Consider the following 69876-nt stretch of genomic DNA (forward strand, 5'->3'; position numbering starts at 1 on the left):
GGAAAATGATACATTCCCTACACTGTATATGTACACACGCACACACACGCACACATACACACACACACGCTAACACACCACATGCAGACATAATTTACTTTCTTCCTGGAGCAGGTAAATGAGCTACTTCATACGACTATGAAATAGAAAATAAAAGCAGTCATTGAAGAAGACAGGAACTTCACCTTGTAAAAAACACAGCCGTACAGAAGGAGGAGGATGAAATTGGAAGAGAATTATCAATAAAGACACAGCCTGCATGCGATGCTCTGTGTAAAGGAAAAGGCTAAGGGTGGCATTCGTTAGTGTTTGCACACTTGGAACACACGCAGGAAATCAGGACGAGGGACAGATGGGGGAGACGTGGGTCTCGGGACCTTGTGTGCCAGGCCCCCTTAGCGAGCTCACGGTTCCAGCAAAGGGTGCCAACCCCGCCCTGTCCAGGCGGGCGCTGGGGGAGGGACTCCAAAGCACGTGCCCTCTGGGCGGCTCTCCAGGGGCAACACACAGGAGGGCGGGTCAGAGACCCAGGGAGGGTCGGGATCAGCCAAAGGAACAGCCAGATGCGTTAGTACTGGGTTGAGGACATCCCTTGCACATGGGCCTTGTGCCCAACTGTGACCAGGGAACCAGGCAAAGAAAGGGTTACGGAGGATGCAGCTAACAACTAAAGTGATCTGTCTGGGTGTTTTTCAGACAAAAAGAAACTATGTGGTCTGTTTTGCAGAGCAAATCACGTGTTTGCAGAAAGACCTCTGCAAATTGTTCCAGCATCAGATAGTCCTAAAGTTTCCTTAACTCATTAGCATCTTAAATTTCCCTCCTCTGGGGAGGTCCAAACAGCCATTTTTAGATCATGCGATGTATGTACTAACATGTATACATGCTATACATGCACCTTAATGAACACACTTGTTACAAATAAACCCTGACCTTCCGCCCTCCTGTGTATAACGTCTCCATGAGCACTGAGCTCGGGGAGACCCTGCTCTGGGAGTCGTCCCCGCTGTTCTCCATCGCTCGTGCAAGCAATAAACCTTTCTTCCCCTGCTTCTGCCTTGGTTGTGCTTTTCGGCTCTGCAGTCACCAAGACATGAACCCACTTAGTTCAGTTCACAGCCTCTCCCTAGGAGCAGAGGGCTGTGGGAAGCCTGGATAAACAAAACTAGCAGAGGAGACTTCCAGAAGGAAGATACAAGGAGGAAAAAAAAAGACCTAACAGGGACCTGCTTGTAAATCTCAATGCAAAGCATGGAGGCCTATCAACACTTACATGATTGTTTCTCATAACGAATTTGTGTAAGAGATGGGGTGGCTGTGCCAGCCTTTAAAGTGGGTGCAGGATGGGTGGGCCCTCGTGCAGGGTCGGATCTTGAGGCTCCAGCAGAGCTGCCCTCTCCCTGGGCTCAGGGGGACATCAGGTGTCGTCTGGGGACGGCGGCTCTTCTGTGCTCAGCTCCACGTCCTCCGTCAGCGCGCTCTGGAGCACTTCTCTGAGAGGCTTCCAGCCCCGCTGTTGCCTCTGCCTTCCCATGAAGAAGTAAATGAGGGGGTTGACCCCGCTGTTCAGGGCGGAGAGGAGATGGAAGACGGGCAGCAGGATGTCAAAATAGGGGAAGGACGGGGAGAGCTTGTCGGCCAGCAAGCCTGCGCCGAGAGGCAGACCGAGCACCATGAAGGCCAGGACCGTGAGAAGGACGATCCTGGAGAGCCTGGCGGGCTGTCTCCGCATGGAGAAGCACTGCACCCTGATGAGCAGAACCAGGCTGGACACACAGAGCACCAGAAAGGTAAGCAAGAACATCCCATAATAGACCAAGTTTACTACATCACACGAGAAGGCCACAAAGTGGACACACAAGAGCACAGAGATCCCCGGACACAATGACAGCCCCCAAATCAGAGCGCACGCGATGGCCGAGAGCTGCGCCGGGCGGCGGCATCTGTACCAGATGGGGAAGAGCACGGACAGACAGCGCTCGACGCTGACAGCAATCAGCAGACTCAGACTCATCAGCAAAGAAGAGAAGGTGACCCCTCGTATGAGCACATTGAGCACAGCTACGGAGCGATTTAAAACAAAAAGTAGGAACCTGACGCTTTTGCAGAAGAGGAAGGCGAAGTCGGCACCGGCCAAGTTGAGGATGTAGACGGAAAAGGGGTTCCTCTTGATGCGGAACCCGAGCAGCCAGATGACCATGCCGTTCCCCACCAACCCACAGAGGCTCACGAGCACAATCGCAAGGAAGAGAGTGTTCTCGTAAGTGGAAAAGGCGTGGGCCCCATCCACACTTGTGCTGTGCGCTGTTGCGTTCGCCGCCGTTGGTAACTCAGACCCGTTGTTCGGGTGTGACGGCCAGGGCTGCGGTCTGGGAGAGACGCCCGTGGGGTCATTTCGGGGCTCGTGAGCCATCTGCTCGCCCTGCTGCAGGGGTCACCCCTGTGAAGATGGAGATGGGGGAGGGGCCTGGACCCCTGAGTTTGGGGATGATCCCGTTCACTCCACCAGCCTCCAGCTTCAGACCCTCCCCCGAGCCCGGGAGCAAGGACAAAGCGTGTGAGCTGCGGAGGGTCCTCCCAGAACTCTGTTCCCAGAAGCCACGATGCTGGCACGTGCGGGTGACCACCTTGCCTGGTCCCAGGGCCAGTCCCTCTCCCTGGAAGCTCCTGAAGAAATCCTAGACTCGCACGTCCCCCAGAGCCCAGGCCGGAGCCTGAGAGCCCGTCCCTCTAACCTGCTGGAGGGACCTCGCTGGGGCGACTGCTCCCGCCTCGCATTGCAAATCTTCAACTCGTCTCTCTTTTCACCACTCGGCTTCTTTTCTTGACTACATTCTGTAAGTTTGCAAATCAATAGACATCATCAGAAAAGAGAAGCATGTTTACATAAGAATGAATATTAACAAAATTGTATAAACTGAACACCAGTAATATACAAAAATGTATTTGTCCGTTTGCTTTCAGTTATTATCGTGCACAGAATACACAATGGTAGTGTTGGATTTGACTCAGTGGCATTTCCTTCATGGCTCATTCACACACACGTGCACACACACACACACAATGACTTCTGAATGCACGAAAAACTGCTGTGAGCGTGTCACAGGAAAGATGTGCAGTGTCACTGTCTTACTGGATGCTTTAGAATTGGTTTGAAGGCAGAACCACTTCTTTATGACCCTATTTATTACCATTGATTTGTGCATCCTCTTCCTTGCGTTGAACGGCTGTGCTTGTATTGAAGAATTCCATTAATAACCGACGTGCAATTCGATTCCGTGTTCTACCACATAAAACCCCTCGCAGAAGGCCGTGTGCTCAGAGACGGTTCTGCATTGAATGGTGTCCCCGAGACGGCTGCTTGTGAGCATCTGGCCTTTTGTGGTTGACAGGCGGCATCCCCACGTTCCAGGCCCGTGTTCTAGGCACTCAGCTCGTGGCTGGGCTTGTGTGAGGCCGGCACGGCTGCACTGGCATCGGGAAGACGGCATCATCCTGTGCCAGCTCCCATTTGTGCTCCTGGTGTCCCCTCTAGGAGGTGACAGCTCAGGGGGAAGTCCTTCACCCTGTGTCCTACACAACGCCTGGTGCCCCTCCCAGCAAGTTGTATTTATGGGCTTTTCTCTCTGCTCCGCTCTAATCTCTTCAGTGGCACCACTGAATGGAACCAAGGAGACATTTATTAACAAATCTTTACCAAGTAGTTATTTTCTTAAGTCAATTCTGTCCCTTGAATTGGAATTTAAATTGTGATTTCACTTTGCGAATGTTGATAATGCACGTAACAAAGAATTAGAATTTCTAGTAAATTTAAGATGATAAGCCTCAAATCTTAGGCTACTATTTGGTACAAGATCTGATAAGTAATCTATTTGATTTGTAATACATTTAATACTCATTAATTCAAGTTTACAAATTAACTTACAAAGTTATGTCCAAAGGGAGACTACTTAAGCATTGAAATTCACACCCACATTTGTTTCCCTCATGACTTAACAATATCCCAAACTAGAAGAATACACGAATCTCGTTCACCACTGGCACAAAGAGACTCATGTGAGAAACTGGAAGAAACAGCTGCTTAGAGTTCGCGTGAAGGGCTCCCTCAACACCAAACCAGACCGAGCCAACTGCCAGGCTCACGGAGCGCTCCAAACACGCTCCCTGGAGAAAACATCTCATCAAGCGCCAGGGGACATAGTTCGTCTTCCTGCCAATATCCCCACTGAGACCACTTTCAACTTTAAGGTAGAAACTTAGCTATCTTCTTCACAAGACAACAAGACAGTGACCGGCCTATCGATGATGCGGGAATGTTTGTTGACCGGATGAAGAAGTTAACCTCACAGTTAGGTTCTAAGAGAGACATCCGTTTTTCCGCGCCCGAGCAGCTGGCTGGGACGGGCCCTGTTCCCCGTTTCTTCCCACTCCTTTCTCCTGCTGCATCTCGTCACCTGGCTGTTTTTCTTTAACTGCACAGATGGCAGACACCCAGGGAACACTTCGTCACCGGAGAACCCCGGCGGCTCCTTATCCATGGCTCTTTGGACGCTTGCTATTCAATTTCATTTCTGTTTGCAAACGAGAGAGTGATTTCAACGAGCTCCTCTCTGCTCTGTAAGGTCTTCAGAGGAGAAAAGAAAATCCTCACACCTCCTACCCCGCTTCCCCCCTCCCCTCCTTCCCCGACAGGCTCAGCCTCCCTCGGAACCTTGTCTGCCTTCTAAGTCCTGGGAGGCAACCGCTTGATCAAATGCGTTACAACCACACAGCATCAGTCTCCACATTCACCGCCTGCCGTAGGAGTGTCTTCACCGCCTGGCACTTGGGCTTTAAGTAAAGGCTGACGATTAATTTTTCTGTTATGAGAAATCCGCCCCACAGCTATAAAAGATAAAAGGGCTGTAAGGAGTAAAAGGGCTTAAGTGCGATAGAAGTTTGTTTCTCACTCACCTACGCGCCAAACTGCTGCTCCTGATGAGCGGGTGGCAAGTGTGTGTCCCCTCCTCTATGCGGAGCGGCGGGAACACGGGCTCTGCCCATTCGCTGGCTCCAGCATCTTCAGCACGAGTCTCCAGGTGTCTCTGGGACGCGCTCACCCACCAGGAAGGAGGATGGACAGCACGTGTGAGCACCTGACATGGGAAGTCCTTGCAGGCTCGCATAGAGGTGGCTCACAACTCTCCTCCTTCGTTTAAGCAGCTAGAACTCCGCCACACGGATCCTGCTGACCAGAAGGGGGTCTGGCAAACGAGGTCCAAACTGGGAGAAAAAGGACGGTATGAAACACAGCCAGTCATCTCTAGAGGGTTCAGAGAAAAAGAGAAGGAACAATATATAATATGTATTTATGCAATGTTATATTATCATTTATTATATATATTATATGATATATAACTTTCTTGAAAATAAATGACTATTTACTTTACCAGATTAAAATAAAGCAAATTAAAAGAAATGGACACAAATCAATGTAACTCATCATAGTAACAGACTGAATAAGAAAAAGCACATGATTATGTCACCAGATGCAGAAAAGCATTTCACGAAATTCAACACCCATTCGTGATAAAGTCTCTCAAAATATGAACAATCGAAGGGAACTTCCTGACCCCGTAAAGGGTTCACATGAAAGACCCACAGCCAACATCACACGCGACGGTGAGAGGCTGACACCTCGCGCTCTGAGAGTGGGAACGGGGCAAGGACGTCCTCTGTCACCACTCGCCTTCTGTCCTACGGAGTGCAATTAGATCAGAAGAAGAAATAAGTGGCACGTGATTGGAAAGGAAGAGATAAAACTGTCTTTGTTCACAGACGACACCCAGCAGCGGAGGTGTGTCTAGAGAGAGAGGGTGACTTCAAGGGTTGACTTACGCAGTTGTGGGGGCTGGTCCCGGCCACACCTGCAGGGTGGGCGGGCAAACTGGAGACCCAGGGAAGCGCCGACGGTGCAGCCTGGAGCCCCAGGGCCGCCCGGAGGAGAATCCCTCCGCTGGGGATGGTCAGTCCTTTCCATCAAGGTCTTCACCTGACTGGATGAAGTCCACGCATCAGTAATCTGATTACAGAGGCTGATGGGCTCTGCTCAAAGGCTGCTGACTCAAACGTTAATCTGCCTAAAGAATATCGTCCCAGAAAAGGGAACGCTTGTGCGCTGCTGGTGGGAATATAAATTGGTACAGTCATTATGGGAAGTAGTTTAGAGGTTACTCACAAAATTAAAAATAGAACTACGATAGGATCCTGCAATCCCACTTCTGGGTGTATATTCAAGGGAATGGAAACCCTCTCACAGAGACAATGCAATTCTTAATTATCAATAATACCTCGATAAAGCTGGAAGAAGAAAGAAATGGAACAAAAATGCCTTCACGGAAACATCTAGAACAGTGTTTGACCACATATCTGGGTACCGTGGCCTGGCCAAGCTGACACATACAGCTGACCGTCACACGGACTTCTGGCATCATAAACGCAGTGCACACATTAGGGGAAAGGGGTGGAATCCAGCTTCTTTTCTCTCTCTGTACCCCTAGAGCTAAAGCCAGGGACATCCGTGAAGGGACAGACAGGACGAGGGGCAGCCACAGTGCGGCCTCGTGGCTTTGCTGCGTCCTGGGACCCAGAGATGCGGCTCTGCAGCTCGAAGGCCCATGACTGCGCGTGCTCGGTGAGAACGATGGACTCCTGAGGCCGGAAGGGGATGCGTGTTTGAAGAGACAACGCGCGTGAGTTCAGGCTGAGGCCTGCAGGGAAGCCGTGCAGAGTCCACAGCGAGAGAGAGGCCCGCGTCCACCAACACGGCGGGTCTGCAACCCAGACACCGGGTCCTGGTGCCGCCTCGCTCCTCAGCACCAGTGACGGGAGGCAGAGCCACGCTCCTCGGGAGGACTTGGGATTTCTCAGGATCTCAGCCCTGTCCTGCCTTTGTGATCGTCAACAGGTGAGACGAATCAGAACCAGTGGATGCGGTGGTGTGATGGCTGCTTCCAAACCTCGGACTGATGCTCTCGAGACGCACGTGCACAGCAGGCTGCGCTCCCCCCCGGCCCCCACCCCCGGGGCAGACCCTCCCGCCTTCGGACCAGGGAGCGTCTTGTCGGAAAGGCGAAAGCTGAGAGGCGCCACGCTGACTCTGAGCCCCTCTCTCAGAGACGTCCCTTCGGGATGACGTGGTTTGAGCAGGTGTGGTGCGCACGGAGCCAGGTTACCACGGTCGCGGCAGGTGCGGGCCCCACTCCCTGTCCCAGCTCGCTCTTCTCTCCCGTTAGGATCTAACATGTGCTGGTTTTGAGGTGTCACTTTCGGAGATCAATGTCATTTTCTTTAGTCCCAAGACTTGTGCTTTCAATTTTCCTTTGCGGAAGCTGCCCGCAGGAATCCCATGTTTCAAGCCTTTCGTACTTACTGGCTGTTGCAGCACCGCTTGCTCTCAGGAGGTTTAAGAAGCAAATGAAGGAAAAAGAGCTGGAGCCAAGTGCTCAGGGGTTGGCCCCTCTGAGGCTCTTGGCGTCCCTGCCTCTGTTCTCTTGAACCCTCCTTCCCGTTCTCCAGGGGGACAAGCAGACCCAGCCCAGCCTGTTCCCCCGGACCCTAGAGGCAGCCCCTGTAAGGGGCGAACCAGTGGGAAGCACATCCCGTGTCCCAGACAGAGCCCGGCAGAGTGAGGAACAGAGACGCCGAGAGCGCTCGAGGAGGACAGAGCGGGTCAAGGTCAGAGGACGGACGACAGACATTTGTTCTCACCTGCATCTTCTCGCAGAGGCTGGGGCGTCCTGATGCTCGGGGGCAACTGGAGGGTCTCGGTGGCTGGCGGAGGCCTGAGGTTCTCCCCACAGCACAGGCTCAGAGCGAGCTCCCTCAAGCGCACTGTGCTCAGACGCTGCCTGCAGGCTGAGGACCAGGGTCTGCGGCTGGTCCCAGTGACTCCCTCCTCCACTTTACACTCCTGCCGTCACGTGGGTCTCACTCGGATGACACCCTCGGAGCCTATGGGCGCTGTGAGGCATCATCACTGATTTTCTAGAAGCAATCTCAATGGAGAGTGCTCATTTCATGCACCATAATTGCAAATACTCAAAACACAGCTCACGAACTCCAGGAAGATGAGGCTCCATTTATTTCTAAGCAACCATTTTAATATCTTATTAAGAGAAAATATTGATTCAGCCACAGACTTGTTGAAATATCTCCATTGTTTTCTTTATCAATGGAAGTTAACGGTTAATTCTGATTACCAAAGTAGAAGCCAGTGACCTCAGGAGGAGCAGGGTCCCATCGAAGCAGCCCCAGACTGCTCACTGCTCTCCTGTTCGCTCTGCTTGGGCCACAGTGGCCCCCAGAGCTCCCGCCTCTACCTGCCTCAGGGCCTTTACACTTGCTGTTCCTTCTGCCTGGAATGTTCCTACGGCTTTTCACATCGCGGCCTTTCTCACCTCCTCCTCATCTCAATCACAGATCAGCCTTTCAGGGAAGATTCTGAGATTTCTTGGTATCTTTCACTTTCTGCCGCTTTATTTCCCCATCAGAAGTTATCACCATCGACCTTCACACATTTTATTTGGAATTTACACAGCACAATTCTAAATAATCCATGGCTTGCAGAAGAAATCAAAAAAGAAATTAGAAAACACTTTGAACAGAACAGTAATAAAGATTTATCCCTAACTGTTTCATGAATTGTCATGCTGTGGCAAATTGAATTTCTAAATTCATTTCGTTTTCCAATTGATTGCTGCTACTGTATCAATATTCAACCCATTTCTGCATATTAACCTTGTATCCTGCAAAATTGTTAAATGGACTTATTAGTTCTAGCAGCTTCTTTGTCAATTACTTAAGATTTCCTATGTAAACAGTCATGTCATCGGCAAATCGAGAGAGGGTATTTTTCTCCTTTTTTTAAGTATTCTGACTTCTATTTTATTTCCTGGCCTCACTGCCATGGTGAGCTCTAGTTTGACTTTCAGTCGTGAGTTTGGGCGTCCTTGGCTTGTTCCTGATCTGGGACACCCAGTTATTCTAGAGCCTTCCTCTGAAGCAGTTGGCTGCGACAGTTTGGGTCTGTTTCTGGGCTTCCTGGACCCCTCTGTTGGTTCCTGTGTCGGGAGCGCTCTCTCCTGACGACAGCAGCTTCACGGTGAGAACCGCGGTCAGCTCGTGTGACTCCTTCAGCCTCGCTTCTCTTTTGAGACGGCCTTGGACATCTAGATCCTTCCAACGTTCGTATCCATCGCAGAATCAGCTTGTCAGCTTCTGCAAAAAGGTCTTCAGAGATTTTGGCTGAGATTGTGTGGATCCGCCAATAAATTTGGGGGAAGCTGACCTCTTGATGATATTTAGTCTTTCCGACCGTGAACGTGATCTATGTCTATTCGGGTCTTTATTCTCAGCAATCTCGTGTTGAGGTCTTACACAAGGAGTTTATGTTACGTTTATTCTGGGGGAGGGGGTGTTCAATATTTCATCATTAATCTGAGGAAGCTTTTCTCGCTGGTGCCCTTTATTAGATTGAGAAAATTCCCTTCTATTCCTAGTTTGCTGAAGGCTTTTTCAAGTGAATAGGTGTTGAACTTTGTCAAATGCTTTTTCTGCATCCTAAGATGATCAGGTGTTTTTTTCTCCTTTATTCTATTTAAATGGGAAAACCAAAACTTGTCTAAGAATATGCATAGCAGTTTTACCCAAAAAGCCTAAATCGGAAAGAGCCCAGTTGTCCAGCAATAGGAGAACGGTCAATAAACGGAGGTTTACTCAGAAAATGAAACCTATGGAGATTCTCAAAATGATGTTAAGCAGCGAAGGTCACCAGACGCAAAGCAGTAATTGCTGTGTCATTCCATTTATTTGAAATCCTAAACTATATGCTAGAAACAAATGAGAACCGTGGTAGCCTCCAGCAGAGGTGGAGTCGGGCGACTGAGACAAGCACAGGGGAATTTTCCGGGAATATAACGTTCTGTATCCTGATAAAGGACTGCCTTACAGCGTGGCACGGGCCTGTCCAAACTCTTCAAACGTGCACCCCATTGTTGATGAGTGTTACATTCAAAGGAAAGCAACTTAAACAAATATTAAACTGTAGCTAATAATATTCATGCTGAAGTGTTCACGGGGACATACGCTGACGTCAAATTGGAATTGCCGTGTAGAGCCCTTCACGAAAGACCACATCACAGCAGAGGAAGAAAGAAAGTGAAAAGAAAGTCTGAACCATCGGGAGTTCGAGGAGAAACAGTTTATGAATGACATTTCCAGTAAATTTCTCCCAACCTGGAAGAGACATCATTTCCAGCCTGGACTGTGCCCATTTATTGCCCATCCCAGGCCAAAGTGGAGCAAGGGGAGGGGCCTGATGGACTTAGTAATGTGGCAGGCGAGAAAATGGGCCTTGACTATTAGCTGGAGACGGAGGGTCTCGCCGTGCCCCAGGAGCATCATCATCTTTCTCCTGCAGCAGATATTAAAGACGGAGGGAGATAAAGTGCCTCTTACTGTTTTCCGTTATTAAAATTCCCACTTCATCACTTATGGGTGTTCCAGGCTCACCCAAGGCCAGATCATTGACGTGATGAGGATATGAGCCGTGCCGAGGGGGAGACCCAGAGGCTCCAGGTTGTCCCCATAAGACTCTGGAAGATTTGAGATTCAGGAAGGGGAGCGCCACACCCAACTACGACCACATTGTTTTCCTCCAACAAAAGTTCCACTGACACGGATCTATGAAAATAAAACATGAATGGGAACATTTGTCTTCCCCTCCTTCACGGGGGAACTCAGGGAACGTCTTCCTCTTGAACAGTCACCTTCAACAGAAGAGGAAGTTTCGAAATTACATATTGACTAGAAAGGGAGAGTTCCAGAAAGCAAGGACAGCTGCTCTGCCAGTCCCTGCAGGACAAAGTGGCCACGATTGTGGGCGAGAATGAGAACGAGAAGCCCCAAGTGGGGCCTCCCTACACCCTGAATCACCTGGGAAGTACTCTCATCACCAAGGCAACGTGGTACCAGCTTCCAGGGCAGAGGACGGCCATCCTTGCTACAACGGTGCCTGCATCGTGTGCATCTAAAATTGTATAGGTAGAGATTTTAAACATTCTCTGTCACCTTCTTCTGTCTGGATAGTTTTGTGACGCCTTCTCTATATTAATTTCCCCTCTACCAAACTCCCCACTTCATCCAGATAGGTAGAGAAATATGGATAGATACAGATGGTTTTTTGAAAAGTAGAACTTCTACAAAGGGCCAACTTTAGGGGAAACAATGAGACCAAGATAGAATCATTTATTCATTCATTTGTTTATTCAGTCAACAATGCTTGAGCACCAGTGTCCTCTCTGTGCCCGGCCACCTTCCTTGGGCATACGGTAGCAAGCACATCACGGGAAAACCCCTGCCTTTTTGTGGCTTGCGTTCTAGCTGATGTGGTTTATAGAGAAAAATGTATCAGAGAAGGAGGAAAAGCAGAAGCAGGAGGGGTGGCTTCATCAGGGAGGGGGCATTGGAGCCAGACCAGGCAGGTCCACAGCTGCCCATGACGGGTAAATAGGAAAAGAACCAACGGGGCAAAAGCCCAGCGGGAGAAGGGTTTGTAGAGTCTTTGGGGACCCCAAGGAAGTCACTGAGGCTGGAGCCCACTGACCAAAGACAGGAGTGGGAGGAGAGATAGAGAGGAGATTCGGGGAGAAGGGGCCAGAGTCTTAGGACTGCGAGGGCAAGACGCAACTAGGAATTTATCATAAGAGAGGAAATCAAAGAGATTCTCCAAAATTTCATCTTTTTTTCTTTGATACTAAGTCCAGTCTGCATTAGAAAGGAGTGGAGAATTTTCTTCACCACAGCCCATCGCCAAGCGCTCTCCTGTACCATCAATGAGTCAGCAGAGGAGACGAACAGTCAGAGGTCACCTTTTGGGAAAAGAAAAGCAATTCCTTTATTGGCACTTACACTAATTGAGACTTTCCACCCAGCCAAATCCTGGAAATGGAAGGAGATGAAGTGAATTAGAAGATTCATGAATGTTCACGCCTTATCTGATCCCTAAGCTTGTGGTCAAGGACCGTCCACAGCAGAACCTGGGGCACCCCGCCCGTGGAAGACCCCGGTCAGCTTCCCCCACTGAGATTCTCCAGCCGCCGTCGAGCTGTGGAGCGCCCTTCAGTCATGGACCCGCCAGGAGGTTGAGGTGAGAGACTCTGTCTATCCTCTCCGTCCTTTCTCTCCTTGATGTGCCTCTTTGGTAACCTTGCTATCCTCTTATTTAACTCTGCAAGCCTTTATCCGAAGGGCGTGCTATCTTTGCCATCTCTCTGCCTCCCTGAATGGTCGTGCTCCTAAGCCGAGGGGAGCAGGTGAAGTGGGTCTTGTCGGTCCCTCTGGAGAATGTCCAGGAGAGACAGGCACTGTGACTCCTTTGCCTGGCCGCTAAAGCTCTGTGGCTCTCTTTAATTTGCCCCTGAGGCTCTCCTGGGGGTCAGCATTCTGGGAATATTATAGATGCTAGGACAAAGGAATCAAGAAATAAAACAGAAGGGAAGAAAAGAAAAGGTGTTATTATTTGGGGGCTATCATGAGAGAGCACAAAACAAAATTAAAATAAGAGAAGCTTTCAATGAAGGAATTTGGAATTAACCTCCAAGTTCACTTTTAAACTCGGCATATCGGGGCTCAGTGCACGGAACTAAGCAAAGCTGCATAGGATGAGAGTATGGATTCTAGAGGCTCAGGTCTCTCCAGACTTGGGGTGTCACCTCGCCTAGTAACGCAGCGTCCAGAAGGGGAAGTCACAGAGAGAGTTGGAATGTCCACTGGGGAGTTCCATGGCCTCAGCTTTACAGATTAAATGGTGCCCTGGCTGAAGTCAGGCAGGGCGGGTCCCAAAGGCAGCCCTAGCACTTCAGAGGCGTGCACTCTTCAGATTACGGTAGCCTGCTGTATTTCAAAGCCTGTATCACAAAACAGAATCTCTTTATTCTGCTTCCATGCTCCAGTTGAGACAGAAAATGGAGTAATTCTTGAAAGATACTGAAATAACTCAGGAAACTATAGGAAGAAACTCGACATGTGTAGATACAGTAGGAAAATGAAGCACCATCAAGATTGGGTCTAGGTTCTGCATAGCTCTACGTGTCAAATATAGTCTCTCGCACTCTAAACTGATCCACTTTGGTCGTGTTTAGCCCAAATGGATTCTTTGGTTTTATAGGCATCTCATCAAAGCCATAAATGATTGTGTTAAAGCAAATGATTTTGATCCAGCAACTTGATAAACTGTAGTTTGCTTGGTTGCCGTCAGCAAACTCCCAAGGGTGATACAAAACCAGACTTCATATTTGACTTCTGGGTATTTACTTTGAGTGTATATTTTCCTGATTGAATTTCTACATTGGGTATCCCTCACTTTAGAACTGGTGAAATAAAGAACGTTGAACAGGTATTTCCTTTTCCCTTTCTGTAATTAACTTATTAATTTTCAAACCTCCAGAGACCCCAAAGATAATTTATATAAGCAATCTTTATATGCCTAAGTGCAGATTGCAGATAGTATGTAAATCTCTGTTTCCGAACAAATGCTTATTCCGTCCACATGCACCAGGGAGTTGTCTCAGAAGGTGTTAGAAGGCATTTATTATTCCTAGAAAATATGGTTAGGGTAGAGTAGATAGGCCATGGTTTTTTTAAACACTCATGTATACCTTTATTTCAAGAAATAGCTATTCAGTACCAAATAAAAAATTTGTAAACATGTCTTGTCACTGAAGAGAGATATTTAGTCCATTGCTATCAAAGTGGTCAGCTAATATCACATGTAAAATATTCCATAACAGAGATTTCTACTGCTGGCAGGAATGGAGCAATATTTTTAAAAGCATCTGGGATGTATTGATGAAAAGAGGGGTAGAACCTCTCACATGTAAGCTTTACCCACGTGGCTGCCATTTTGTCCTGGGCACTGGCTTATTCTAGACATGGCTAGTGACCGCACCTCTGGACATGTCAAGGCAGAGGGTAACCACCTCAGGAAAAATAAAACTGGAGGGATGGCCACGTGGGCCTGGAATGACTATGTTGGAAACTTGAGAGGCCTCAAACACATGGCCAGTTTCCCCTTCAAGACGGTAGCCGAATTCTGAAGTTGCACTAGACAGGCATCTAAAGATGTAAGCCAGAAAAATGGACTTGCCAGATTCTACACGAAAGTACGCCGTCATCACGGTTAGGATTGCATGCAATTCATAGATCAATGTGAGGAGAACTGATGTCTTAACAAGGCTGAAGCTGCCCCCCCACGGAGATATGCTTCTCTGTCTATTTAGATCTTCTTCATTTTCTCTTTAAAATATCCCATAGCTGTGGTGTTCAGTGTTGAGAACTTGAATACAACTTCCGTTAAATTTATTCTTATTTCATATTTTGATGCTGCTGTAAATGGAGGTTTAAAGTTCACTTGTCAAGGGTTTGCTTGAGAACATATAGACATAGAATTGATTTTGGATGTTAAACTTGCATCTTGCAACCCTGGTCAATTCACTTATTAGTTCTAGGAGATTTTTTACACTTCATTTTAGATTCTTTTGTAAACAATCGTGTAGTCACTGAATAGAGAAAACTTTAATCCTTCTTTTCCAACATTTATGCTATTTATTTATTGTTCATTGTACGTCTAGGGAAATTTTGAATTGAAGTGGTGAATGGCCTTAGGGGCAGGAGTTAAATACTGACGCATCAAGTTTGAGTGAGCTGAGCCTTCTTCGCAGATGCCTCACGTCAGACTGAGGAAGCGCCCTTATGTTGTCAGTTTACTGAGAATTCTTATGATGGATAAGGTTATATTTGTCCTATTTTTTTCTACTTCCACTACATTCTGCATTCAGTGGATCTCTCCTCTTTATTTTGTCTAATATGGAAAATTACATTGATTCCTTTTAAAATGTTAAACCAATCTCGTGTTCTCTGATAAGGCCCTTTGGGGCATTGTTATACTATAAAAATGAGATAATAATTGGGGCCAGCCCAGTGGTGCAGCAGTTAAGTGCGCACGTTCCGCTTCAGCCACTCGGGGTTCCTGGTTCGGATCCCGGGTGTGGACACAGGACTGCTTGGCACGCCATGCTGTGGAGGCGTCCCACTGATAAAGCAGAGGAAGACGGGATGGATGTGAGCTCAGGGCCAGTCGCCTCAGCAAAAAAGAGGAGGATTGGCAGCAGTTAGTTCAGGGCTAATCTTCCTCAAAAAAAAAAAACAAAGAAAGAAAAGAAATAATAAACAAAATGTCCTAGCAATGAGAGAGAGAGACAGAGAAAGTGATTAACTTCACAGGAGCAATAATACCAACAGGAGAATTCTTGAAAGAAAGGAGAGAAGCCAGATGACTTTAAGGAAACATCATCTTTAAAGTGCTAAAAAATTCATGTACATATATTGCTTTATACCCAATACGTTATCCTTTTGTAACAGAAGTAAGAAAAGAATGTTCAAGGGAATTAGAACTGCATTGAGGGAAATATTAGAGACTCCTTCAGGCAGGGAGGACACGACTCAGAGACAAGGAAATGCAGGCAGGAGTGTAGAGACAAGACACGAGGGTAATTAATAATTACTATTGGCTACAGAAAACACTTGAATGTGAAATCTGAAAGAACAGATATAATTAAAATGATTGACGAGACATAAGGCAAATGGGGCGCAGGAACGAGATGGAGTTAAAGCGCTCCCGTTTGCAGGAATGTAGGAAAAGTACAAAGGCAACGCTCTGTCTCAGACTCCAGGAAGCAAGAAAACGTGTGTTAGTCTTTAGGGAAATCGCTAAATGAATAAAAAAATATATATAAACAACACTTTAAAGGGGAAAATATAAATAATAGTAAAACACTTTCTTAATCAAAAAGAAGGCAAGAAATAAGACCAAAAGAAAAGGGAAGGTACTCCTGGCGACTCACATATAATAAGGACAGTTATCAGCATGTGAGAAATTGCCTTAAATGTAAGTTTACTAAACGTTTTACATGACAAAGTATCTCAGGCTGGATTTTTAAAAAAGCAAATTCTAACTCTATGCTGCGTAAAACAAATACTAAATATAAAGACTTGGAAGGGTTAAAAGTAAAAGGAGCCTCCCCAGAAACGTGTACTACGCAAATTTATGAAAAAAGAAAGCTTGCATAGCTATACTAATTTGAGACAAATTGCAAGTTAAGCAAAGAAACATTATTACATGTAAAGAAATATATTTTTAATGATAAAGGAATCAATCATTCAATAAGTTATCCGTATGTTAAATCTATAACACAGTTTTGAAATAAATAGAGCTGGCATTTCCTAGACATAAACGGAGGAATACTTAAATGCATAATCAAAAAGGAAATTTTGACACGTTTCTCTCAATAGCTGATAAACAATGAGAAAAAAATTGTAAGAAAAAAATCTGAAAATCATTATTAATGACAATGACCTAATTAAGATAGATGAGACATTGCATACACCGAAATAACAGAATTCAAGTCTTTTTCAAGTGCATATGGATTTTTTACTGAAATAGATGAAGTAGTAGGATGCGGGGAAAGTTTAAACAAATTCAAAGGGTTTAAAATTTTAAAAGCAAATTATGTGAAGCACATTGAAATTAAACTAGAAATCAATAGCAAAAGCATAAGTAATAAATCTATGGCTGCCTACCTAGGAATTTAAAAAACACACTTCTACATAATGCATGCGTCAGGAAAAAGATCCCAATAGAAATTAGAAAGTAGAAAGTAATTTAAGCGAAACGTTAATGAAGATGTGGCATATTAAGCTGGTACCCAAATGCATATATTGAAAAGAAGAAAAGCGCCAAATCAATTATTTATGCTTCCATCAGAAGAAGATAGAAAAAGAAGAACAAATAAAACTTACTGGATGTAGAAAAAAAGAAATAATAAAGAGCAGAAATCCATGACGTAAAAATCAGAGATGCACCTAATGCAAATCTTAGTTTCTAATACGGTTCTCCAGGAAAAAAGCACCAGGGCTCCCTGGAGAAATAGCTGATCCTAGGACTGGGGTGGGAAATACTCATGATGAGCCTGGAGCATTTCATCGTGCTACAAAGTGAGCAATTGCTCAAAACCAACCAACCAACCAACCAAAACCCAGTTCTGCAATGATGGCATATATCAGAGCAACACAGGGGCGAACTGAAAGAGACCTCAGTGGCCAAGGCTGCAGCAATTTGACCCAAAATAAGTAAAGTAGTATTGCAATATAACCTAAATTATTAAAATAAATATCCGTGAGTACACCGGTATAAATCAATGATTGAATAAATCAACGACTGGGGGAGCAGACTCAAACCTTCCATGTCGAAGAATTCCACCTGATAGAAGTATAGATACTCCACCCTAAGGAGGGGAGACTTAGTCTCTTTAGGAAGGGACGTCCTTCCTAAGCGCACGGTGTGCAACGTAGAAAAGAGAGTAACTTCACGTTAGAGAAGCCTGACAAACACCCGCTCAACCGAGGTGATCGAGGTCGACACCAGCCATGATGAGTCCTGCTGATAGTACCTACTCTCGATGTGATGTGATGAGAAGAGCACTTTGCCTCCACGGTCTTTCTCCCCAAAACCCGGACCTCTACTCCAATCACGAGAAAATATCAGACAAATCCTAACTGAGGCGCCTTCTGCAAGAGATCTGACCAGAACTCTGAGAAACTGTCAAGGTCATCAAAAACAGAAAAAGAAAGTCTGAGAAACTGTCATGGCCAAGAGGAGCCTAAGGAGATGTGACAAGTAAGTGTGATGGAGTGTCCTGGATGGGATCCCAGAATGGAGAAAAGACTTCAGATGAAAACTAAGAAAATCTAAATAAAGGATAGGATTTAGTTAATTGCAATATATCAACATTGGTTTATTAAGTGTAGTAAATAGGCACACTAATAGGGGAATGTGGGTCTGCAATGGATGGAAGCTCTCTGTACTATTTTTGCAATTGTTCTGTAAATCTAAAACTTTTCTAAAGAAAAGTCTCTTAAAAAATTAAATTAGGGGCTGGCCCACTGGCTCAGCGGTTAAGTTCTCAAATTCCGCTTCGGCGGCCCCGGATTCACAGGTTTGGATATCAGGTTCGGACCTATGCACCATTTGGCAAGCCATGCTGTGGCGGGCATCCCACATATAAAGTAGAGGAAGATGGGCACGGATGTTAGCCCAGGGCCAGACTTCCTCAGCTAAAAAAGAGGAGGATTGGCGGCAGATGTTAGCTCAGGGCTAATCTTCCTCAAAAAAAAAAAAATTAATTAAATTGGACAACAGCAAATAAAACCATGAACGTGGTAGAGAGTACAGAACCAAATGTTGTTGATGACAAGTGATAGGGTATGAGAACTCCCCCTACAGGCCTTCCAGACTGCAATTTCCTTGAGTTTTCTCTTATTCATTTCACAATATTAATTTTAAAAGGATGAATACAGAATTTGGGATGTGCTTGCCTCTGGGGGGACGGGAGGGGGAGAGTAGGGGTTATTGGTAGACGTGGGTTATTGTGAATGTTCTTGTTCTTAGATTAGGTGATGAGTTCTTGATTGCTAATTATAAGTAAATTAATTATAATTAAGTAACTAATTATACATAAGTTATAAGAAATTATAAATAAAGAATAAGTAAATAATTATCATTATAAGTAAATTAATGTAAATTTACATTATAAGCAAAATAAAAGAGTTCTAAGCATGGTTCAACGGTGACAGGGAGTCATCAGCCAAGATTATAAATAATCCAATTCCGCCAATATGATGACTATTTCAATTAAAAAAATTCCAGAGTATTCGTGTGACTGGGTTGATTCTGCCAATATCTGGCTCAGGCAGGATTATTGCTTCCGAGCCCATCCCATCGATTAGAATCAGTGACAATATATCGTGGACGATAGCATTGTGATAATATATTGGATAGTATTTATCTCTGAAACTAGGGAAAGGGTGAGGAATTTTATTTCCAAATTACGTCTGCTGCTTACGTGTGGGGCAATAGTCCCTAATATCAAGTAACGCGCAGTCTCTAGGCAAACTCCCCAAAATATATCTTTACAATTGGTTTGTTCCCATCTAATCAGGAACTAAGCAATCTCCACATTACTTTCGTTTGTTACAGTTTTCAAGTACTTTATTGAATAAGAGTGTCCCTTTTTTCATGCCATTGACTTGAAGAAGAAACTAGGAGCCTTATTCTATAGACAGTCTCACATTTTTAGTTCATCTAATTAGGCATGCATTTTTTTACAATAAGTATGAGTGCTGTATGATAAACAACTTTTCACTATGCTTCTGAATTTTACAGGTATACCGTGGGCCAGGGATACCAACTCTAGGGTTTGATCCTAAGGGGTGCAGAAATTTTAATAAACAGAAACCTCATTCAGTTGGAGTCGGGAGGCCAAAAGGGGGCGCTCTCGCACCTGCTTCGTAGCGGAGCCCAAAGGAAGCAGAAGTTCTTCCTCTTCTTGATGGGCAAGAAGCTCGGCCCCTGAGAGACTCTCACCCCTCAGTGAAAAGCCACTGCACCTGTTTCTAACAGCCCTCCTGACTTTCTCTTCCCCTCTAGAAAAGAGTTTCTCCACTCTTGCTGCCGGGGCCTCGCATGTGGCTCCCCATGGTTGCAGACCCCAAATGGCGCTTCTTTGCTGATCCCGACCCATTTTTGCTGGAGAAATAGCTGGCTATTTGTTTAAGGTCAATAGGGGCTAACAGCGCATGTAGGAAAAAGTCCTGTGTACAACGATATTCTTTGTAAAATTACCTATAATATTAAATTAATGGAAACAAATGTACCTCAGTAGGGAATGGTGAAATTAATTATGTTACGTACACAATTTCTATTCATTCCTTAAGAATTTTAATATCTATGCCTAATGTATTGATAGGGAAATATGGTAAAGTGATATACTCGACGCAGAGAAGCACGCACAATGAGGGTTTCATTTTCCAGGCAGCGTCTTCTTGAACTTTTGCATTTCTTAGGGACTTGAAGCTAGAGTGATGGAGTGAAACGCTGCTGGGGACACCATCTCCCTTAAGACGTGGGCAGCGGAATTTTAAGTGACACACTGAGGTCGAGAGAGGGAAGCGTGCTGGGCTCTAATGGGTTTCTTCTTCCCCAGATAGCTCCGCGATCTCTAGGGCAGGAAGCGTGAAGGAGGAGAAGGTGTCTTTCCAGGGTGTCAACATCTCGTGCTCCGTGTTTGAAGCTGCTTTAAGAAAGCAATTACTCCCGTACCCAGCCCCACTAGAGAGCAGCTGTTAATCTGCTGTGGGGCCCACCTGATGGAAATCGTACAAGGAGGTCGGGAAAATGATACTGAATCTTTATCTCTGGCTTGAGATGACAGAGGGACGTGTGAGTCAGGATATCCCGTGGAAGGACAAATTGCTCCATATGGACACTGAGGAACGTGACGCAAAAGGTGATGTTTGCTTTAAAAGACCTCTACTTACCGTATCAGCCACGTTTCCTTTTAGTCTTTTCCACATGTTCCCAGAATTTGAGTTCTAAGTAGCTTCATAAAGGGGTCAGAATGAGATATCAGACATTCCATAAGTTTTCCGTGAAGAAATGAGCTCACACAGCATTCATACTGCACACACCACGTGCATACTATGCACATGCTACACACACTCATAACACACACACATGCACAACACAGGCACCAAGCTCAAGAGGAAGGGCTCAAACCCTTGCAGTCCCCTGAAAATCTGGATCTGTGTGAAGTCAGACGGTGGAATTGCCTAAATATCGGAGCCATTGAACCACCCTACAGGGGAAGTCGTCGTGAGGTACCACATCAGCCTCCCTTTCTAGACATTTCCGCAGCAGCGCAGAATCCTCCTGCAGGGTTTTCTTGTTGACAGTGTGGACAGGTAGACCATGTGTCCATTGAGGGCCTCTAGGCCTCGGCGGGAAAAGCCTGGAGAGCTGGGGACCGCAGAGACAGACGTCCTTTCCCACCCCCCACCCCACCCCCAGGTTCTCTCGGGAAATCTCCGGGGACCACACGTGGCTTAAGACACAGGGAGCAGACCCCAAAGGATCCCCTGGCTCAGATGTTCCCCCAGGTATTTTTGCTTCTTGGAAGCTCGACCACCATTCTGAGCAAAAGAAAAACAACAAAAGGACGCCCCAGAGCCCGCCTGTCTTTTCAACCGCTCTCATTTTCATTCGGTGACAATAACACAAGGAACAAACTTCGAGGGGGCCTCTTCTGAAATATTCCAAGAGAAACCCAAGCCTTTCTGGGTGCCCTTCATCTGTGCTTCCATATTCTAACACACCTAATACAGCTCTATCTTATCTATGCATCAGTGAAGGGATCCATCATCCTTCTAATCAAATTGGCTGTCAAGTACTGGCTACATGACTCTCCCAAGGCATTGGACGACGTGGACGTCACTTTGTCCCAAATAACCAATGTCAGAAAATGGGTCCTTAATAAATATATTTTCAAGATCAGTGGGAAAATCAATCCATTACATTAAGGCCTGTACCTCATGAGCGATGTACAGGGCAATCTATCTTGCCAGAAAAAGAGCAACTCTCATGTGTTGTTGTATGTAAACCATCGGTTCACATGGTTTCTATAAAATCAAGAAAAGGAAAACCAGATAAAAAAGGGTCACAGATGTCTTGACACCTCCCATCTCCATTAAACCAAGAATTGTGGTCAATTATCAACCAAGAGAGGGTGCATGATTTATGTCTATTCCTTTAAGCCCATTTCATTGAAGAATAACTTACATCAATAAAACCCATCCATTTCAATACACAGTTTGTGGCTTTTGAAAACTACACAATAGTATCAGCAGCCCTCCAACAGGACATATAACAATCCCATCATCACCTTCCCTCCCACCCGTTGCAGTCAACCCCCTGAGTCCACACGCTCAGGCAACCCCCGACCTGCTTTCTGTGACTTAGAGTAGTTCTGTCTGTCCTACAAAGTCATATCAGCCCAACCACACAGCATTCTTTCTCTTGCATTTGGCTTCTTAACACAACACGATGCCTTTGAGATTCATCCACGATGTTGCTTATGCTCCTGTACTGTCCTGTTTTATTTCTATTATTCAGTTTATGTATATATACAGCCAAGTGTGCTCTGTTAGCAACATGCTGATAGCTATTTAGATTATTTCTAGTGGTTCCACCACGAACAAAGCTGCTATGACCATGATCGTCACCCAGCAGAGTGGCTCAAATAATGAGACTGATGATAACAAGATGGCAAAGATGCATTGCAGATGAGAGGGTAAAGTGGTACAAAAACTTGGAACATGGTTTGGCAGTTTCCTGTCAAGTTAAACACAGTTACATTCGATTGTCATCATCCACGTTGTCTACGTCCTGTAAAGTCCCTGCAGACCCTGAGTCAGTGAGCACGGAGCCGCTGCTCCGGGGGGAGACACGGGGTTGGTTCCCGGGACCCTCTGGTCACAACACATTTGCCAGCTGATCAAAGCACATGTTATGTGTGTTTCTGTTTAGAGATGCTTTGTGGAATATAAATAGTCAATCCATTAACGTTGGATTCTTGGCCAACAGTGCTATAACTCACAAGCGAACAGAGTTTCTCTCTGGCCCATATTTTCGCTGGGAGGCACGTCACGGCGCTCTTGTGCTTAGGGATGAGACAGGCATCTTGGTGGGCTAGGCAGGGCCCCAGGTGACACAAGCCTGCACATACAGGAAGCCACATCTGCCTGAAGTGGGCCACACATCCTGTAACACAGAGCAAGTCAGCAGCCCGTCCGTGCCCACTACAGACCGCTCGGTTTGCAGGGGGACCACAAACTGGCCATGCAGCTCCAGAACCAATCAGAATCAGCCAGTCGGCCACATCCTGAGGCCCACCCCCTACCTGCTGCGACCACTTCCCTTTGAGGTCCCATAAAAAATCTCCCCCCACCACAGATCAATGGAACAGAATTGAAAGCCCAAAGATAAAACCACACATCTATGGACAGCTAATCTTTGACAAAGGAGCAGAGGGCCTACAATGGAGAAAAGAAAGTCTCTTTACAAATGGTGCTGGGAAAACTGGACAACCACATGTAAAAGATTGAAAATTGACCATTCTTTTTCACCACACACCAAAATAAACTCAAAATGGATCAAAGACCTAAAGATTAGGCCTGAAACAATAAGTCTTCTGGAAGAGAATATAGGCAGTACACTCTTTGACATCAATTTCAAAAGAATCTTTTCAGACACTGTAACTCCTCAGCTGAGGGAAACAATAGAAAGAATAAACCAATGGGACTTCATCAGACTAAAGAGCTTCTTCAAGGCAAGGGAAAACAGGATTGAAACAAGAAAACAGCCCACTAATTGGGAAAAATATTTACAAGCCACTTATCCGACAAAGGGTTAATCTCCATAATATACAAAGAACTCACACTGCTTAACAACAAAAAAACAAACAACCCGATCAAAAAATGGGCAGAGGACATGAACAGACATTTCTCAAAAGAAGATATGAATATGGCCAATAGATGCATGAAAAGATGTTCATCATCGCTAATCATCAGGGAAATGCAAATCAAAACTACGCTAAGATATCACCTTACACCCGTTAGATTGGCAAAAACATCCAAAACCAAGAGTGACAAATGTTGGAGAGGTTGTGGAGAAAGAGGAACCCTCATACACTGTTGGTGGGAATGCAAACTGGTACAGCCACTATGGAAAACAGTATGGAGATTTCTCAAAAAGTTAAAAATAGAAATACCCTATGACCCAGCCATCCCATTACTGGGTATCTATCCTAAGAACCTGAAATCAGAAATCCCAAGAGTCCCTTGCACCCCTATGTTCATCGCAGCATTATTTACAATAGCCAAGACGTGGAACCAACCTAAATGCCCAGAAACTGATGATTGGATAAAGAAGATGGTATATATACACAATGGAATACTACTCAGCCATAAAAAAAGACAAAATTGGCCCATTCACAGCAACGTGGATGGACCTCGAGAGTATTATGTTAAGCGAAATAAGCCAGTCAGAGAAAGACGAACTCTATATGACTCCACTTATAGGTGGAAGTTAGTATATTGACAAGGAGATCTGATCGGTGGTTACCAGGGAAAAGGGGGGGTGGGGGGAAGGCACAAAGGGGGAAGTGGTGTACCCACAACATGACTAACAAAAATGTACAACTGAAATCTCACAAGGTTGTAATCTATCATAACATTAATAAAAAAAAAAAAAATCTCCCCCCAGCCCATCCCCAGGCTGCTCTCTCTCTGGGACAGCCCTGACTCTCACCTGAGCAGTCCGCCTTTTCCCTCCCTTTACCTGTTGCTGCTTAGTTGCTGAATAAAAGGCAGATTTTGTACTTTATTCTGTGGCTTTCGCTTGAATTCCTTCCTGCGGGTGCCCAAGGACCCACTTTCTCGGGCCTGGGTCCCTGGGCGGTGTACCCGGCCCGGGGACAGAACCACCAGGCGCTTCAGCACGATGCAGGGGCACCAGTTAAGCTGGTGAATCGCCAACAAAAACCACAAAAATGTGAAAATTGTGGCACTGAGGAGACAGCACAAAGGACACCTGTTGACAGCATGAACTGAAACAAGAAGGCAGAGCGTTGCCCTGGGCAGCCTCAGCTGGAACACTCTCATCGGGCAACTTGAATTTTTCGTCCCTCTGTGCGCGTCCGTGAATACCTGTGAAATCATCTTGAGTATTGATTTTGGGGGTTCCGAATAAATTTTAGCGAGTTGGCAAACTCACGAATACGGAATCTGAGAATAATGATGATGGAGTGTGTCACAGGACCCAGCAATTCCTCTTACCCAAGAGAAATAAAAGTACACTCCCATTTAAGAAAAAGAAAAAAAGTGCATGAATGTTTACAGCAACTTTGTCTAGAAAAGCCAAAAATTTGAACGAAGGAAATGTCCATCCGCTTGTGAGTGGATAAACAAGTTGTGATGGATTCACAGTGTTTGGTAAGTAAAGGAACAGACGCTGGATGCGTGCAGCCACTCAAATGGATCACAGAAGCAGTTTAGTGAGCTGGAGAAAGAAGAGATGGGGCTCGCAGGCGGAGTGGTGATAAAGGCCCTCACAGCAGCAGCAGCTGGCATGCGCTGGACACGCGCTCCGAGCCCGGCAGGGTTCAAAGGTCTTTGCCCATCCTCCTCACACCGGTACTACGGAGCAGACACTTCCCCCACCTGGTTTCCTGACGGGGTAGGTACTGGGCTTGTCCAAGGCCACGTCCCAGGGAAGCAATGGAGATGCAGTTGGAACCCAAGCCGTCTGTCCTGCAGCCCACATCTCACCTCCGCGCTGGACCCCCACCTGGAGGGCCCGTGTGTAGCTGAGCCAGGAGAGCTGTGAGCTGCAGTACACAGCAATAGTTGGGATGCAGTACCAAACCGGAGTGAGGGTTCAAAGTCACATCCTCTGATACGCAAATTGAGCCGGGGAGGGTAGTCTAGCCCTGCTCCCTCCAGCCCGTCTCCTGTGTCAGCTCACGTGTGGCTTCCTCAGGGAAGCCTTCTCTGACGCCAAGTAGATGAGGGTCCCTCCTCTGGGCTCCCTCGACTTGCTTCCAGCACCTGGTCATCACGCCCCATCTACGTTGTCTCTTGACTTATCTATGCATCTGGGGAGCCCGCAGCCCCTTCATGGCAGGCACCGGTTTTGCTGCTATTTGTTTGTTCATCTCTACATCCTCAGAGTCTGGCTGGACCCGGCACGAATGTGTGTGGAATGTAAGCTAAGTTCAGTCCAAAGAGACCAACGGAATCCAAGGAGAAGGGTCCTGTGGAGTTGGAGGAAAAACCAAGGCTGTTAGATCATGGCAGCGTGAAAACAATGTGCTAATTACAGCTCATCCCTGGGAGCACAGGCGGACCAGGGAGGGTCCCCCGGGATGCTGAGACCCTCCCCAGCACACTCTCTGCTGCTGAGGGAGATGCGCCGGCTCGGGCATCCTGCAGCACGGAGGCGCCCGCTGGACTTTTCTCCCTTCACAGAGGCTTTCCACTCCAACACGCCCACCTCCCTGAGCTTCTTCCTGTCTTCTAGAAGCCTCTCTCACAGGGAGCTGCCACTCTTTGCACGCTCATGGGACCCTCCTAACAGCCTGTTTGTACCAACTCCTGGGGTCCCTGCCAGGAAGTTGATCCTGCATCCTGGAGAATGCTCCCAAGTTGAAGACAAACCCACTCTTATCTAACCTTAGGATCCGTCCCTGTCACCTAGAACCTTGAATAGCCAGCTCCATGGATCTCTCCGGACTTCTGCCGGTGTACGTGGGCTCCTTCCTGGGGCTCTTCCTTATTAGGTCAGAAGGCCCCAGGCTGGGTTATGTTGGGACAAACCTCGTCATCAGCCTGGTGGCGGGGAGAGGAGCTGTGGGAAGATATTGGGGGATCGGGGTCACATGCTGTCTTGTGGGGTGGAGGTCCCTGCATTGTGTCCAAGCAAGGGGACAGTGCCCGCCCCCAATAGGGAGGGCTGAGCACTCTGCATGCTCAGAGGGTGCAGGGAATTGGGGGTTCAAGATTTGGGGTGCATCACCCCGATGTCCTCCTCCACGTCAGGGTCCCATTCTGTCCTAAGGTGGCTGACCCACCAGGTGGGGAGGTCATTCTCTGGAGCTCAGCTGGCCTTTAGGCCCTGGGTCTGGACCTCAGCAGCAGCATCCTGGCTGCGGGAGGGGAGGGCCTTACATCCACCCAGTAGCCCTTGGTACCCACACCTCTGTCCAATTGTCAACTCATCCCACAGCCTCTGGTCACATTTGACTGGATACAAAGAGCCACGCGACCCCACAGTGTACAGATTTTACTCCCCCATATTCCTCAAATGCCTGATATGCTGCCCCAGCAGGACCCCACCCAGCATCAGGGAGGTTCACCCGTCACGCGTCAACGGGCCGGGGCCCTGTGTGCTCTGTGCCGCCTGCAGGCGGTGGATCCTCCTGGTCCAGATGCCGTCTCAGCATTTGCTCTTTGCCTCCACTCATGGCGTCAGCTGCAGCATATCGGGATCGCCGGGGAAGGAGGAAGTCTTCCCAGGGTGCTCCTGGGGTAACGGGCTGGGGCGGCCGGAGAGCAGAAGTCCCGCAGTCTCGGTGAAGGCCACAGCTGTGGGCAGCTCGGAAGCTGGGGTGACCATTCCAAGGTGTCTTGAGTTAGAGCAAGAGGACCAGACCCTCCACCCCAGGGGGGCATGCAGGCTGCCTAGAGAGGGGGCACCACCCTGGGTGGCACTCTCTCCCACTGCAGGTGTCTCAAAGGGGCTGACGGCTGAGGGCTTCCAGCAGGCGGCACCCCCTGCAATGGGGAGAAAATTCCCTCATCCCGGAGAGGGATCTGGGTGGTGCCATGTTCACTCCCCTACAGGGTTTGCCTTAATGAACTGAATCGTAAAATCTGACCACCAGCCACTTTAAATAGGTTGTACACCTCAGCCCAGTAATTCAGAGATGCGTTCTGTCTGCCTGCCCCAAGTCCCGTCCTTCCTACTTTGCTCCGTTATGCTCAGATACATACACTACACTCACCGTGTTACACTCAGTCATTTTATCTTATTTTCCATTAATGCTTTTCTTGATCCAATATATTGATTTCATGATCCCCTAATGGGTTATAATCTGCCGTTTGGAAAACACCCTCATATAGTACTAAAGTTGCATCATCCCCGTGTGTCCCCCACTAGGCTCATTTAGGGCAAGGCTTGACTTTGAAAATCTGGCATTTTGTACACTGTGCGGCACGTAGCGGGAGTCCCTCAGTATCTTAGCATCTGATCTCAGTTCCTAAATCTAATCCAAATCTTCCCCATGCACGTCACCAGGTGAAGTATGGAGATAACACGTGGCGGGGTTGTGTGCTCATTCAGCGGAGCCCTGCAGACAACTGACCACTCAGGCAGGGACCCCAGCACCAGCCCCAGGAACCGATTCATGGTCGATGTGATGACCATGCCGCCTGGCTGCATGGGGGCCACCCTGGCCCATCTACAGCCGGTGGCCTGAGAGGTTGGTCATGCGTGTGCTTTATTTGAATCATCGTGAGGCAACCAGGGGACCCACGCGAAACAAACATTCGCTTAGAAGAAGACAAGCCTGTTTATAAATTCCTTAGGGGACCACGGGCCCAGGTTTTCAGTGAGATCTACTCTCCCTCTCCAGGGATGCTGGTCTTCACAGGTCACCGTAACTCTCTGTCTCTGTCTCTCTCTCCGTCTCTCATTGTCTCATTCCGTCTCTTTCATTCTCTCTCTCCTAAGAGGTCACCTGTTCTTCAAATCCGGGATGAGGATCAGGATCAGCAGATGCTCTTGCGAGCATGTTGGTGACAACTGTGTCGCTCTGAGCCAGGAAACGCACGATCTGGAGAAGGCAGAGAACGTCGACAGGCACCTGACTCTGAGTTCTGAGCTTCTGCCCTGTTCCTCTCTCTGCCCCGCCACCCAGCCCCTCCCGAGGCCACAGTTCCCCCACCCTGCTGTGGGGCATGTTGTCCCTTAAGAAAATCTCCAACCAGCCAATCCATGGTTGAGCTGGGGAATTTGGTCTGAGTATGTTTTGCTCTCGTGTGTAAGGGAGGATGTTAAAGTGTTTATAACAAGTGCGAAGTGGAGGAAGGAAGATTCCAGAAGGAGAAAATCCTCTCGAAGCTGGTCCGCTGCCCTTGGCCTTGGAGGTGGGCTGCAGAGGGGGAAATGGCGCCTCATCCTCATCTCAGCTCAGGTGCCTTGGGTGTCAGGTAAGTCATCTAGCCTCGGGAGCCTCAGTTTCCCTTTCTGCTAAGTGAGTGGGTTGCACAACTGCTTTCTAGGTCTGACCAGGTCCTAATCAGCGGTCTCCCCCAACACCGACCCCCGCTCTCTTGCCGTCCTGCCCTCCAGCAGCTGCCTCCCTCTCAGCTGGAGCCACATTCACGGGTCCACCTCAGTGCCACCTGCCACGGTGGTCCTGTGACCACTACCTGTACTGCCACTTGAGTCCCAGGTCCCCGAGCCCCAGGGGACTCACCCCAGGGATGCTTGACCGGGCCTGTTTCCACCAGAGGATGGAAGACGGGACGGCGACACCAAGCTCCAACACCGTGAAGAGGAGCATCACCGAGAGCACCCCCTGGAATGCAGGACGCATAGGTGGGTGCTCGGACCAAGCAGCCCTCTGTCTCCTGGGGTGGCCGGAGGGCTGCAGGCCGCCTGGAACCTCAGAGAGCCTTGCAACACCACCCAGCAAAGAGGACCACCCACTCCTGCTTGGGGGTTGGCATCGTCTAGTCTGCTCGCTGTCCACCTGACCCCACCTGTTCGTGACCCCTGGGAGACAGGGTCAAGCCCTGGTTTCCAGGGTGGGCGGGGCGGCAGGTGGCACCCAGGGTAGAGCAGAGCCTCCCCAAGTGAGTGTCTTTACTTGTCCGGGTCTCAGTGTCCTGTCTGTAAAATGGGGACATTGACGCTCACCCCTCAGGTCCCCAGAGATGGAGGGTGCAGGAGACCTTTGTCAGCACCCTCTACCTGTCCTCACCCCTCGGCAGCAAGGGGCACAGCAACTACTTGAAGCGATTGGCTGGCATAGCTGCCAATGCCCACGCCGCCCCCCTGCCCCAGGGCATACCCACGCGGAGAACGAATCAGACAACTCCACTGCCCTTGGTCACCTTCTTCCAAGCAAGGGCCGCCAGGTAGAACAGGTCAGGCCACACGTGTGCAGAACATCGAATTCATTTATGCTGACCTGACTAGTGGGTTGCATAGTGTCCCCCAAATCTGTGTCCACTCGGAAGCTCAGAATGTGACCTTATTTGGAAATAGGGTCTTTGTAGAGCTAATTAATTAAGGATCTGGAGATGAGGTCATCTGGGGTTTAGGGGGAGCTCTAAAGGCAATGACAGGTGTTCTTATAGGAAGGGAAGAGGACGCAGACACACAGAGGAGAAGGTCAGGTGACACTGGAGGCAGAGGTTGGAGTGATGTGGCCACAAGCCCAGGAATCTGGGGGCCTGGCGCCCCGGAAGCTGAAAGAGGCAGGAAGCACCCTCCCCTGGAGCCTTTGGAGGGAGCGAGGCCCTGACACACCTTGAGTTCAGGCTTCTGGCCTCCAGAACCAGGAGAGGCTGAATTTCTGTTGTTTTCAGCTGCTTTGCATGAGGTCGTTTGTTATGGCCGCCCCAGGGAATGAATTCAAGGACCAAGTGGGAGGGGGATGCTGCTGGCCTGCTCCCCCCTGAGAAAATTCTGAGCAAGTGAGCTCAGCTTGATTCCTCACAAGCTTACCTTTCATCCCCTACACAGACCTCGACCAAACCGCTCTGCGCATCCAGCCCCCAGCAGCTCCCGTTATCGCTGGCGTCATCACCTGGGGGCCGGCCTGAGCCAGGGATTGCGGTGGGTCCAAGTCTTTGTGCTCATCTCGCCCAGCTCGCTGCCTCCTGGGGCCTCCCCTCCCTCTCAAGCTGCCGGATGGAAACCTTGATCCTCCTGACCTGCTCTCCTCTCCTCAGTGTCCTGTGGATCTGTGCCTGTGCCCCTGAGTTTACCGGCTGGAAGCCTTTCTCTGATAGACTCAGGAAGGCAACACCACACTCCATCATTTCCGTAAAATTCTACTCGCTAATAAAGATGTAAAAAAGCCCGTCTCTATTTTTCCTCCGATTTCTGCTCTCTTTGCACTTTGAGTGCTCCAACTTTATTGTACCTCCTTGAAGCTTCTTGATAAGTCACAAATAGTCAACTACAATCAGCTTCTGGCAAAAATGCTTCATCTTCAAGGAGATTCACGGGAAAGACCCTGACAAGGGTTCTAGGAGGCAGGATTCTGATAACTTTAAGACCATAACGCTGAACTGGGTAAGAATTTCTAAAACTCTAATGGAAAATTCCTTGATAAAGCTACTAACCCAAGATGGAGCGAAACAAGAATTAATTACAGGAGACTGAATGAACTGATGGAGGTGATTATAATTTCTCTGACTTCGTTGAAAACATTGCTGGCTCTTTAATGTTTGTTTTCCAGGTTTAAAGACCCTTTCTCCTATCTTTCAAGCTGTCTATAACTTAGATCATTTTGATACAGGTCACTTTTGTAAACAGAAGTTGAGACTTTTATCTTTTTCTCCCTGTCTGATTCCCCCAGTATTCAGAAACTGTCATTAAATATTCTTACTTTTCATGGAAATATATGTATTTACGTAAGCTCAGTCAGGATCTGCTCTCCTTGTAACAGGACGCAATCGGACACGTCCTTAACTTGGCTTCTCAACAGAAAGAGACTTTGAAAGGTCTAGTCCGAGATTCCTCATTACCAGGCAGTTTTAAAGAACTGAGGTCGACTTTATGGAGCCACTAATGTCCCTTGCGTATTACCAAAGCTTGGACTGAAATGTCATCTTTGAGATTGCGCATCGAATGACTATTCTTACACGTTTACGTAAATAATTAATCCAAGTTTAATAAGGCTAGAATTATTTTACAAATTGGTTTCCCTGAAAATATCTTTGATAAAAATTGGATGACCATGAGAAATTATATTTTGGTAGAAGACTATAGTGTACTTAATTATCAGATCCTAGTCTTGTCTTGTTCATTGTCTTCTAGGTTCTATTATCTGCTTAGAAACCTCAGAGAAATCGTCACAATAGATCACTTAGGGACAACCTGCATGCCCGGTGCTGTATGGGCCACTCAAGAAAGTTCCACAGAACCCTGGATGCCATCACCAGAGATCGTCAAACCACAAACCAGGAAAATCCATCAGATTAAAACTGCCATCCTCATTCCACCAACTGAAGATGCTTCAAACGCAGATCTGGACATTTTCTCAACTAGCCGCTCTCCAAACTGAGAAACTGAATTTATAATTTGCTCAAACTATTCATCTTTTTCTTTGGTTTCCATAGAAGTTCCCTAATTAAAATACCTGACCCCTCACATCATATAGAGACCTAATTTAGATGGAAGCTCACCTGCAACGTTGCTTTTTGAAATGCAACATCTTCATGCCCATCCTCTCCTCAGTAATTATGAGGATGTGTGACAGCTAATCCATATGTTATGCCTATGTAAATAACCCTGAAAAATGTAGATTAACTGAAAGAAGTAAAGCCTGAATGTGATTAGAACGCACTTGAGTTGTTTGGCTGGTTAAATCTTGGCTCCTGGGCATACTTCTCCGGGGAATTTTTTAATCCTTGGCTATTATTCTCCTTATAGCCGTCCCATGAACCTCTCTTGTGCCTTATCTCCTCTCAAAGGGTTTAAATGCCTTTCGGCAGCCACTCACACATCAAACGCTACCCATTGCACTAGACAGCCTGAGGAACTCAAGGCTCTGACCGCCATGGGCCTGATGACAATCAACTGTTGGTCGCATGACCCTCGGTCCTGGTGACTCAGCTATTGGAAACAGCACATATGTGATTCTCCAGCCTGGCGACATCGATAGCGGTAACCGAAAGGAACACTAGTAAGTGGTCAGACCCTCAAGTTGCTGAGAGAATGACCAAACGTGGGGGGGGCGGGGCGGGTGTTGTTGCAATTAACACAAAATGGAGACCAGATCAGACAATTTCCCGAGCAGACAAAACCATGGAAGCCATAAGAAAAACTAAATCTAGCTTGTTTCATGAACATGAGTGAAACTTAACTTTGGTTATTTCTTGTAAATGCCTCTGCCAATCATACGAGAAATTCAAGTCATCTTCCTAAAAATGCTAATCACTTTTTTTTTTTTAAGATTGGCCCTGAGCTGACATCTGTTGCTAAGCTTCCTCTTTCTTTTTTTTCCTTCTCTCCAAAGCCCCCAGTACATAGCTGTAGGTCCTTCTGACTCTGCTATGTGGGGCGCCACCTCAGCGTGGCTTGATGAGCGGTGCTAGGTCCACACCCAGGATCCGAACCTGTGAAAACCTGGGCCTCCCAAGCAGAACGTGCGAACTTAACCACTCAGCCACGGATTGGCCCCTGTTATCACTTTTAACCAATTCCCTGCCCTCTGGAAGCTCCCATTGTAACAGCCGATCCTTGTGAAGCTTAACAACGTCCTCGTTTTCACTTTATAAGACATCTTGTGATGTCACGTCCCTGAGCTTGGTGTCAGTTTTTGTTTTGGAAAGCTCCCAGTGTGCAAACTGTCCTTATATGCACAATACACGCTTAGTAAATCCTATTTATTGATTCGGTGGTTTTAATTTTGCTCTTTCTGGATTTCTGATGCTTTGCTTTTGGCCATCACCGTGCACCCCGGTGCATGTGGAGGATTTGTTCCCTCTCTGCCCCGGCTTCTGGTTCTCGTCCTGTTGAGCCCAAGGCCACCTCTCCCGGGCAGATCCCTAACATCTCCCTGAGCCCTTGGCTTTTTTTTGAGCCATTCGTTGCCCCAGGCGCCAGTTCTTATTCAGATACATCCATCCTTTGAGACTCACGCAGCTAGCTTGGTGTGGTTATGAAGGAGCTTAAGCACAAACCAAGTGGACGAGGATCTATTTGCAACTTCGGCCTGTTTGGCATTAAACTACTCAGAACAGCTCTTCCAGCACGATCCACTGAACACCCGTGCTTCCTCAGTGTACAAGCTCCTTTCCTCTGCCTCTTTCCAGCCTTTTCCCCCGGGTCACCCCCCAGAAGAAAGCACAGCCGACAGGAAGCGGAGAACCTCAAAGATTTCACCAGCCTGAAATATTCCATCCAAACATACTCACCAGCAGACTGGAGCCAGCGAAGGCGCAGTCAGCGGTCCTGCCTCTTGAAGGGAAGTTGTCCTGGGGCGTCTGCCTGGACCCCACGTCCAGTTTGCACTGTCCCAAGGCGGTGAACCCCACTGCCAGGCTGAGGAGGATGACGACGAACCCCACAAAAGTGCCCAGGAGACTCAGAAGGCTGGTGACCAGGCTGGTCCAGGCCTGCGGGGGAATTGTGGGTCAGGGTGTCTGCCCCCGGGGCACGCGCCTTTGGGGTACCACGTTCCCGTGGGATGGCAAGGATGGTTCCATGTAAGGGTCACTGCGGGACGGGTCTAGGTGATAGAATTTGTTTCTGGTTATCTTCCATCCTCCGACAGAGCTCCCGAGCCCAGCGGGAAAATGCTGGCAGAACGTGTGAATTCGAGAATGAAGCGCACGCTTCTGGGGGAAACAGACGGGACCGGGCAGGACTGGTTGGAGACACATACCTGACTGATGTCCGGCTGGGCCGTACTGACCGAGTAGTTAAAATACTGAAATGCTCGTATGCTGGGTAAATCACTGCTGCCCTACTCCCCCAGGCCCCCCTCTGGCTTCCCCCTGAGCCACCCAGGTGCCCTGAAGAGGCCCCCTCCTCCCCCATCTCCCCTGAGCCCAGCAGGAGGCCTCCGGACCCCGGCCCGAGGCTGGGCTGGTGTCACATGGGTGCATGACATATTCTGTAACATCACCCCGGCTTGGCCTGCAGGATCCCCCACGCAGGGCTAGAGACAGAGGGGCTTTCCCACCCAACCCCAACAGACACCCCAAAGCAGCATCAGCCACGTGGGGATCCAGCAGAACTGGGACTCCCCTGGTTCTTTCCATCCCTTCCCCCGCACAAACCAGAAGCACGTGAGAGACGTGCCTCTGCAGGCAGGCACGGGAGGGCCACTCTGGGCCCCACGTGGACATTTGTAGCTGGACCCCGGCGTGGGCCCAGAGGAGGGGCTGGCGCAGGAAGCCTGCATTCTAGACTCAGGTCGTTCGGACTCAGTTTCCCAGGAAGCCCTCTGATGCACCCAGCTTTCCCCCCACCATCCCTCTCGAGGAAAAGGGGAAACTTTGCAGATCGCAGTTGTCCCCTGTCACTAAAAGCTGGCCTGCCACCCTCCACTCCATCCTTGTCTGACCCGGAAACATGAGAATGCAGGTGGCCATGCCTCTGGCCACCACCAGTGACCAACACTGGTCTCAGCCAGAACATTTTCTCCTCCAGCCCACACAGACTCCGCTCTGGCTTCATCTTGAGGGAGGGGCATTTCTGGTGGTCTCAGATTTTCTTGCCCAGTGGTGGCACACAGCAAGTACCCCACCACCTCTTTAGCCTGTGGTTACCAAGGACCTGGATCCGGGCAGCCAGCTGGCACCAAATGGTGTCATGACTGGACAGGATTTCTCCGTGGAGCCAGTCAGAGCCTGTCGAGGCTCGGTGCTGGTTACAGAACAGGGATCAGAAGGAGCCCCAGAAACCAGTGGGTGCTGACCAGGCGCTGGCCAAGGGCGCCTGTAGCTGACCCGGGGGTCCGTTCCTTCATGTGAAAGCATGAGAGAGTAACTGGGAGGGGTGCCCTCCGAATTTCCCAGGAAGAAGTGAGCTGCCGCTGGCCCCATACTCACCAAACGTTTAGCTGATCTTTTTTCCAAGATGATACATAGCAATCCAGAAATGATAAACTACTCAGAAAAGAGGAAAATAGTCAGGTCAGTTTCTATGCAGAGAGGCAGCCCTGATGTCCTTACCACCAAGCCGTCATGTCCTTGGTCACCTCCAGGAACATCCTTGTAGGACTGAAGGCATCAGGGACATTGGGTCCTGGGTCACATCCAGGTCCATAGGGGCTTACAGAACAAGTGGGGAAAGGCAGGTGACACAGGAGGATGAAGAAATCCCAAAAAATCTCATGAGGACTTGAGACCGCTCGGAGACAACGTGCCTCCGGGGCGAAGGGGCTTAGGGTCCAGGGCTTTCTCTGGGAGCGAGGCTTTTCCATGGCGGGAGGGCTGCTGAGCGTTACAGGGCCTTGTGGGCAAGGATTGTGGGCTCCGTGGGCTCTGGTAGATGAGAGTCAAGAACAGAAGGAAAACAGAGCCCGGGGGAGAGGAACCTGCAGGGCCTCGCAAAAAGCTCGATCAAAGTGTTTGATTCTGGGTCATCAGAGAAAAAGACGGGTTTAGGGGAATGGGGTAATTTCTAAGGAGCTGTAACAACCAAATTATGCAGCGGAACTTTGTGGCAAGATGGAAGCAAAAAGTTGTCCCAGGAGTCCTAGCAGAAGGAGCCCCCGGGGAGCGGGCAGGCACGCTGGGCAGCAGCCCAGGGAGAGCGCCAAAGTCACCTCCGGCACGACAGGCGGGGCGAGGCGTGGCCAGGCTCTAGGCTGTGGGAAAGGGGCGTTCACATCTCCCCTGAAGCTTCTTGACCCCGGGGGCATCAGGATGACTCAGGACTCCCAGGTGGGTCTGAAGCAGAACTCTCCAGAAGGGCTTCTGGAGATGGACAGCAGCAGGCAGAGCTTCTAGCAATCAGGGCCATCTTTTCACGTTTAGCGTGGGGTCCACTGGTCCCACAGCTGCCAACCACCGGCCTGGCCACTCGGCCGGTGTGTGCTGCCCATATCCGGGTCACTCGGCCCGTGTGCCTGGGTCTCGCTGTTCCTCACTGATCACATCTGGGGGGCCTTCCTATCCCCCTCCCACCCCAGGCTTCTCCTGAACTTGGAAAGGAGTAGGGTGACCCTACGTCCCGGCTGCCAAGGACAGTCCGGGTGTTCTTCTTGTCACAGCATTATTATTAATAGCACCTTCTTTTATGTTTACTAGTGTCCCTGTTGGGGCTACAGATTATATGGTCACCCCAGAGAAAAGCTGCTGAACTCCCAGAGGCCTAGAGGACAACAGTATGATGATTTTCAGAAGAACTGATCTCTGAGCCAGCAAGTCGATGCTGTTCCCACTGGCAGAGTCATTTCCACCCTCCCTGGGCTCCTCCCACTTCTGGCCCATCAGCCCCAAAGCAGATTCCACACCTGCATCTCTGCTTTCCAAATAACGGACACTGCCAGGTGACAGGTGAGCAGACCAGACTGAGCCCGCGCTCCCCCCCTCCCAGGGACCCACCCTCCCACGAGTGCCCACGGGACTCACACACTTGGCACCAACGAACGGGTATCCAGACGACACCAAGGTTACGATAACCGGGCTGAAGTGACGGGGGAAGGAAGTCCACAGCAGAAGGACCCCCAGGCTCATAATCATGGCCCCTGAGAGGATCTGGATGGTCTGAGGGGGAGAGAGAGGCTTACCTGGTGTTGCGGGTTGAATGCGTCCCCCCAAAGTCTACGTCTGAGCCCTCCACCCCAGAACTGGGAAATGTGGCCTTGTTGGGAAAGAGAGGTTTTGCAGGTGTAACTGAGATGTGAGTGAAGGTGAGCTCCCAGTGGGGTAGGGTGGGCCCTTAATCCAACGTGACTGATGTGGTTACAAGAAGAGGAGAGACAGAGAGACAGACGCAGAGGGAAGGGCGCGAGAAGTCGGAGACGGGGACTGGAGTCCCGCGGCTGTGAGCAAGGAGCCCGTGCAGCCCCAGGACTAGGAGAGCTCACAGCCCTGCGGAGCCCGATGCTCGGCTCGTAGCCTCCAGAACTGGGACAGATTATGTTTCTGTTGTCTTCAAGCCACCCGGTTTGTGTCCTGTGTTATTTCAGCCTGAGGAACGGACTCGCTGGGTAAGCCAGTTAAGGGCAGGCCCGCTCAGAGCTCTCGGTGTGACCCCAGCACACTGTGTAGAACTCTGGGGGTTTGGAAAGCCAGCGTGGATGGTGTGCTGCCCGGCCCTGCCCATCACTGGCCCCGATGAGGGCGCAGGGAAACGCATGGTGTTCCTGCCTCTCGGCCCTGGGTGGAAGGGACCGGGTTTCCAGCGAGAGCCCTGGAACCCAGCCCGCAGGCTGCCCATGCTCTCTGCTTCCTTCCGGCTTCTCCCCTCCTCCCTTCTGTGACACGGATGTGCCTCCAAGACAGCTGGTGGTGTGGGAGCTGGTCCCCACCTTCTGCCAGATGAATGGACACATGGACTTCTGCTCAGGGCATGGCTCCCTAGCTGAGAGGGACCCCAGGAGCTATGACAGGGCTATGAAGCGGACTGTCTGAATCAACCCCGGAATAATTCCACCACAAGTTTTTACGCTCATATAACACGTACCAAGCAATTTCTCAGGTGTTGTGAGAAGGGAGTCTCTTAATGGACCTCAAGACTGACTCAGCAAGCAAGCTCTTTTCAACCCAAGGTGAGACAGATACATGGTGAGACTGAGGGAGCTGTAGCAGCCTGTGTGGTCAGGGAGGCACTGAGGAGGTACCAGGCATCAGGATCCCCGCCCCTGGCCTCTGCAGCCGCTTGCCCCGTCCCCGCCCCCCCGTTGCCTCCCTTCAGTCATGAAGTGGAGCGGCTTCTTGTTGAGGAATCGTGGATTATAACAGAGATCTCATTGGAAGTCAGACAAAGCGCAAATGTCCAATCTGTTTTCAAAATGGTTAACGTTTTCAAAAGGGGTGAGCAGGGGGATGAAGTTTCTATAATTTTCAGAAAGAACTTCCCTGGGAAGTAAAATCTAGAAGAGTTTTTAACAGATTTTTGAGCACCCCCAAAATAAGGTGTATGCAAGTATATTATCACCCAGTCGCTCATTTAAAATGAGTTAAGAAAGCCAAGTTTCGTAAATCAAGCTCAGGTGAACACTCCCTGGGAACGCAAACTGGGACATCTCCTGCTTTCCCAAGGAGAAGGCCTTGGGTGGTCTCAGAGGACTCCTCTCCCCCAGCCTCCAGAGCAGCCTGGGGCCCCGCAGTGACACGGAAGTCTCCACCCCGCCCGTGGACTTGTCACCTGCACTCAGCCCGTCCCCTGTGTGCAGCTGCACTTACCCCAAGCACTTTGGCCTCATTCTTCAGACCTTTTTTCCTGTCGTCCTGGTCGGGAGGCTCCAGTTCCTCTGGGTGGGGCACGAGTGAGCCCCCTGGTAGAAGGACCGTAGTGTTCTCACCGGGCACAGTGTAGGACAGCATGCTCCTGCCACTGGAAGAGGCAGGGACCTCTTTCTGGCTCCAACTGGACCTTAAAATGGCAAACCTCCCACATTTCAGATCTCCCCGGGTAGGGCCCAGAACCCTCCTTTAATCTAGGGGTGACCCGGGTTTTGGGACGGGACCTGGGAAAAGAGTGGGCACCTCACATTGCAGGATGGTGAGCATTCTCGCGGGGGACTCGACACCGTCGACGCCTCTTGGTAACCAGAGTTCCCCGGACAGCAGAGCCAGACCCAGAGGAGCATCAGAGGCAAAGATGCCAGCCCGAGCCGGCCTGTGGCTGCTCCCTCTATGTCCCTCTCTCTCCGCTTCCCCTGGTCGCCCCCAGCCCTCACCTCCACGAACAGGACAGGAATACACTCCCCTTGGCCTCAGCCAGGAATGAGATCCAATGCCTCCCAAGGTCCGGTGTCCTTCCCTTTCTTGGGCGAGGCCCGTCCCCTTCAGGACGTCGCCTTAGCTCTGACTGCTTCTGTGGCCCTAAGGAGAATAGGAATTCTTATTAGTAAAACTAACAATTGACATCAGAGTTTTCCAGGCTCCCACAGTGTACAAGGCTCTGTGCTCTGCTGGTGCTGATGCCAACACCCGGTGACACTCACAAGCGGAGAGTCTAAGTTGTTGGTTCTGAACTAATAACACGCTCAGAACATAAGCACCTGGCACAGCACGCGGCAGTAATAAATGTGCAACAAATGTTAGCAATTATGCCGTAAATGTAGTTTACATACAGTAATTACGTGCGATAAGTGATTAGCAATAGCGAGTATCGTCATGTCGAGTTCTCACGCTGATGAGTCCCGTCAGCCGCAGTTATCCTGCAGCCTTGACATGGGGCTGCACGCGGGCGACACAGACTAAGATTTGGGAAAATTTGGGTTCGGCCTGGCTTCTCTCCTGGGAACATCACTGGCTCACAGGCTGTGGTCCGGCCCTTCAGGGGCATGCGGTCTCCCAGGTGCGCTCGGCCCTGCCTGTCCCTAGTCCTGTTCGCTGCACGGCCCCTCCGAGGACGGCACAGTTAGAACAGGGCACACGGCTGTCTGAAGAGGCGATGGTTCTGCCCCCTGGCCCTTGGTCCAGCTGTCTCAGAGCTTGCGGGATGCCCCAGGCCTCCAGGCTGGCGGGGGTAACATATACAGCTGGGAACCACACCCCAAACTAGGCGCCTGGTGGAGTCTGGTGGGAACAGCATGGGGCTGCAGGAACACACAGCCAAAGACAGCGCAGGACGCAGGAGAGACCCTGGGATCACCGTGGCCCCTCTCTGCAGCTGGAGATCACACGTGGGCCCGGCTTTGTTTCATCAAGGGGACGTCTGGGCTCCACAGGCCCCCGTCGACCCCGCGCTGCCCTAACTGGCAGGGAGCATCGAGGTCTCCGTCTTGGGCACCACGAGGACTGACACTTCACAGGGTTCTACCCGCAGCAATTGTCTCTGTTTCTAGAACTAGGCCAGAGACATGATGGAGCTGAGTTACCATGGAATCAACTAAACTGAGTGTGGGCTGAAAGCTGCGATGTGTACTGGAAGCAGAGGGCGTGCCCCAAGATCGTGGACCCCCAGAGCTGCCAGGGGCCCACTCGACAGGCGAGGGGGGGCCGCCCCGAGGCCTGAAGCTCCTCAGATGCAGGGACAAGAGAGCGAGACTCTCCTCTCCCTCATCAGTGCCCTTTCCAAAGGATGAGGGGCTCGCAGCCCGGGGAAGACCCCCTGGATGCCTACCTGCCCCTGGGGTCCGCCGCGGGCTTCGGCTGAGCTGCAGGTCGGCGGGCGTGCGGGGCCTCCTCTCCCGGGCCAGCGGGGGCCTCACCAGGAGCCCCTCTGCAGCTGGTCCTGTCACAGCCCCTTCCGCTCTGCTTTTAGACCCCGAAACTCCCCGTCTCTTCCTTAACCGAAACAGGGGCACTGGTTGCGACACAGGAAGTGGCACTTGCTGTTCTCACGCGGGAGGATTCCCGAAGTGATCAGCTCTTCCTTTTTCTCACTTCTAGGACTGATGAGTGGCCCTAACTGGAACCAATTTACATGAGAAGAGCCGGTTGCAGGCTCTGAAGCCACTGGGCTGGGCTTGGATGCAGGCGGTCCTTCAAACCCGTGGGGTGAGACAACTTGTCCGAAGCCCCCAGTCTCAGATTCATTACCTGCTTAACGGGGACCCAGACGCCCCGCTCCATACAGCTGTGTACCCAGCTGTAGGCTCCTCCTCGCCCTGCCTCATCTCCCTTCCACACTCCCACCTTTCAAACCCGCCCACCCTCGTCTTTGTGCCCTCCCGGGTCATGGAGCACCGGCTGGAGCCTGCCGAGGTCCCCTCTGCATCCACCCACAGCTGCGGTCACCCAAGCCGGTCTTCATACTCGAGCCATCTTTCACAAACTCGAGAGGACGATGTCACCTCCCCCCTCCACCTTTAAAAACATTTTGTGGCTGCCACGGGCCTTGTGTCAAGTAGAGAACTCTTAATGGGGCCCGAAGGATGTCCCCTGCATGCTCCGGCCTCACCCGCGTGTTCCCGCTCTGCCTTCTGTCCTGAGCCCCGACTCCCAGAGCCTGGGTCCCCTGCCAGCCCCCGGGGCATTGGCACATCCCGTGTACTCTGCTGGGCGTGCTCTGGTGGGACCTCCTTCCTCGTTCATCCTGCTGACCCGTCACCTCAGAAAATGTTATTACCTCTGAGAAATACAGTTGCTCCTTTCTTGCGTAACGGAACCCAGAAGCGGAGTGGCTCACTCAAGAGTACATATTCTTAGATGGTGGCTCTCTGGCACATTGTAGCTGTGGCATTTGGTTCACACGTAAAGATCAAGGAGCCGCCGGCCCTTCCCCAAACTCGCCCACTTCCACATACCCCTCTGAGCCCAGGTCTAGGCCACTTGGCTCTCTTGCAATTGGCCTCCAGCTGCCTGGGGCCTCCCCTCGGGCTCTGAACTGTGTGGGGCAGCATCATCTCCTGAGCATTTTCAGGCACACCTCCTGGGCTCCTGAACTTCTCTGCGTGCCCAGACGACACTTCGAGGAGGCCGGGGTCTGGTCTCCAGGCTCTGGGGAGCTGGTAACTCTCCCGGCACCTCCTTCCTGCCAGCGCTTGTTCTTTCTGTACTCCCGACCCTGGGAATTGGGGACTGGGATCCCATGAGTTAGATGCCAAGGATCTGTACGTCCCTGTGTTCGGCGTGGAAAGGAGACCAGCAAAAGGTTCCTGGCTTGGGGGCCTATTCCTCTAGGGTCGAGGGGAGCCTGGACCCCAGACCTGCTCAGCACTCTGGCGTGCGGTGGGCCAGTGGAGAGAGGAGGCCAACAGAGAGTGTGGTCAACGGAGAGTGGTGAGCAGCCCGATGGCACCTCTGTGCTCTGCACCATGGGAGCACCCTGGGATGTTCCCTGTCCCTCTTCCCCAAGCTTCTGTGAGCCCCTCCTCACAGAGCCTGCTTCTGGGGATCCCGATATGCTGCAGCTGACGCCAGGAGCGGCGGCAAAGAGCAAATGCTGAGACGGCATCTGACCAGGAGGATCCACCGCCTGCAGGCGGCACAGAGCACACAGGGCCCCGGCCCGTTGACGCGTGACGGGTGAACCTCCCTGGTGGCGGGTGGGGTCCTGCTGGGGCAGCATATCAGGCATTTGAGGAATATGGGGGAGTAAAATCTGTACACTGTGGGGTCGCGTGGCTCTTTGTATCCAGTCAAATGTGACCAGAGGCCGTGGGATGAATTGACAATTGGGCAGAGGCGTGGGTGCCAAGGGCTACTGGGTGGATGTAAGGCCCTCCCCTCCCGCAGCCAGGATGCTGCTGCTGAGGTCCAGACCCAGGGCCTAAAGGCCAGCTGAGCTCCAGAGAATGAACTCCCCACCTGGCGGGTCAGCCACCTTAGGGCAGAATGGGACCCTGACATGGATGAAGACATCGGGGTGATGCACCCCAAATCTTGAACCCCCAGATTCCCTGCACCCTCTGAGCATGCAGAGTGCTCGGCCCTCCCAATTGGGGGCGGACACTGTCCCCTTGCTTGGACACAATGCAGAGACCTCCACCCTACAAGACAGCATGTGACCCCGATCCCCCAATATCTGCCCACACCTCCTCTCCCCGCCACCAGGCTGATGACGAGGTTCATCCCAACATAACCCAGCCTGGGCCCTTCTGACCTAATAAGAAAGGGCCCCAGGAAGGAGCCAGTGTACACCGGCAGAAGTCCGGAGAGATCCATGGAGCTGGCTATTGAAGGTTCTAGATGACAGGGACGGATCCTAAGGTTAGATAAGAGTGGGTTTGTCTTCAACTTGGGAGCATTCTCCAGGATGCAGGATCAACTTCCTGGCAGGGACCCCAGGAGTTGGTACAAACAGGCTGTTAGGAGGGCTCCCATGAGTGTGGAAAGAGTGGCAGCTCCCCGTGAGAGAGGCTTCTAGAAGACAGGAAGAAGCTCAGGGAGGTGGGCGTGTTGGAGTGGAAAGCCTCTGTGAAGCGAGAAAAATCCAGCGGGCGCCTCCGTGCTGCAGGATGCCCGAGCCGGCGCACCTCCCTCAGCAGCAGGGAGTGCGCTGGGGAGGGTCTCAGCATCCCGGGGGAGCCCTGTGGTCCCTCCCCGGGTCCACCTGTGCTCCCAGGGACTAGCTGTAATTAGGACATTGTTTTTACGCTGCGATGATTTAACAGCCTTGGTTTTTCCTCCAATTCCACAGAACCCTTCTCCTTGGATTCCGTTGGTCTGTTTGGACTGAACTTAGCTTACATTCCACACACATTCGTGCCGGGTCCAGCCAGTCTCTGAGGATGTAGAGATGAACAAACAAATAGCAGCAAAACCGGTGCCTGCCATGAAGGGGCTGCGGGCTCCCCAGATGCATAGATAAGTCAAGAGACAACGTAGATGGGGCGTGATGACCAGGTGCTGGAAGCAAGTCGAGGGAGCCCAGAGGAGGAGGGACCCTCATCTACTTGGCGTCAGAGAAGGCTTCCCTGAGGAAGCCACACGTGAGCTGACACAGGAGACGGGCTGGAGGGAGCAGGGCTAGACTACCCTCCCCGGCTCAATTTGCGTATCAGAGGATGTGACTTTGAACCCCCACTCCGGTTTGGTACTGCATCCCAACTATTGCTGTGTACTGCAGCTCACAGCTCTCCTGGCTCAGCTACACACGGGCCCTCCAGGAGGCGGTCCAGCGTGGAGGCGAGATGCGGGCTGCAGGACAGACGGCTTGGGTTCCAACTGCATCTCCATTGCTTCCCTGGGACGCGGCCTTGGACAAGCCCGGTACCTACCCCGTCAGGAAACCAGGTGGGGGAAGTGTCTGCTCCGTAGTACCGGTGTGAGGAGGATGGGCAAAGACCTTTGAACCCTGCCGGGCTCGGAGCGCGTGTCCAGCGCATGCCAGCTGCTGCTGCTGTGAGGGCCTTTATCACCACTCCGCCTGCGAGCCCCATCTCTTCTTTCTCCAGCTCACTAAACTGCTTCTGTGATCCATTTGAGTGGCTGCATGCATCCAGCGTCTGTTCCTTTACTTACCAAACACTGTGAATCCATCACAACTTGTTTATCCATTCACAAGCGGATGGACATTTCCTTCGTTCAAATTTTTGGCTTTTCTAGACAAAGTTGCTGTAAACATTCATGCACTTTTTCTTTTTTCTTAAATGGGAGTGTACTTTTATTTCTCTTGGGTAAGAGGAATTGCTGCGTCCTGTGACACACTCCTTCATCATTATTCTCAGATTCTGTATTCGTGAATGTGCCAACTCGCTAAAATTTATTTGGAACCCCCAAAATCAATACTCAAGATGATTTCACAGGCATTCACGGACGTGCGCCGAGGGATGAAAAATTCAAGTTGCCCGATGAGAGTGTTCCAGCTGAGGCTGCCCAGGGCAACGCTCTGCCTTCTTGTTTCAGTTCATGCTGTCAACAGGTGTCCTTTGTGCTGTCTCCTCAGTGCCACAATTTTCACATTTTTGTGGTTTTTGTTGGTGATTCATCAGCTTAACTGGTGCCCCTGCATCGTGCTGAAGTGCCTGGTGGTCCTGTCCCCGGGCCGGGTACCCCGCCCAGGACCCCAGGCCCGAGAAAGTGGGTCCTCGGGCACCCGCAGCAAGGAATTCAAGCGAAAGCCACAGAATAAAGTACAAAATCTGCCTTTTATTCAGCAACTAAGCAGCAATAGGGAAAGGGAGGGAAAAGGCGGACTGCTCAGGTGAGAGTCAGGGCTGCCTCAGAGAGAGAGCAGCCTGGGGATGGGCTGGGGGGAGATTTTTTATGGGACCTCAAAGGGAAGTGGTCGCAGCAGCTGGGGGGTGGGCCTCAGGATGTGGCCGGCTGGCTGATGCTGATTGGCTCTGGAGCTACATACTCAGTTTGTGGTCCCCCTGCAAACCGAGCGGTCTGTAGTGGGCACGGATGGGCTGCTGACTTGCTCTGCGTTACAGGATGTGTGGCCCACTTCAGGCAGATGTGGCTTCCTGTATGTGCAGGCTTGTCTCAGCTGGGGCCCTGACTAGCCCACCAAGATGGCTGTCTCATCCCTAAGCACAAGAGCGCCGTGACGTGCCTCCCGGAGGAAATATGGGCCAGAGAGAAACTCTGTTCGCTTGTGAGTTACAGCCCTGTTGGCCGAGTATCCAACGTTAATGGATTGACTATTTATATTCCACAAAGCATCTCTAAACAGAAACACACATAACATGTGCTTTGATCAGCTGGCAAATGTGTTGTGACCAGAGGGTCCCGGGAACCAACCCCGTGTCTCCCCCCGGAGCAGCGGCTCAGTGCGCACTGACTCAGGGTCTGCAGGGACTTTACAGGACGTAGCCAACGTGGATGATGACAGTCGAATGCAACTGTGTTTAACTTGACAGGAAACTGCCAAACCATGTTCCAAGTTTTTGTACCACTTTACCCTCTCATCTGCAATGCATCTTTGCCATCTTGTTATCATCAGTCTCATTATTTGAGCCACTCTGCCGGGTGATGATCATGGTCATAGCAGCTTTGTTCGTGGTGGAACCACTAGAAATAATCTAAATAGCTATCAGCATGTTGCTAGCAGAGCACTCTTGGCTGTATATATACATAAACTGAATAATAGAAATAAAGCAGGACAGTACAGGAGCATAAGCAACATCGTGGATGAATCTCAAAGGCATCGTGTTGTGTTAAGAAGCCAAATGCAAGAGAAAGAATGCTGTGTGGTTGGGCTGATATGACTTTGTAGGACAGACAGAACTACTCTAAGTCACAGAAAGCAGGTCGGGGGTTGCCTGAGCGCGTGGACTCAGGGGGTTGACTGCAACGGGTGGGAGGGAAGGTGATGATGGGATTGTTATACGTCCTGTTGGGGGGTTGCTGATACTGTTGTGTCGTTTTCTAAAGCCATGAACTATGTATTGAAATGGATGGGTTTTATTGAATGTAAGTTATTCTTCAATGAAATGGGCTTAAAGGAATAGACAGAAATCATGCACCCTCTCTTGGTTGATAATTGATCACAATTCTTGGTTTAATGGAGATGGGAGGTGTCAAGAAGTGTGTGACCCTTTTTTATCTGGTTTTCCTTTTCTTGATTTTATAGAAACCATGTGAACCGATGGTTTACACACAACAACACATGAGAGTTGCTCTCTTTCTGGCAAGATAGATTGCACCGTACATCTCTCATGAGGTACAGGCCTTAATGTATTGATTTTCCCATTGATCTTGCAAATATATTTATTAAGGACCCATTTTCTGACATAGGTTATTTGGGACAAAGTGATGTCCACGTCGTCCAATGCCTTAGGAGAGTCATGTAGCCAGTACTTGACAGCCAATTTGATTAGAAGGATGATAGAGCCCTTCATTGATGCATAGATAAAATAGAGCTGTATTAGGTGTGTTAGAATATGGAAGCACAGATGAAGGGCACCCAGAAAGGCTTGGGTTTCTCTTGGAATATTTCAGAAGAGGCCCCCTCGAAGTTTGTTGCTTGTGTTATTGTCACCGAATGAAAATGAGAGCGGTTGAAAAGACAGGCGGGCCCTGGGGCATCCTTTTGTTGTTTTTCTTTTGCTCAGAATGGTGGTCAAGCTTCCAAGAAGCAAAAATACCTGGGGGAACATCTGAGCCAGGGGATCCTTTGGGGTCTGCTCCCTGTGTCTTAAACCACGTGTGGTCCCCGGAGATTTCCCGAGAGAACCTGGGGGGTGGGGGGTGGGAAAGGACGTCTGTCTCTGCGGTCCCCAGCTCTCCAGGGCTTTTCCTTCCGAGGCCTAGAGGCCCTCGATGGACACATGGTCTGCCTGTCCACACCGCCAACAAGAAAACCCTGCAGGAGGATTCTGCGCTGCTGCGGAAATGTCTAGAAAGGGAGGCTGCTGTGGTACCTCCTGACGACTTCCCCTGTAGGGTGGTTCAATGGCTCGGATATTTAGGCAATTCCACCATCTCACTTCACACAGATCCAGATTTTCAGGGGACTGCAAGGGTTTGAGCCCTTCCTCTTGAGCTTGGTGCCTGTGTTGTGCACGTGTGTGTGTTATGTGTGTGTGTAGCATGTGCATAGTATGCACGTGGTGTGTGTGTGGTTGTCAGTATGAATGCTGTGTGAGCTCATTTCTTCACGGAAAACTTATGGAATGTCTGATATCTCATTCTGACCCCTTTATGAAGCTACTTAGAACTCAAATTCTGGGAACATGTGGAAAAGACTAAAAGGAAACGTGGCTGATACGGTAAGTAGAGGTCTTTTAAAGCAAACATCACCTTTTGCGTCACGTTCCTCAGTGTCCATATGGAGCAATTTGTCCTTCCACGGGATATCCTGACTCACACGTCCCTCTGTCATCTCAAGCCAGAGATAAAGATTCAGTATCATTTTCCCGACCTCCTTGTACGATTTCCATCAGGTGGGCCCCACAGCAGATTAACAGCTGCTCTCAAGTGGGGCTGGGTACGGGAGTAATTGCTTTCTTAAAGCAGCTTCAAACACGGAGCACGAGATGTTGACACCCTGGAAAGACACCTTCTCCTCCTTCACGCTTCCTGCCCTAGAGATCGCGGAGCTATCTGGGGAAGAAGAAACCCATTAGAGCCCAGCACGCTTTCCTCTCTCGACCTCAGTGTGTCACTTAAAATTCTGCTGCCCACGTCTTAAGGGAGATGGTGTCCCCAGCAGTGTTTCACTCCGTCACTCTAGCTTCAAGTCCCTAAGAAATGCGAAAGTTCAAGAAGACGCTGCCTGGAAAATGAAACCCTCATTGTGCGTGCTTCTCTGCGTCGAGTATATCACTTTACCATATTTCCCTATCAATACATTAGGCATAGATATTAAAATTCTTAAGGAGTGAATAGAAATTAGTGCACGTAACGTAATTAATTTCACCATTCCCTACTGAGGTACATTTGTTTCCATTAATTTAATATTATAGGTAATTTTACAAAGAATATCTTTGTACACAGGACTTTTTCCTACCTGCGCTGTTAGCCCCTATTGACCTTAAACAAATAGCCAGCTATTACTCCAGCAAAAATGGGTCGGGATCAGCAAAGAAGCGCCATTTGGGGTCTGCAACCATGGGGAGCCACATGCGAGGCCCCGGCAGCAAGAGCGGAGAAACTCTTTTCTAGAGGGGAAGAGAAAGTCGGGAGGGCTGTTAGAAACAGGTGCAGTGGCTTTTCACTGACTGAGTGGTGACAGTCTCTCTTTGGCCGAGCTTCTTGCCCATCAAGAAGAGGAAGAACTTCTGCTTCCTTTGGGCTCCGCTACGAAGCAGGTGCGAGAGCGCCCCCTTTTGGCCTCCCGACTCCAACTGAATGAGGTTTCTGTTTATTAAAATTTCCGCACCCCTTAGTATCAAACCCTAGAGTTGGTATCCCTGGCCCACGGTATACACACCTGTAAAATTCAGAAGCATATTGAAAAGTTGTTTATCATACAGCACTCATACTTACTGTAAAAAAATGCATGCCTAATTAGATGAACTAAAAATGTGAGACTGTCTATAGAATAAGGCTCCTAGTTTCTTCTTCAAGTCAATGGCATGAAAAAAGGGACACTCTTATTCAATAAAGTACTTGAAAACTGTAACAAACGAAAGTAATGTGGAGATTGCTTAGTTCCTGATTAGATGGGAACAAACCAATTGTAAAGATATATTTTGGGGAGTTTGCCTAGAGACTGCGCGTTACTTGATATTAGGGACTATTGCCCCACACGTAAGCAGCAGACATAATTTGGAAATAAAATTCCTCACCCTTTCTCTAGTTTCAGAGATAAATACTATCCAATATATTATCACAATGCTATCGTCCACGATATATTGTCACTGATGCTAATCGATGGGATGGGCTCGGGAAGCAATAATCCTGCCTGAGCCAGATATTGGCAGAATCAACCCAGTCACACGAATACTCTGGAATTTTTTTAATTGAAATAGTCATCATATTGGCGGAATTGGATTATTTATAATCTTGGCTGATGACTCCCTGTCACCGTTGAACCATGCTTAGAACTCTTTTATTTTGCTTATAATGTAAATTTACATTAATTTACTTATAATGATAATTATTTACTTATTCTTTATTTATAATTTCTTGTAACTTATGTATAATTAGTTACTTAATTATAATTAATTTACTTATAATTAGCAATCAAGAACTCATCACCTAATCTAAGAACAAGAACATTCACAATAACCCACGTCTACCAATAACCCCTACTCTCCCCCTCCCCTCCCCCCAGAGGCAAGCACATCCCAAATTCTGTATTCATCCTTTTAAAATTAATATTGTGAAATGAATAAGAGAAAACTCAAGGAAATTGCAGTCTGGAAGGCCTGTAGGGGGAGTTCTCATACCCTATCACTTGTCATCAACAACATTTGGTTCTGTACTCTCTACCACGTTCATGGTTTTTTTTGCTGTTGTCCAATTTAATTAATTTTTTTTTTTTGAGGAAGATTAGCCCTGAGCTAACATCTGCCGCCAATCCTCCTCTTTTTTAGCTGAGGAAGACTGGCCCTGGGCTAACATCCGTGCCCATCTTCCTCTACTTTATATGTGGGATGCCCGCCACAGCATGGCTTGCCAAGTGGTGCATAGGTCCGAAGCTGATATCCAAACCTGTGAATCCGGGGCCGCCAAAGTGGAATTTGAGAACTTAACCGCTGAGCCAGCGGGCCAGCCCCTAATTTAATTTTTTAAGAGACTTTTCTTTAGAAAAGTTTTAGATTTACAGAACAATTGCAAAAATAGTACAGAGAGCTTCCATCCATTGCAGACCCACATTCCCCTATTAGTGTGCCTATTTACTACACTTAATAAACCAATGTTGATATATTGCAATTAACTAAATCCTATCCTTTAGTTAGATTTTCTTAGTTTTCATCTGAAGTCTTTTCTCCATTCTGGGATCCCATCCAGGACACTCCATCACACTTACTTGTCACATCTCCTTAGGCTCCTCTTGGCCATGACAGTTTCTCAGACTTTCTTTTTCTGTTTTTGATGACCTTGACAGTTTCTCAGAGTTCTGGTCAGATCTCTTGCAGAAGGCGCCTCAGTTAGGATTTGTCTGATATTTTCTCGTGATTGGAGTAGAGGTCCGGGTTTTGGGGAGAAAGACCGTGGAGGCAAAGTGCTCTTCTCATCACATCACATCGAGAGTAGGTACTATCAGCAGGACTCATCATGGCTGGTGTCGACCTCGATCACCTCGGTTGAGCGGGTGTTTGTCAGGCTTCTCTAACGTGAAGTTACTCTCTTTTCTACGTTGCACACCGTGCGCTTAGGAAGGACGTCCCTTCCTAAAGAGACTAAGTCTCCCCTCCTTAGGGTGGAGTATCTATACTTCTATCAGGTGGAATTCTTCGACATGGAAGGTTTGAGTCTGCTCCCCCAGTCGTTGATTTATTCAATCATTGATTTATACCGGTGTACTCACGGATATTTATTTTAATAATTTAGGTTATATTGCAATACTACTTTACTTATTTTGGGTCAAATTGCTGCAGCCTTGGCCACTGAGGTCTCTTTCAGTTCGCCCCTGTGTTGCTCTGATATATGCCATCATTGCAGAACTGGGTTTTGGTTGGTTGGTTGGTTGGTTTTGAGCAATTGCTCACTTTGTAGCACGATAAAATGCTCCAGGCTCATCATGAGTATTTCCCACCCCAGTCCTAGGATCAGCTATTTCTCCAGGGAGCCCTGGTGCTTTTTTCCTGGAGAACCGTATTAGAAACTAAGATTTGCATTAGGTGCATCTCTGATTTTTACGTCATGGATTTCTGCTCTTTATTATTTCTTTTTTTCTACATCCAGTAAGTTTTATTTGTTCTTCTTTTTCTATCTTCTTCTGATGGAAGCATAAATAATTGATTTGGCGCTTTTCTTCTTTTCAATATATGCATTTGGGTACCAGCTTAATATGCCACATCTTCATTAACGTTTCGCTTAAATTACTTTCTACTTTCTAATTTCTATTGGGATCTTTTTCCTGACGCATGCATTATGTAGAAGTGTGTTTTTTAAATTCCTAGGTAGGCAGCCATAGATTTATTACTTATGCTTTTGCTATTGATTTCTAGTTTAATTTCAATGTGCTTCACATAATTTGCTTTTAAAATTTTAAACCCTTTGAATTTGTTTAAACTTTCCCCGCATCCTACTACTTCATCTATTTCAGTAAATAATCCATATGCACTTGAAAAAGACTTGAATTCTGTTATTTCGGTGTATGCAATGTCTCATCTATCTTAATTAGGTCATTGTCATTAATAATGATTTTCAGATTTTTTTCTTACAATTTTTTTCTCATTGTTTATCAGCTATTGAGAGAAACGTGTCAAAATTTCCTTTTTGATTATGCATTTAAGTATTCCTCCGTTTACGTCTAGGAAATGCCAGCTCTATTTATTTCAAAACTGTGTTATAGATTTAACATACGGATAACTTATTGAATGATTGATTCCTTTATCATTAAAAATATATTTCTTTACATGTAATAATGTTTCTTTGCTTAACTTGCAATTTGTCTCAAATTAGTATAGCTATGCAAGCTTTCTTTTTTCATAAATTTGCGTAGTACACGTTTCTGGGGAGGCTCCTTTTACTTTTAACCCTTCCAAGTCTTTATATTTAGTATTTGTTTTACGCAGAGTAGAGTTAGAATTTGCTTTTTTAAAAATCCAGCCTGAGATACTTTGTCATGTAAAACGTTTAGTAAACTTACATTTAAGGCAATTTCTCACATGCTGATAACTGTCCTTATTGTACGTGAGTCGCCAGGAGTACCTTCCCTTTTCTTTTGGTCTTATTTCTTGCCTTCTTTTTGATTAAGAAAGTGTTTTACTATTATTTATATTTTCCCCTTTAAAGTGTTGTTTATATATATTTTTTGATTCATTTAGCGATTTCCCTAAAGACTAACACACGTTTTCTTGCTTCCTGGAGTCCGATACAGAGCGTTGCCTTTGTACTTTTCCTACATTCCTGCAAACGGGAGCGCTTTAACTCCATCTCGTTCCTGCGCCCCATTTGCCTTATGTCTCGTCAATCATTTTAATTATATCTGTTCTTTCAGATTTCACATTCAAGTGTTTTCTGTAGCCAATAGTAATTATTAATTACCCTCGTGTCTTGTCTCTACACTCCTGCCTGCATTTCCTTGTCTCTGAGTCGTGTCCTCCCTGCCTGAAGGAGTCTCTAATATTTCCCTCAATGCAGTTCTAATTCCCTTGAACATTCTTTTCTTACTTCTGTTACAAAAGGATAACGTATTGGGTATAAAGCAATATATGTACATGAATTTTTTAGCACTTTAAAGATGATGTTTCCTTAAAGTCATCTGGCTTCTCTCCTTTCTTTTGAGAATTCTCCTGTTGGTATTATTGCTCCTGTGAAGTTAATCACTTTCTCTGTCTCTCTCTCTCATTGCTAGGACATTTTGTTTATTATTTCTTTTCTTTCTTTGTTTTTTTTTTTTTGAGGAAGATTAGCCCTGAACTAACTGCTGCCAATCCTCCTCTTTTTTGCTGAGGCGACTGGCCCTGAGCTCACATCCATCCCATCTTCCTCTGCTTTATCAGTGGGACGCCTCCACAGCATGGTGAGCCAAGCAGTCCTGTGTCCACACCCGGGATCCGAACCAGGAACCCCGAGTGGCTGAAGCGGAACGTGCGCACTTAACTGCTGCACCACTGGGCTGGCCCCAATTATTATCTCATTTTTATAGTATAACAATGCCCCAAAGGGCCTTATCAGAGAACACGAGATTGGTTTAACATTTTAAAAGGAATCAATGTAATTTTCCATATTAGACAAAATAAAGAGGAGAGATCCACTGAATGCAGAATGTAGTGGAAGTAGAAAAAAATAGGACAAATATAACCTTATCCATCATAAGAATTCTCAGTAAACTGACAACATAAGGGCGCTTCCTCAGTCTGACGTGAGGCATCTGCGAAGAAGGCTCAGCTCACTCAAACTTGATGCGTCAGTATTTAACTCCTGCCCCTAAGGCCACTCACCACTTCAATTCAAAATTTCCCTAGACGTACAATGAACAATAAATAAATAGCATAAATGTTGGAAAAGAAGGATTAAAGTTTTCTCTATTCAGTGACTACACGATTGTTTACAAAAGAATCTAAAATGAAGTGTAAAAAATCTCCTAGAACTAATAAGTGAATTGACCAGGGTTGCAAGATGCAAGTTTAACATCCAAAATCAATTCTATGTCTATATGTTCTCAAGCAAACCCTTGACAAGTGAACTTTAAACCTCCATTTACAGCAGCATCAAAATATGAAATAAGAATAAATTTAACGGAAGTTGTATTCAAGTTCTCAACACTGAATACCACAGCTATGGGATATTTTAAAGAGAAAATGAAGAAGATCTAAATAGACAGAGAACCTTATCTCCGTGGGGGGGCAGCTTCAGCCTTGTTAAGACATCAGTTCTCCTCACATTGATCTATGAATTGCATGCAATCCTAACCGTGATGACGGCGTACTTTCGTGTAGAATCTGGCAAGTCCATTTTTCTGGCTTACATCTTTAGATGCCTGTCTAGTGCAACTTCAGAATTCGGCTACCGTCTTGAAGGGGAAACTGGCCATGTGTTTGAGGCCTCTCAAGTTTCCAACATAGTCATTCCAGGCCCACGTGGCCATCCCTCCAGTTTTATTTTTCCTGAGGTGGTTACCCTCTGCCTTGACATGTCCAGAGCTGCGGTCACTAGCCATGTCTAGAATAAGCCAGTGCCCAGGACAAAATGGCAGCCACGTTGTAACAGCTTACATGTGAGAGGTTCTACCCCTCTTTTCATCAATACATCCCAGATGCTTTTAAAAATATTGTTCCATTCCTGCCAGCAGTAGAAATCTCTGTTATGGAATATTTTACATGTGATATTAGCTGACCACTTTGATAGCAATGGACTAAATATCTCTCTTCAGTGACAAGACATGTTTACAAATTTTTTATTTGGTACTGAATAGCTATTTCTTGAAATAAAGGTATACATGAGTGTTTAAAAAAACCATGGCCTATCTACTCTACCCTAACCATATTTTCTAGGAATAATAAATGCCTTCTAACACCTTCTGAGACAACTCCCTGGTGCATGTGGACGGAATAAGCATTTGTTCGGAAACAGAGATTTACATACTATCTGCAATCTGCACTTAGGCATATAAAGATTGCTTATATAAATTATCTTTGGGGTCTCTGGAGGTTTGAAAATTAATAAGTTAATTACAGAAAGGGAAAAGGAAATACCTGTTCAACGTTCTTTATTTCACCAGTTCTAAAGTGAGGGATACCCAATGTAGAAATTCAATCAGGAAAATATACACTCAAAGTAAATACCCAGAAGTCAAATATGAAGTCTGGTTTTGTATCACCCTTGGGAGTTTGCTGACGGCAACCAAGCAAACTACAGTTTATCAAGTTGCTGGATCATAATCATTTGCTTTAACACAATCATTTATGGCTTTGATGAGATGCCTATAAAACCAAAGAATCCATTTGGGCTAAACACGACCAAAGTGGATCAGTTTAGAGTGCGAGAGACTATATTTGACACGTAGAGCTATGCAGAACCTAGACCCAATCTTGATGGTGCTTCATTTTCCTACTGTATCTACACATGTCGAGTTTCTTCCTATAGTTTCCTGAGTTATTTCAGTATCTTTCAAGAATTACTCCATTTTCTGTCTCAACTGGAGCATGGAAGCAGAATAAAGAGATTCTGTTTTGTGATACAGGCTTTGAAATACAGCAGGCTACCGTAATCTGAAGAGTGCACGCCTCTGAAGTGCTAGGGCTGCCTTTGGGACCCGCCCTGCCTGACTTCAGCCAGGGCACCATTTAATCTGTAAAGCTGAGGCCATGGAACTCCCCAGTGGACATTCCAACTCTCTCTGTGACTTCCCCTTCTGGACGCTGCGTTACTAGGCGAGGTGACACCCCAAGTCTGGAGAGACCTGAGCCTCTAGAATCCATACTCTCATCCTATGCAGCTTTGCTTAGTTCCGTGCACTGAGCCCCGATATGCCGAGTTTAAAAGTGAACTTGGAGGTTAATTCCAAATTCCTTCATTGAAAGCTTCTCTTATTTTAATTTTGTTTTGTGCTCTCTCATGATAGCCCCCAAATAATAACACCTTTTCTTTTCTTCCCTTCTGTTTTATTTCTTGATTCCTTTGTCCTAGCATCTATAATATTCCCAGAATGCTGACCCCCAGGAGAGCCTCAGGGGCAAATTAAGAAAGAGAGCCACAGAGCTTTAGCGGCCAGGCAAAGGAGTCACAGTGCCTGCCTCTCCTGGACATTCTCCAGAGGGACCGACAAGACCCACTTCACCTGCTCCCCTCGGCTTAGGAGGACGACCATTCAGGGAGGCAGAGAGATGGCAAAGATAGCACGCCCTTCGGATAAAGGCTTGCAGAGTTAAATAAGAGGATAGCAAGGTTACCCAAAGAGGCACATCAAGGAGAGAAAGGACGGAGAGGATAGAGAGAGTCTCTCACCTCAACCTCCTGGCGGGTCCATGACTGAAGGGCGCTCCACAGCTCGACGGCGGCTGGAGAATCTCAGTGGGGGAAGCTGACCGGGGTCTTCCACGGGCGGGGTGCCCCAGGTTCTGCTGTGGACGGTCCTTGACCACAAGCTTAGGGATCAGATAAGGCGTGAACATTCATGAATCTTCTAATTCACTTCATCTCCTTCCATTTCCAGGATTTGGCTGGGTGGGAAGTCTCAATTAGTGTAAGTGCCAATAAAGGAATTGCTTTTCTTTTCCCAAAAGGTGACCTCTGACTGTTCGTCTCCTCTGCTGACTCATTGACGGTACAGGAGAGCGCTTGGCGATGGGCTGTGGTGAAGAAAATTCTCCACTCCTTTCTAATGCAGACTGGACTTAGTATCAAAGAAAAAAAGATGAAATTTTGGAGAATCTCTTTGATTTCCTCTCTTATGATAAATTCCTAGTTGCGTCTTGCCCTTCGCAGTCCTAAGACTCTGGCCCCTTCTCCCCGAATCTCCTCTCTATCTCTCCTCCCACTCCTGTCTTTGGTCAGTGGGCTCCAGCCTCAGTGACTTCCTTGGGGTCCCCAAAGACTCTACAAACCCTTCTCCCGCTGGGCTTTTGCCCCGTTGGTTCTTTTCCTATTTACCCGTCATGGGCAGCTGTGGACCTGCCTGGTCTGGCTCCAATGCCCCCTCCCTGATGAAGCCACCCCTCCTGCTTCTGCTTTTCCTCCTTCTCTGATACATTTTTCTCTATAAACCACATCAGCTAGAACGCAAGCCACAAAAAGGCAGGGGTTTTCCCGTGATGTGCTTGCTACCGTATGCCCAAGGAAGGTGGCCGGGCACAGAGAGGACACTGGTGCTCAAGCATTGTTGACTGAATAAACAAATGAATGAATAAATGATTCTATCTTGGTCTCATTGTTTCCCCTAAAGTTGGCCCTTTGTAGAAGTTCTACTTTTCAAAAAACCATCTGTATCTATCCATATTTCTCTACCTATCTGGATGAAGTGGGGAGTTTGGTAGAGGGGAAATTAATATAGAGAAGGCGTCACAAAACTATCCAGACAGAAGAAGGTGACAGAGAATGTTTAAAATCTCTACCTATACAATTTTAGATGCACACGATGCAGGCACCGTTGTAGCAAGGATGGCCGTCCTCTGCCCTGGAAGCTGGTACCACGTTGCCTTGGTGATGAGAGTACTTCCCAGGTGATTCAGGGTGTAGGGAGGCCCCACTTGGGGCTTCTCGTTCTCATTCTCTCGCCCACAATCGTGGCCACTTTGTCCTGCAGGGACTGGCAGAGCAGCTGTCCTTGCTTTCTGGAACTCTCCCTTTCTAGTCAAGATGTAGTTTGGAAACTTCCTCTTCTGTTGAAGGTGACTGTTCAAGAGGAAGACGTTCCCTGAGTTCCCCCGTGAAGGAGGGGAAGACAAATGTTCCCATTCATGTTTTATTTTCATAGATCCATGTCAGTGGAACTTTTGTTAGAGGAAAACAATGTGGTCGTAGTTGGGTGTGGCGCTCCCCTTCCTGAATCTCAAATCTTCCAGAGTCTTATGGGGACAACCTGGAGCCTCTGGGTCTCCCCCTCGGCACGGCTCATATCCTCTCCTCACGTCAATGATCTGGCCTTGGGTGAGCCTGGAACACCCATAAGTGGTGAAGTGGGAATTTTAATAACGGAAAACAACAGTAAGAGGCACTTTATCTCCCTCCGTCTTTAATATCTGCTGCAGGAGAAAGATGATGATGCTCCTGGGGCACGGCGAGACCCTCCGTCTCCAGCTAATAGTCAAGGCCCATTTTCTCGCCTGCCACATTACTAAGTCCATCAGGCCCCTCCCCTTGCTCCACTTTGGCCTGGGATGGGCAATAAATGGGCACAGTCCAGGCTGGAAATGATGTCTCTTTCCAGGTTGGGAGAAATTTACTGGAAATGTCATTCATAAACTGTTTCCTCGAACTCCCGATGGTTCAGACTTTCTTTTCACTTTCTTTCTTCCTCTGCTGTGATGTGGTCTTTCGTGAAGGGCTCTACACGGCAATTCCAATTTGACGTCAGCGTATGTCCCCCTGAACACTTCAGCATGAATATTATTAGCTACAGTTTAATATTTGTTTAAGTTGCTTTCCTTTGAATGTAACACTCATCAACAATGGGGTGCACGTTTGAAGAGTTTGGACAGGCCCGTGCCACGCTGTAAGGCAGTCCTTTATCAGGATACAGAACGTTATATTCCCGGAAAATTCCCCTGTGCTTGTCTCAGTTCGTCCCCGACTCCACCTCTGCTGGAGGCTACCACGGTTCTCATTTGTTTCTAGCATATAGTTTAGGATTTCAAATAAATGGAATGACACAGCAATTACTGCTTTGCGTCTGGTGACCTTTGCTAACATCGTGTTTTTGAGAATCTCCATAGGTTTCATTTTCTGAGTAAACCTCCGTTTATTGACCGTTCTCCTATTGCTGGACAACTGGGCTCTTTCCGATTTAGGCTTTTTGGGTAAAACTGCTATGCATATTCTTAGACAAGTTTTGGTTTTCCCATTTAAATAGAATAAAGGAGAAAAAAACACCTGATCATCTTAGGATGCAGAAAAAGCATTTGACAAAGTTCAACACCTATTCACTTGAAAAAGCCTTCAGCAAACCAGGAATAGAAGGGAATTTTCTCAATCTAATAAAGGGCACCAGCGAGAAAAGCTTCCTCAGATTAATGATGAAATATTGAACACCCCCTCCCCCAGAATACACGTAACATAAACTCCTTGTGTAAGACCTCAACACGAGATTGCTGAGAATAAAGACCCGAACAGACATAGATCACGTTCACGGTCGGAAAGACTAAATATCATCAAGAGGTCAGCTTCCCCCAAATTTATTGGCGGATCCACACAATCTCAGCCAAAATCTCTGAAGACCTTTTTGCAGAAGCTGACAAGCTGATTCTGCGATGGATACGAACGTTGGAAGGATCTAGATGTCCAAGGCCGTCTCAAAAGAGAAGCGAGGCTGAAGGAGTCACACGAGCTGACCGCGGTTCTCACCGTGAAGCTGCTGTCGTCAGGAGAGAGCGCTCCCGACACAGGAACCAACAGAGGGGTCCAGGAAGCCCAGAAACAGACCCAAACTGTCGCAGCCAACTGCTTCAGAGGAAGGCTCTAGAATAACTGGGTGTCCCAGATCAGGAACAAGCCAAGGACGCCCAAACTCACGACTGAAAGTCAAACTAGAGCTCACCATGGCAGTGAGGCCAGGAAATAAAATAGAAGTCAGAATACTTAAAAAAAAGAAGAAAAATACTCTCTCTCGATTTGCCGATGACATGACTGTTTACATAGGAAATCTTAAGTAATTGACAAAGAAGCTGCTAGAACTAATAAGTCCATTTAACAATTTTGCAGGATACAAGGTTAATATGCAGAAATGAGTTGAATTTTTATACAGTACAGCAATCAATTGGAAAATGAAATGAATTTAGAAATTCAATTTGCAACAGCATGACAATTCATGAAACAGTTAGGGATAAATCTTTATTACTGTTCTGTTCAAAGTGTTTTCTAATTTCTTTTTTGATTTCTTCTGTGAGCCATGGATTATTTAGAATTGTGCTGTGTAAATTCCAAATAAAATGTGTGAAGGTCGATGGTGATAACTTCTGATGGGGAAATAAAGCGGCAGAAAGTGAAAGATACCAAGAAATCTCAGAATCTTCCCTGAAAGGCTGATCTGTGATTGAGACGAGGAGGAGGTGAGAAAGGCCGCGATGTGAAAAGCCGTAGGAACATTCCAGGCAGAAGGAACAGCAAGTGTAAAGGCCCTGAGGCAGGTAGAGGCGGGAGCTCTGGGGGCCACTGTGGCCCAAGCAGAGCGAACAGGAGAGCAGTGAGCAGTCTGGGGCTGCTTCGATGGGACCCTGCTCCTCCTGAGGTCACTGGCTTCTACTTTGGTAATCAGAATTAACCGTTAACTTCCATTGATAAAGAAAACAATGGAGATATTTCAACAAGTCTGTGGCTGAATCAATATTTTCTCTTAATAAGATATTAAAATGGTTGCTTAGAAATAAATGGAGCCTCATCTTCCTGGAGTTCGTGAGCTGTGTTTTGAGTATTTGCAATTATGGTGCATGAAATGAGCACTCTCCATTGAGATTGCTTCTAGAAAATCAGTGATGATGCCTCACAGCGCCCATAGGCTCCGAGGGTGTCATCCGAGTGAGACCCACGTGACGGCAGGAGTGTAAAGTGGAGGAGGGAGTCACTGGGACCAGCCGCAGACCCTGGTCCTCAGCCTGCAGGCAGCGTCTGAGCACAGTGCGCTTGAGGGAGCTCGCTCTGAGCCTGTGCTGTGGGGAGAACCTCAGGCCTCCGCCAGCCACCGAGACCCTCCAGTTGCCCCCGAGCATCAGGACGCCCCAGCCTCTGCGAGAAGATGCAGGTGAGAACAAATGTCTGTCGTCCGTCCTCTGACCTTGACCCGCTCTGTCCTCCTCGAGCGCTCTCGGCGTCTCTGTTCCTCACTCTGCCGGGCTCTGTCTGGGACACGGGATGTGCTTCCCACTGGTTCCCCCTTACAGGGGCTGCCTCTAGGGTCCGGGGGAACAGGCTGGGCTGGGTCTGCTCGTCCCCCTGGAGAACGGGAAGGAGGGTTCAAGAGAAAGAGGCAGGGACGCCAAGAGCCTCAGAGGGGCCAACCCCTGAGCACTTGGCTCCAGCTCTTTTTCCTTCATTTGCTTCTTAAACCTCCTGAGAGCAAGCGGTGCTGCAACAGCCAGTAAGTACGAAAGGCTTGAAACATGGGATTCCTGCGGGCAGCTTCCCCAAAGGAAAATTGAAAGCACAAGTCTTGGGACTAAAGAAAATGACATTGATCTCCGAAAGTGACACCCTCAAAACCAGCACATGTTAGATCCTAACGGGAGAGAAGAGCGAGCTGGGACAGGGAGTGGGGCCCGCACCTGCCGCGACCGTGGTAACCTGGCTCCGTGCGCACCACACCTGCTCAAACCACGTCATCCCGAAGGGACGTCTCTGAGAGAGGGGCTCAGAGTCAGCGTGGCGCCTCTCAGCTTTCGCCTTTCCGACAAGACGCTCCCTGGTCCGAAGGCGGGAGGGTCTGCCCTGGGGGTGGGGGGCGGGGGGGAGCGCAGCCTGCTGTGCACGTGCGTCTCGAGAGCATCAGTCCGAGGTTTGGAAGCAGCCATCACACCACCGCATCCACTGGTTCTGATTCGTCTCACCTGTTGACGATCACAAAGGCAGGACAGGGCTGAGATCCTGAGAAATCCCAAGATCCTCCCGAGGAGGGTGGCTCTGCCTCCCGTCCCTGGTGCTGAGGAGCGAGGCGGCACCAGGACCCGGTGTCTGGGTTGCAGACCCGCCGTGTTGGTGGACGTGGGCCTCTCTCTCGCTGTGGACTCTGCACGGCTTCCCTGCAGGCCTCAGCCTGAACTCACGCGCGTTGTCTCTTCAAACACGCATCCCCTTCCGGCCTCAGGAGTCCATCGTTCTCCCCGAGCACGCGCAGTCATGGGCCTTCGAGCTGCAGAGCCGCATCTCTGGGTCCCAGGACGCAGCAAAGCCACGAGGCCGCACTGTGGCTGCCCCTCGTCCTGTCTGTCCCTTCACGGATGTCCCTGGCTTTAGCTCTAGGGGTACAGAGAGAGAAAAGAAGCTGGATTCCACCCCTTTCCCCTAATGTGTGCACTGCGTTTATGATGCCAGAAGTCCGTGTGACGGTCAGCTGTATGTGTCAGCTTGGCCAGGCCACGGTACCCAGATATGTGGTCAAACACTGTTCTAGATGTTTCCGTGAAGGTATTTTTGTTCCATTTCTTTCTTCTTCCAGCTTTATCGAGGTATTATTGATAATTAAGAATTGCATTGTCTCTGTGAGAGGGTTTCCATTCCCTTGAATATACACCCAGAAGTGGGATTGCAGGATCCTATCGTAGTTCTATTTTTAATTTTGTGAGTAACCTCTAAACTACTTCCCATAATGACTGTACCAATTTATATTCCCACCAGCAGCGCACAAGCGTTCCCTTTTCTGGGACGATATTCTTTAGGCAGATTAACGTTTGAGTCAGCAGCCTTTGAGCAGAGCCCATCAGCCTCTGTAATCAGATTACTGATGCGTGGACTTCATCCAGTCAGGTGAAGACCTTGATGGAAAGGACTGACCAACCCCAGCGGAGGGATTCTCCTCCGGGCGGCCCTGGGGCTCCAGGCTGCACCGTCGGCGCTTCCCTGGGTCTCCAGTTTGCCCGCCCACCCTGCAGGTGTGGCCGGGACCAGCCCCCACAACTGCGTAAGTCAACCCTTGAAGTCACCCTCTCTCTCTAGACACACCTCCGCTGCTGGGTGTCGTCTGTGAACAAAGACAGTTTTATCTCTTCCTTTCCAATCACGTGCCACTTATTTCTTCTTCTGATCTAATTGCACTCCGTAGGACAGAAGGCGAGTGGTGACAGAGGACGTCCTTGCCCCGTTCCCACTCTCAGAGCGCGAGGTGTCAGCCTCTCACCGTCGCGTGTGATGTTGGCTGTGGGTCTTTCATGTGAACCCTTTACGGGGTCAGGAAGTTCCCTTCGATTCGTTCATATTTTGAGAGACTCTATCACGAATGAGTGTTGAATTTCGTGAAATGCTTTTCTGCATCTGGTGACATAATCATGTGCTTTTTCTTATTCACTCTGTTACTATGATGAGTTACATTGATTTGTGTCCATTTCTTTTAATTTGCTTTATTTTAATCTGGTAAAGTAAATAGTCATTTATTTTCAAGAAAGTTATATATCATATAATATATATAATAAATGATAATATAACACTACATAAATACATATTATATATTGTTCCTTCTCTTTTTCTCTGAACCCTCTAGAGCTGACTGGCTGTGTTTCATACCGTCCTTTTTCTCCCAGTTTGGACCTCGTTTGCCAGACCCCCTTCTGGTCAGCAGGATCCGTGTGGCGGAGTTCTAGCTGCTTAAACGAAGGAGGAGAGTTGTGAGCCGCCTCTATGCGAGCCTGCAAGGACTTCCCATGTCAGGTGCTCACACGTGCTGTCCATCCTCCTTCCTGGTGGGTGAGCGCGTCCCAGAGACACCTGGAGACTCGTGCTGAAGATGCTGGAGCCAGCGAATGGGCAGAGCCCGTGTTCCCGCCGCTCCGCATAGAGGAGGGGACACACACTTGCCACCCGCTCATCAGGAGCAGCAGTTTGGCAAGTAGGTGAGTGAGAAACAAACTTCTATCGCACTTAAGCCCTTTTACTCCTTACAGCCCTTTTATCTTTTATAGCTGTGGGGCGGATTTCTCATAACAGAAAAATTAATCGTCAGCCTTTACTTAAAGCCCAAGTGCCAGGCGGTGAAGACACTCCTACGGCAGGCGGTGAATGTGGAGACTGATGCTGTGTGGTTGTAACGCATTTGATCAAGCGGTTGCCTCCCAGGACTTAGAAGGCAGACAAGGTTCCGAGGGAGGCTGAGCCTGTCGGGGAAGGAGGGGAGGGGGGAAGCGGGGTAGGAGGTGTGAGGATTTTCTTTTCTCCTCTGAAGACCTTACAGAGCAGAGAGGAGCTCGTTGAAATCACTCTCTCGTTTGCAAACAGAAATGAAATTGAATAGCAAGCGTCCAAAGAGCCATGGATAAGGAGCCGCCGGGGTTCTCCGGTGACGAAGTGTTCCCTGGGTGTCTGCCATCTGTGCAGTTAAAGAAAAACAGCCAGGTGACGAGATGCAGCAGGAGAAAGGAGTGGGAAGAAACGGGGAACAGGGCCCGTCCCAGCCAGCTGCTCGGGCGCGGAAAAACGGATGTCTCTCTTAGAACCTAACTGTGAGGTTAACTTCTTCATCCGGTCAACAAACATTCCCGCATCATCGATAGGCCGGTCACTGTCTTGTTGTCTTGTGAAGAAGATAGCTAAGTTTCTACCTTAAAGTTGAAAGTGGTCTCAGTGGGGAAGTTGGCAGGAAGACGAACTATGTCCCCTGGCGCTTGATGAGATGTTTTCTCCAGGGAGCGTGTTTGGAGCGCTCCGTGAGCCTGGCAGTTGGCTCGGTCTGGTTTGGTGTTGAGGGAGCCCTTCACGCGAACTCTAAGCAGCTGTTTCTTCCAGTTTCTCACATGAGTCTCTTTGTGCCAGTGGTGAACGAGATTCGTGTATTCTTCTAGTTTGGGATATTGTTAAGTCATGAGGGAAACAAATGTGGGTGTGAATTTCAATGCTTAAGTAGTCTCCCTTTGGACATAACTTTGTAAGTTAATTTGTAAACTTGAATTAATGAGTACTAAATGTATTACAAATCAAATAGATTACTTATCAGATCTTGTACCAAATAGTAGCCTAAGATTTGAGGCTTATCATCTTAAATTTACTAGAAATTCTAATTCTTTGTTACGTGCATTATCAACATTCGCAAAGTGAAATCACAATTTAAATTCCAATTAAAGGGACAGAATTGACTTAAGAAAATAACTACTTGGTAAAGATTTGTTAATAAATGTCTCCTTGGTTCCATTCAGTGGTGCCACTGAAGAGATTAGAGCGGAGCAGAGAGAAAAGCCCATAAATACAACTTGCTGGGAGGGGCACCAGGCGTTGTGTAGGACACAGGGTGAAGGACTTCCCCCTGAGCTGCCACCTCCTAGAGGGGACACCAGGAGCACAAATGGGAGCTGGCACAGGATGATGCCGTCTTCCCGATGCCAGTGCAGCCGTGCCGGCCTCACACAAGCCCAGCCGCGAGCTGAGTGCCTAGAACACGGGCCTGGAACGTGGGGATGCCGCCTGTCAACAACAAAAGGCCAGATGCTCACAAGCAGCCATCCTGGAGGGACACCATTCAACGCAGAACCGTATCTGAGCACACGGCCTTCTGCGAGGGGTTTTATGTGGTAGAACACGGAATCGAATTGCACGTCAGTTATTAATGGAATTCTTCAATACAAGCACAGCCGTTCAACGGAAGGAAGAGGATGCACAAATCAATGCTAATAAATAGGGTCATAAAAAAGTGGTTCTGCCTTCAAACCAATTCTAAAGCATCCAGTAAGACAGTGACACTGCACATCTTTCCTGTGACACGCTCACAGCAGTTTTTCGTGCATTCAGAAGTCATCGTGTGTGTGTGTGTGCACGTGTGTGTGAATGAGCCATGAAGGAAACGCCACTGAGTCAAATCCAACACTACCATTGTGTATTCTGTGCACGATAATAGCTGAAAGCAAACAGACAAATTCATTTTTGCATATTACTGGTGTTCCGTTTATACAATTTTGTTAATATTCATTCTTATGTAAACATGCTTCTCTTTTCTGATGATGTCTATTGATTTGCAAACTTACAGAATGTAGTCAAGAAAAGAAGCCGATGGTGAAAAGAGAGACGAGTTGAAGATTTGCAATGCGAGGCGGGAGCAGTCGCCCCAGCGAGGTCCCTCCAGCAGGTTAGAGGGACGGGCTCTCAGGCTCCGGCCTGGGCTCTGGGGGACGTGCGAGTCTAGGATTTCTTCAGGAGCTTCCAGGGAGAGGGACTGGCCCTGGGACCAGGCAAGGTGGTCACCCGCACGTGCCAGCATCGTGGCTTCTGGGAACAGAGTTCTGGGAGGACCCTCCGCAGCTCACACGCTTTGTCCTTGCTCCCGGGCTCGGGGGAGGGTCTGAAGCTGGAGGCTGGTGGAGTGAACGGGATCATCCCCAAACTCAGGGTCCAGGCCCCTCCCCCATCTCCATCTTCACAGGGGTGACCCCTGCAGCAGGGCGAGCAGATGGCTCACGAGCCCCGAAATGACCCCACGGGCGTCTCTCCCAGACCGCAGCCCTGGCCGTCACACCCGAACAACGGGTCTGAGTTACCAACGGCGGCGAACGCAACAGCGCACAGCACGAGTGTGGATGGGGCCCACGCCTTTTCCACTTACCAGAACACTCTCTTCCTTGCGACTGTGCTCGTGAGCCTCTGTGGGTTGGTGGGGAACGGGACGGTCATCTGGCTGCTCGGGTTCCGCATCAAGAGGAACCCCTTTTCCGTCTACATCCTCAACTTGGCTGGTGCCGACTTTGCCTTCCTCTTCTGCAAAAGCGTCAGGTTCCTACTTTTTGTTTTAAATCGCTCCGTAGCTGTGCTCAATCTGCTCATACGAGGGGTCACCTTCTCTTCTTACCTGGGGGGTCTGAGTCTGCTGATGGCTGTCAGCGTCGAGCGCTGTCTGTCCGTGCTCTTCCCCATCTGGTACAGATGCCGCCGCCCGGCGCAGCTCTCGGCCATCGCGTGCGCTCTGATTTGGGGGCTGTCATTGTGTCCGGGGATCTCTGTGCTCTTGTGTGTCCACTTTGTGGACTTCTCGTGTGATGTAGTAAACTTGGTCTATTATGGGATGTTCTTCCTTACCTTTCTGGTGCTCTGTGCGTCCAGCCTGGTTCTGTTCATCAGGGTGCAGTGCTTCTCCATGCGGAGACAGCCCGCCAGGCTCTCCAGGATCGTCCTTCTCACGGTCCTGGCCTTCCTGGTGCTCGGTCTGCCTCTCGGCGCAGGCTTGCTGGCCGACAGGTTCTCCCCGTCCTTCCCCTATTTTGACATCCTCTTGCCTGTCTTCCATCTCCTCTCCGCCCTGAACAGCGGGGTCAACCCCCTCATTTACTTCTTCATGGGAAGGCAGAGGCAACAGCGGGGCTGGAAGCCTCTCAGAGAAGTGCTCCAGAGCGCGCTGACGGAGGACGTGGAGCTGAGCACAGAAGAGCCGCCGTCCCCAGACGACACCTGATGTCCCCCTGAGCCCAGGGAGTGGGCAGCTCTGCTGGAGCCTCAAGATCCGACCCTGCACGAGGGCCCACCCATCCTGCACCCACTTTAAAGGCCGGCACAGCCACCCCATCTCTTACACAAATTCGTTATGAGAAACAATCATGTAAGTGTTGATAGGCCTCCATGCTTTGCATTGAGATTTACAAGCAGGCCCCTGTTAGGTCTATTTTTTTTCCTCCTTGTATCTTCCTTCTGGAAGTCTCCTCTGCTAGTTTTGTTTATCCAGGCTTCCCACAGCCCTCTGCTCCTAGGGAGAGGCTGTGAACTGAACTCAGTGTGTTCATGTCTTGGTGACTGCAGAGCCGAAAAGCACAACCAAGGCAGAAGCAGGGGAAGAAAGGTTTATTGCTTGCACGAGCGATGGAGAACAGCGGGGACGACTCCCAGAGCAGGGTCTCCCCGAGCTCAGTGCTCATGGAGACGTTATACACAGGAGGGCGGAAGGTCAGGGTTTATTTGTAACAAGTGTGTTCTTTTAAGGCGCATGCGTAGCACGTATACATGTTACTACATACATCGCATGATCTAAAAATGGCTGTTTGGACCTCCCCAGAGGAGGGAAATTTAAGATGCTAATGAGTTAAGGAAACTTTAGGATATCTGATGCTGGAACAATTTGCAGAGGTCTTTCTGCAAACACGTGATTTCTCTGCAAAACAGACTACATAGTTTCTTTTTGTCTGAAAAAACCCAGACAGATCACTTTAGTTGTTAGCTGGATCCTCCGTAACCCTTTCTTTGCCTGGTTCCCTGGTCACAGTTGGGCACAAGGCCCATGTGCAAGGGATGTCCTCACCCCAGTACTAACGCATCTGGCTGTTCCTTTGGCTGATCCCGACCCTCCCTGGGTCTCTGACCTGCCCTCCTGTGTGTTGCCCCTGGAGAGCCGCCCAGAGGGCACGTGCTTTGGAGTCCCTCCCCCAGCGCCCGCCTGGACAGGGCGGGGTCGGCGCCCTTTGCTGGAACCGTGAGCTCGCTAAGGGGGCCTGGCACACAAGGTCCCGAGACCCACGTCTCCCCCATCTGTCCCTCGTCCTGATTTCCTGCGTGTGTTCCAAGTGTGCAAACACTAACGAATGCCACCCTTAGCCTTTTCCTTTACACAGAGCATCGCATGCAGGCTGTGTCTTTATTGATAATTCTCTTCCAATTTCATCCTCCTCCTTCTGTACGGCTGTGTTTTTTACAAGGTGAAGTTCCTGCTCCTTCTTCAACGACTGCTTTTATTTTCTATTTCATAGTCGTATGAAGTATCTCATTTACCTGCTCCAGGAAGAAAGTAAATTTTGTCTGCATGTGGTGTGTTAGCGTGTGTGTGTGTATGTGTGCGTGTGTGTGCGTGTGTACATATACAGTGTAGGGAATGTATCATTGTCCAGCTTACGGTACTAAGTGTGAAGGTGATGCGTGGACTGGAGTCAGACTGCCCGCGCTCCCTTCAGACCCCAGACACCCCGTGTTAGGCGGCGACTCTGAGAAAGACACATGATCTCTCTAATCCTTACAATTCCACTTCGACAAAGAGCTCCTAACAAGAGTCACTGCCCCGCAGCGTTGCTCTGAGTATCAGGAGCGTCAACATCCTTCACACGCACAAAACACTGTAAATCGTGTGAAACGTTGCTGCTGGGGGTGATTGCCGTTCTGTCGCCTTCGTCACAGCTGGTAAGAAGTGAGTCCCTCGTGAGTGCTGCAGCGTGATCGCTGGCGTCCTGAGACTGGGCCCAACAGCAGAGAGAGTTGTATTAAATAGACAACGAATGAAGGAGTAGATTAGAATTATTACTATTTTTAGCTCCATAATCCCTGGAAAGATGGATTCCTCTGTGCATCCCTGAGGTCGGAGTTGTCGAAGTGAGTTCTGAGTTTGTGAGGGGAGAGGGAAGGCGGCACAGACTCTTCCCAGTTGCTCCCTCGTCCTGAAACTCTGGGGTCCACACAGACCTCAGCCTGGACGCCCCTCACCCGGGCACTGACTTTGGAGTGACCGTGGATTCTGCGATGACCGGCGATCGGAAATCAGCTGTCAGCACTGCAGGTGAGCGGTCCTGCCCCTGTTAGCACGTGTGGGCTCCATAACTCACGCTGAACTAAAGAATGGAGGGAGGGTGTGGGACTGATGACATTTAGTATTTCCAAAGGTGAAGAACAAAAATCATGTGTCAGAAGGAACAAGAACATGGAAAGAGAAGCTACTACAGATGTTTGGAAAGTACCAGAACAGGTCCACCGTCAACTTACACAACAAGCACGAGGAGGGAGGTCATCCTTCGGGTACCCATGCCAAGGCTCTCCTGTGCTCCCAGCACCCCTAAACCTTTGTCCTATCTCGAGTATTTCAGGGGAGTGCAGTATTCTTGGAAAGAATAGAGTGTATGTTTCCATCGTGGAAAAACTCAGGGTGTTATCAATCAGGCCGGAGCAGCAATTAAAGTATCTGCAGATGGTCTAACATGACCGGGAATGAACAAGGAGGAGGGACGTGAGGAATAACACGGAATTTACCCACCAGTTCTGCTCCCTGAGTACATGAGCTGGGACACTTATGACCGGAGAGGAGAGCGCGTTTCCAGAACACAGTGAATGTAATTGGTTTATATTTATGGGATGAAAATACGTCATAGATCATCAATAGAGGAGACATGGGGAAAAAGAAATGCATAAACTCTGCTTGCAGGCACACCAACCAGCACGGAGGAGACTCTCACGACTGAACGAGGACCTCAGTCTTCTGGTTTGTGCGTTTTGTCCTCACGTCTCACAACTGACGTGGTCATCATTGCTCCCAGGACATATATGATGTTGACATTGTGTGTTCTCAAATAATTATGTCCTTGTCTGCCCATCGTGAATCCTAAACCAACAAGGCCATGAAACACTTAGGATAAATTGTGGAGCCACTACACTAGATACAAGATACTCACAGAGCTACAGGATTTTCACTGTGTTTTGTTGGTGCGAAGAGAGACAAAGAAGTGAGTGTAATATACCTGTTTGAAACAGTTAGAGACTCACTCATATGAGTACACCTCATTTATCCTAAAGAAAGCACTGTGCAGAAACGTGGAAGGCCATACTTGCAAAGAGTACTTGTCATATAATTGCCATTTCTAGGGGAGTTGTGAAACCTAGAATGAAATAGTTAGAAATATTTGCTGGGCTAGAAGAAGAGAAAAGATTATTTGAGATAAGCTTTGCTAACTGCAGCTGTGCATACTCAGCCTGATCAACAGTTGT

At 48.7% G+C, this 69876-nt stretch overlaps 3 protein-coding genes across 10 annotated transcripts; 1 reads left to right on the top strand and 2 right to left on the bottom strand.

Annotated features, from left to right (window-relative positions):
• Positions 1-1417: 1417 nt before the first annotated feature.
• On the bottom strand, positions 1418-7976 carry LOC103544427 (mas-related G-protein coupled receptor member X4-like). The gene is made up of 3 exons (XM_070564649.1): positions 7750-7976; positions 4954-5302; positions 1418-2835 (listed from the first exon to the last, which is right to left on the bottom strand). The coding sequence occupies exon 3, from the start codon at positions 2411-2413 to the stop codon at positions 1418-1420; it is 996 nt and encodes a 331-aa protein (XP_070420750.1). The 5' UTR covers positions 2414-2835; positions 4954-5302; positions 7750-7976.
• Positions 7977-28029: 20053 nt separating this feature from the next.
• LOC103564416 (membrane-spanning 4-domains subfamily A member 6D-like) lies at positions 28030-40674 on the bottom strand. The gene is made up of 8 exons (XM_070564389.1): positions 40541-40674; positions 39150-39294; positions 38653-38842; positions 36874-37008; positions 35347-35403; positions 33706-33906; positions 29028-29129; positions 28030-28382 (listed from the first exon to the last, which is right to left on the bottom strand). The coding sequence occupies exons 3-8, from the start codon at positions 38791-38793 to the stop codon at positions 28275-28277; spliced, it is 744 nt and encodes a 247-aa protein (XP_070420490.1). The 5' UTR covers positions 38794-38842; positions 39150-39294; positions 40541-40674; the 3' UTR covers positions 28030-28274.
• A 19364-nt stretch (positions 40675-60038) lies between these two features.
• On the top strand, positions 60039-69870 carry LOC139074396 (mas-related G-protein coupled receptor member X4-like). 8 transcript variants are annotated; one of them, XR_011523983.1, is made up of 5 exons: positions 60039-60265; positions 62714-63062; positions 65183-66742; positions 68582-68677; positions 68781-69870. XR_011523983.1 is itself a non-coding variant. In XM_070564393.1 (4 exons), the coding sequence occupies exons 3-4, from the start codon at positions 65603-65605 to the stop codon at positions 66596-66598; spliced, it is 465 nt and encodes a 154-aa protein (XP_070420494.1). In that variant the 5' UTR covers positions 60039-60265; positions 62714-63062; positions 65183-65602; the 3' UTR covers positions 66599-69870. The 8 variants fall into 8 exon arrangements, 4 of the variants coding, with proteins under 4 accessions (XP_070420494.1, XP_070420493.1, XP_070420491.1 ...); XR_011523981.1 differs by having other exon boundaries at positions 65183-68677; XR_011523980.1 differs by having other exon boundaries at positions 68302-69870.
• The last annotated feature ends 6 nt before the right edge of the window (positions 69871-69876 follow it).

Source organism: Equus przewalskii, chromosome 11 (assembly GCF_037783145.1).
Source record: "Equus przewalskii isolate Varuska chromosome 11, EquPr2, whole genome shotgun sequence".
Classification (NCBI taxonomy): domain Eukaryota; kingdom Metazoa; phylum Chordata; class Mammalia; order Perissodactyla; family Equidae; genus Equus; species Equus przewalskii.

Bases quoted from the DNA above. Each gene is read 5' to 3' on its own strand.
- LOC103564416 (XM_070564389.1), bottom strand. From the start codon at position 38,793: ATGCTGTCCTACACTGTGCCCGGTGAGAACACTACGGTCCTTCTACCA. The intron at 29,130-33,705 runs GTGAGTATGTTT...CCTGCATTCCAG, and splicing joins TCGCTGGCTCCAGTCTGCTG to GGGGTGCTCTCGGTGATGCT. The intron at 28,383-29,027 runs GTGAGTCCCCTG...TGCCTTCTCCAG, and splicing joins CCCGGTCAAGCATCCCTGGG to ATCGTGCGTTTCCTGGCTCA.
- LOC103544427 (XM_070564649.1), bottom strand. From the start codon at position 2,413: ATGGCTCACGAGCCCCGAAATGACCCCACGGGCGTCTCTCCCAGACCG.
- LOC139074396 (XM_070564390.1), top strand. From the start codon at position 65,603: ATGGCTCACGAGCCCCGAAATGACCCCACGGGCGTCTCTCCCAGACCG.